The 71238-nt window shown below is 47.4% G+C and overlaps 3 long non-coding RNA genes and 1 other non-coding gene across 5 annotated transcripts in view; 3 read left to right on the top strand and 1 right to left on the bottom strand.

The window, feature by feature from the left end:
• The first annotated feature begins 5252 nt into the window (after nucleotides 1-5252).
• LOC101680350 lies at nucleotides 5253-24537 on the top strand. The gene is made up of 3 exons (XR_200971.3): nucleotides 5253-5854; nucleotides 15125-15296; nucleotides 23460-24537. It is a non-coding gene; the product is annotated as an uncharacterized LOC101680350 (long non-coding RNA).
• On the bottom strand, nucleotides 15592-15695 carry LOC123389090. The gene has a single exon (XR_006603621.1). It is a non-coding gene; the product is annotated as a small nucleolar RNA U13 (small nucleolar RNA).
• Nucleotides 24538-36504: 11967 nt separating the features above from the next.
• LOC101680156 lies at nucleotides 36505-45555 on the top strand. 2 transcript variants are annotated; one of them, XR_200970.2, is made up of 4 exons: nucleotides 36505-37444; nucleotides 38510-38620; nucleotides 43759-43968; nucleotides 44512-45555. It is a non-coding gene; the product is annotated as an uncharacterized LOC101680156 (long non-coding RNA). The 2 variants fall into 2 exon arrangements; XR_001176720.1 differs by lacking the exon at nucleotides 43759-43968.
• Nucleotides 45556-67480: 21925 nt separating this feature from the next.
• The window catches only part of LOC123389040, a 6078-nt gene continuing 2320 nt past the window's right edge, over nucleotides 67481-71238 (top strand). The window contains exons 1-2 of the long non-coding RNA XR_006603574.1: nucleotides 67481-67888; nucleotides 70549-70638. This is a non-coding gene — a long non-coding RNA (uncharacterized LOC123389040). The remainder of the gene's footprint in view (nucleotides 67889-70548; nucleotides 70639-71238) is intronic.

A 71238-nucleotide genomic window follows, 5' to 3' on the forward strand; every position in this document is an offset into this window, starting at 1 on the left:
GCTGTCAGTAAATGTCCCACCCATCACTCAGTGGCTCGGGCCCCAAAAGAACATGCTGTCCCTTCACTCCTCCCTGTCTTCCTCCCCACGGCTGATCCATTACCAAATACCGCCAGCTCTACTCAACTCACAGCCCCATCGCTGTCCGTGTCTGAGCTGACAGGACTCTCCTGGACAGTTTCCATAGCCACCTCCATCGGGGGTTATGTCACAGGCCCTTGCCTGAAACCCACCAGGGCATTTTCATTGCTCTAAGGATAAACCCCAAATGCCTTGATGTGGCTTTCCAGGGCCCATGCAGCTGGTGGCTGTGTTCCTCTTGGCGCTCTCCCCCTCGGCTCACTCAGCTCCAACCCTGCTGGCCTTCCAGCTGCTGGCTCTAATGCAGGGCTCTTGCCCCACGTGCTCTGGGACTCCCTCTTTCCTCGCATTCCAGAGTCTACCAGTGGTCACCTCCTCACAGAGCCCTCCAAGACCAGTACACTGCTTCTACCTAGAAATGCAATCCTTCCTCTGACCCACCCACTGTCTCCTAGCCTTGCTTTACTTTGTCTTCTCCATGACCTGAAATTAGACCTCTTATTTATCCCTCTACTTGCTTACTGTCTGTCTTCTGCATTAGGGCTAGAAGCTTCCAAAGGGCAGGGATTTGGTCTGTGTTTCTCATCATTCTAGCCCTATGGCATAGAACAGCGCTAGGCAGATAGTAAGTGTTCCACACACACACCGAATGAATCAATGGAAGACTAGAATGAGTTGTGTGCGCTTCTGTCTACTGTGTGGGGGGAGGTCGTGGTGGTGTTGGCTCAGGGCCTATGAGCTCCCCCTCAGGGAGCCTCGGGGATGATCTTAAATTTGAGTAAGCAAAACTCCAGCTCTGGAACCCATTAATGCCACCCCCAGAGACCTGATATGGTAGGTTAGGGATGGGGCCTAGAAATTCACATTCTGGTGAAGATTCTCTGGATTTTCCTGATGCAGAAGGTTGAAAACCACTCCTTTAGTAGCCTTTTTATAGCCGCATTACCCAATATGGTGGCTCCCAGACCTTGAAAGGTGGCTACTCTAAATTGAGATGTGCCATAAACGTACAATGCACACCACATTCTGAAGACTGAATACAGAAATCATTAAGTGTCTCATTCATAACATTTTCATCTTGATTACATATTGAAATGATACTGTCATGGATATAGGCATTAAATAAGATCTATTATAGGAATTAATTTCACCTTATTCTTTGTACTTTTCTGGATCTACTAGAAATTTTAGTGACATATATGGCTCACATTATACTTCTATTGATCTAGAAGTTCTGTGGGAGCCAGCAAGCCCTCGCAGACGAAATAAATTCTGGACCTCACCCTGAGCACTTATCTTTAGGTATGATTTCTTGCAGACAACCTTGGAAAAAAATGTGCCGATGAAAGTTACCGTAAAAAGCCTAACTGGTCCTGTCTAAATCTGGAAAGAATTCTTTGACGCTTGTTACCATAGGATCACAAGAGTGTTTCATTAAGTATTTCTGATCACAGATGTGGCACATTATTAAAATATCATTTTTATGGTCACCCTAGAGGCGAGGGTTATCTGAATATGGAGAGAGAAACAGCTTGTGGAGCTGTTGTATAAATGAAATTACTAGAAAGCAGTGCACTCGACTGCATATTGGCCTGGGGGCTTATTCTTATTAAAATGTTTAGATAGCAGTTTCTGTTCATTTTCTGCAGAATTGCTCTCCAAATTAAAAATTTGGCTTGGCACACCAATAGACCAGAGTCCCAGGAGAAGTTTATCCTCCGTTCTTCTTGTTATCCTCTCCTAAGCACTCAGATGTCATGCTGATAGGTAAAGCAGAACGTCTGTATGGAGAATATGCATTAGAATTTCCCGCTGCCCTGCAAACGGGCACATTCCTACTTGCCTAAAAGAAGTCATCACAGGCTTCAAGAATATTAGAAGGTCTATCTATAGGAAAGCAACCCCTCTGTCTCTCTCATAATTTTTAGAAACGATTTTTTAACAGAAACTAGCCTTAACAGTTGAAGACTGTTGCAAAAACGGACTTGCTATTAATAGACTGGAAGCCACTACGTAAACATACTGAAATATAAGCCGTCTCAGAATTCAAACTACTATATAACTGTTCAGCCAGTAAACAAGATGGCGAAAGGCTGAACAAGTGGTGCAGGATGACTTCCTTCCCGTGTACAGGTTTGCGTCCTTGACGTCAGTACTGTGGCAACCAGAAGGAGGTCACAGCGACTATCTGGAAATGTTTGTTCTCATCGGGAGCCCAAGAGCCACGCCCACTGGGGCGCACAGCTTCCCCAGCTCCCCCAATCATATTTAAACTTATCAGCGCATCAGCTGGAACGGAAAGAGTGCTGCTTGATGCGCCTGACACCATGGAGCTGGATAGTGCCTGTAACTTCCCTCAACAAAATGCCTGATGGAGGAGGCGGTTGCTGGGGAAAGTCCGTACACATGCACCTGTGTGTGTCGTTCGTGCCTATTGAGAAGACAAAACCCACAATAACATTTTGTGTTTCAGCTGACAAATCCTTTCTCTCTCTCTTCCAATCACCTGGGTTGATGAGGACCATGGTAAACGTAGCTAATGCCTGAACCTCATCAAATTGTAACCCATTGTTTCAAAGCCCTTCCTCTCTTGAGTTCCTTGTCTTCACTCTTCCCCTGTGGTGAGACAGTTATTGAGGAATTAAATGGGAGAGGCCAGACAGGGAAAGGAAGTGGGTCTCCAGAAAGTCAAGAATTGCCTAGTTACTCTTCTGGAAAGTTCCACATTGCTTTCAGTGAGGGATTCTCAAGTAGCATGTTACCAGGAAACAAGTTAAATAAATTTCTGGCCTTGATAAGATGCTAAAAATTAAATTAAAATGTAACCATTACTTACTACTTTTATTACTTTTTTATTTTGTTGGAAGCATTTTATTTTTTATTGTATTTTATTATTATTTATTTATTTGACAAGCAGAGGGAACAGTCGAAGGAGAGGGAGAAGAAGTTTCCCTGACAAGCAAGGAGCCTGATGCTGGACTCCATCCCGGGACCCTGGGATCATGCCCTGAGCAGCAGGCAGACGCTTAACCATCTGAGCCACCCAGGCACTCCTGTAGGAAGCATTTTAGAGCATAGCACCAGAAGAATCTTCTACCACTAAGAGATATATGCAAAATTCATATGCAAAATTAATATGGCTATAAATATAAAACACAAGACTTGAAAGTAATCTCTCCCACTATGTACTTGAGTCAACCTACTCTGTAATTTAGGGAGACTGGTGAGAAGATTTAAGAAATGTTGGACTACGAACATAGAGATCAATAGGAGATAATGAACAGACCATTTTGAATGGAGTGAAAGATTGCCCAAAAGAAAGGGCCATTGGGTTAGATCATGGACACTTTAGTTGCCAGCCAGCCTACAGGATTTGGATAGTTTCAGTAGAGAGTTGTTGAAAGTGTTTGTTTTTGTTTTTGAGAGAATGATAACTTGTGTGAAGCAAGATTTTAATAGAATAATCTGGCAGCTTTGTTCAAGATAGTTGAAGAAAGGAAATAGCTAGATGGGGGAGGAGGAACCAACTGGAGATAATTGGTAGGTGAAAATTTCAACGGTTTAAATGCAAGATGGAGCCCAGACTAAGATGGCGGAGGAACAGATGGAGAAGAGAGTGGAAGATATAACATCATGAATAAACAACAAAGAGGGAGCATGAGAGGTTGCATGGGAGCAGGGAAAAGGCAAGAAGAATAAAAGAGAACTGGTTTGGAGCCTGGGTGAAAAGAGAGAATCACTGTGTAATTAAATTCCTGGAGTGTCCCATACCATATCCCAGGTCTCGGGCTAGTTTCTGGGCATAGATTGTGACAAAGAGAGAAAAGATTGCTCTTGAGGAACATTTATTCTAATGAGGCAGTAAGCAGTCAGAGGGGTAGAGGAATCACCAGAGCAACATAGATTACAAAAGCGTAAGAGTGGACAGTTTTGACTTATAATTCCGTCTAAATCACCGAGGAAAATGAAAATCAAGGGACATTGAAAAGCCACTTATAATTAGGAGAAATGAGAATCCCTAAACACTTAATAATAACCATGACCATGCTTTTATTACTCTTCCACTGTGCTTTGTAGGGCTTATCTTATTTAATCCTCTAATAACCCCCTGGTGAGGACGTTTGCCCAAGGTCAAAGAGCTAGGAAGGAGCACATTCTGGATCCAAACTTAAGTCTATCTTATTTTAAAGTCGTTGTGAGCTGACTTTATCCAAAAGGTCCAACCACAACTCATGGGTAGTTTGGGGCATTTAAGGTGGGTAAGAATTAGCTATGTCCTCGACCTCACTATCTCTTTATTAAGAAAGTGATTCTCAGACCAAATTTGGCCACAGATACAGATCTTTTATTAAACAAACATTCCTTTAGGAACCAGGCCCAGGACAGTTCATACAACTGTGAACTTGAGGATTCCCCCTCTTGTCTAAAAGCTTCCCTGGAGTCAGAAGCAACAACATTCAATGCCATCCCTATGGACATGGCCTCAGGCCTCCCTGGATCCCTACAGCCCGTTCCATTCACGCAATTACCATTCCCAACAATTACCCAGTCCTCAAAACTTTCATTTTAACATTGAGAGCCTATTTTGGATATTCTCCACTTACACTGGCAAGCCTTAAGCCTCTCACTTCACTGACAGAAACTCACTTCTGATACTCACTATCCTAATTTTCAAAGCCTCAGGTGGCCACTGAGATCGGCAGAGCTGATGTCTTTCTGACGTAATCCCATCTGACCACCCTTGGAGGCTGAATTTCTCTACTGCCCTTGAATTTCTAAGGGCAACTAAAATGCCCCTAGTGTTGAGGCTCCCACTAATACAAACTCATGCTCTCACGCTCAATGTCAAACTATTTTAAAGTAGATAATGAACATTGTAAAGTAAACCCAGCCTTTTAGCAGTTATTGCATAAAACCTGTAATTTGGATTTTTTTGGAAAAATGGTATTGATAAAGTATCAAGTACCTATATTATTCTTTTTAAAAATTTTTTATCTATTTATTTAACAGAGAGATACACAGAGAGAGAAGGAGCACACAAGCAGGGGGAGCGGGAGAGGGAGAAGCAGGCTTCCCGCCGAGCAGGGAGCCCGATGCGGGGCTGGATCCCAGGATCTGGGACCTGAACTGAAGGCAGACGTTTAATGACTGAGCCACCCAGGTGCCCTATAATATTCTTTTTAACCAGAGAATCTTAACCACATGGCCCAAGCATGAAAATGACAGCTAACAATAGCCAGCTGTCATGATGGGAAAGGCACTGTGCCAAGGGGTCCAATATATCTTCCCATTTAACCTTCAGAACAAACCGATGAAGTAGATGTCATTATTACACACCCTTTTTACAAAGGGGGAAAGTGAAACTAAAAGAGAGCAAGTCATTCGACCCAGATCAAACAGCCTGAAGCTAATGGATGTGGCATACAGGTCTGCTCCTTGCCGGCGAGGAAGCTCGAAAACCCCGAAATTATCCTCAGGACTTTGCATGTGGGCATCCTTATCATTCATGTTGTTCCTGGGGCTGGAGGGTGGGGAAGGCCTTGGTAAGATTCCAAGGCTCTTACTGGATTCCCGAAGACTTTCAGCACCGTGATCTAAACCAGCACCATCAGAAGCCAGATGCCTTGCTTGACTGTTGCCTATCATAAGTCATCTACCTAATGGAAGCTCGAAGCAGATGTTTCATTTCCTCTTCCGCAGACAGACATATTGAACTGGGTCTTTTAATCTAAAAACACAGCAACATTATCCTAATTTATGGAAAACATGTCAGGTAAGAAAAATCGCGTTCATAAGAAATCAATTGATCTTATGTATTTATAATTTATTTTTCTGAATTTTCCAATTTAGAACTGGGCTCAAAGAGAACAGGATGGCTCAACTGTGAAAAATAAAAAATATGTTTTTAAAAAAAATTGTTTCTTTGTTAAAAAAAGGAAGGAGAGAGACTTTAAAGAATTTTCCAGATAACGGCTGTATAAGCCTTCCAGACGTTATAGGTAATTTCTAACTCTCTGGTCCTTTGCTACCTGAAAAAAAAATCTACTCCCATATTTATTTGGACCAGAGTAAAATGATCATGTTTCCTTTGGCTTTGGTGGGGTGTTGACAGAACAGATAACTGAAATATCTTACTGCTGCGAAAGCAAACTGACTCAAGAAAGAAGAGGAGAGGAGATAGAGGAAGTAGGTATTTTCTTGAAATAATTTTCCTTCCATCTTCTGAGCTATCTTGAATTGTAATGAAATAGTATTACAGGAATTAGCACAAAAGAGAATATGTGGTTTCTCTGATCCCTTCTCTACTTAACTCATACACATTTAATCTTAAAATTATTTGAAATTTGTACAGAAAATAGGCATATGAATTTTACAGTAACTCGCACTATATTCTACTTACACATGCCCAACAGGCCACTACTTTGCCCAGACCCCACTCCAGCAATTAGACTAAAACAGGGAAATACCCGATTGTCCTTTGAGGCTCATTTGCCCCTTACACAAAGAGTTCCTGTGAGCACTGAAGCTTGGCACAGGATAATATGAGGATTTGGTTGTAGAAATACATGAACTTCCCACTGTCGTGGTTGGGTATGCAAAATTGAGAAGTATTTGGGGTTACCATATCAGACTGAGGGAGAAAATGGTGTGGAAATTGATTTTTCCAAAGCCTCAACATTTCAAATGCAAAAACTCTTTTATCTGGTTACTTCTGGGGAAGTAACAGCTGGAGGCTCATGAAAGGGAAGACACCAAGTTATCTCAGCTCCACATTGGTCCGAATTTCACTTCCACTACCCGTCCTAGGAGATGCTTAAACCTGAGGCTGAGCATCTAGAAGTCTCCTCCGACTGGCGGCGGGTGGCCTGCGTGCTTTAGGGCCATTTTCTCAGAGATTGTCATGGTCGGATGCTGATTTATTCGTATCTTCTTGCCTGATTCCCAATTTCCATGGGACCCCATCCCCCACACATGTGAACTATGGCAAAAGGGAAGCATTTCAGGCTGGAGTTCAGGAAGAGAGCCTTTGAGTATGAATGGCTTCCTCCTTCAAACACCTAGGGCATTCCCACTTCACAATGTAGTGGTACCTTTATTTCTTCTCTAAAAATTTCATTGTGTTTCCCCCAGTCTCTTGACTACTTTGTAAATTCCATGAGACAAAAGCTTTTGTCTTACATTTCTCTTGTATGTGTGTGTATATATGTGTGTGTGTGTGTATATATATGTATGTATATATACACACATATATATTTAATATTTATATTAATATAATTATTATACTATTATATATAATTATATACTATTATATAATAATTAATATAAATAATATAATACAATCATATTAGTTATATATTTATATTTATAATTATATAACTAATATAATTATATTATAGTAATATAAATATGTAAATATTATATATATAGTTAAAGATTTTATTTATTTGTTTGACAGAGAGAGCGCGAGCAGGGGAGCCCGGGGGGCCAGGGAGCTCTATCCTAGAACCCTGGAATCATGACCCGAGCCGAAGACAGACACTTAACAGAGTGAGCCACCCAGGCGCCCAGACATTAAGGTTCAAAGCCAACGGCCAAGAAAGAATTCTTGAGACGTCTTTGGTGCAAGCAGGTGGTTTTATTAAAGCAGGGGGACAGGACTTGTGGGCAGAAAGAGCTGCCTCTCCTCTATATTTTTAACCACAAGAATGCTATGAGTTTAGTAGATACCCAGAGTACCAATGGATTAATTCCTTCTTTGGATGTGAAAGGAGCTTTTGTGGATGTTGTGTTTTCTCTAGTAGATAGAAACCTTCATAAGGACAGAAACTATGTATTAGTCATTTTTGCATCTTATGCAATGTCCAGTTTAAATTATTGATCAGGATACAGGCTCAGTAATTACCCTGGGGTGACTGAACAGATAAGGCAGTGACAGACAGACCAAGTTTTCTGATGGTCTCACCAGAACAATTTATAGTGTTAGAAATGGGGACGGGTGGTATTCGGATTTTCTTCCTTGCATGAGAGCACCTACCTAGCATGGTTTCACCACTCTCTTCTCTTGGAACATTTTCTTCATTTGGCTTCCAACAAGACTCCGCCCACCGGCTGTGTTCCCAGCTCACCCTCTGTTGCCAGCGCCTCCCCAGCCTCCTCATGGGAGAGAGCTTGAGTTTGGTGTGAGGATCTCTTGGGCGTGTTCTTACATTGAAACCGAATCTCTGTGTATTCTTCTTTACCTTTGCCAATTTCTAAAATTTTGTCTCTGAATTTTTTTTTAGCCTCCAGGCTTTTTTAAAAAATAAAATAAAATAAATCTCCAGACTAAAATATCCAGTTTCCCCCATATCTACTTAATATATGCAAACACAACCCCCGATTGCTCCAAACCCCAGATTTTAGTCCCCTCCAGGGGTCTGCAGCTCAGCACTAATTGCTTAGGACAAAGCATTGGGGTCAACTCTGACTCTTCTTTCTGCATATCCAGTTCTGAGCAAACTGTCAGTTATGCCTTCATGAGACATTTTAAAAATCCAGCCCCCCTCACCCTGCCATCTCTCTCCACCCTCTTCTGAACGCCCACCATCATCACAACATGAGCTCTATGAGGGCACAGACCTTGTCTTTTTTTTGTTGTTGTGGTATCTTCAGGTCCCCGTGCATTGTCTGGCACATCGTAGGAGCTTAGTCTGCATTTGATGAGTAAATCTCTTGCCTAGGTTATTGGAGTAATGTCTGAACTCGGGATTTCTCAGCCACAGCGCCAGTGACATTCTGTGCTGAGTAATTCTCTGGTGGCGGCTTTGTGTGCCCTGTAGGAGGGTCAGCAGCTTCACTGGTTTCTACCCACTGGATGCCTCTTGCATCCTCTCCTTCCATCTCAAGTTGTGACCACCCAAAGTGTCTCCAGACATTTTCAGATGTCCACTAGGGGGCAGAACCCCCACCCCAGTTGGTGTTTTGCTTTCTGCTGGTGCCTGCGTGGTCTTTGAATAGCCATGGACTTCCTAAATTTGTTAAGCCAAATCATTGCTTCCATCGACTCAGAGTAAAATCCAAAGGTCTTACAACACCTATAAGGCCTCTCTCCTCCTCTGACCTTGTCCCTCCCCACTGCTCGCTTTGTCTCAGACCCATGTCTTGCTTATCTTCCGGATGCACCAGGCATCTTCCCAAGCCTTATGGCCTCTACGCTTGCTGTCCCCATACCTGGAGTTCTCTGCTTCCTGACCCCTTCGGGAAGCCTATAAAGCAGCATTCTGGCTTTGGTGTTCCATATTCCTTCACCCTGCTTCTGTGCCACTATTATTCCTAACTGCCTTTTGAAGGACGAATGTGTCTAGAAGAGTTCCAGGCAGTGGTGAGGTGTTCAAAACAAGTGCATTGAGTGAATGACAAATGGAGAGGTGGGTGGACACAGAAGAGAGTGGCTTATTGAGGTCTGCACTGGCCTCCTTCCTCTTCTGCTTTTGGCTTTCTCATAATTCTTGCTGAATCATGGTTAAAGTTCTCTTTCCTCCTAACATCTGACCAGAACTCTACAAATGGTATGAAACCAACCTCCATAGACAACAGAAAGCCTCACAGGGACTATCTTCCAGAAACTAGCTTGGACACAGTCCCATTTATGTCCCAGGATTTGGGGGTCCCAGCTTTCTTTGGGGTTCTCTAGGCAACTCCTTAGTCTTAATGTGGTCATGGGCAAATCACTTTTCCCACCTGTGCTCCAGGCCTTTGTCTGTTAAATGGGATAATGTATAATAGAATTTCTAGAGCTATCCTGCAGATTAGGAGAATCAATTACACGGGTGAACTGCTTAGGCATGTGACAAGCCCTGGATAAATATTTGCTAGTACTATTAGTCTCTGTATAGTCTGTCTTCATGAGGATTTCTTCATGATGCTGTCTTGTAAGGATTTGGTGCCTGGTGATGTGACAAAGCTTTGAAAGTTTCTGCAAGACAGATGTATTGATAGCTTACTGTATCCTACATGCTGTGCTGGGTACGGGGGATATGGGTCAAATAGAAAAAATCGGTCTCTGTCTTCTTGGAATTTACATTTTATTTTGAGGATCCAGAGACAATAAGCAGATATATGAAAAGTTATGAGCTAGTGGTAAGTGTGATGGTAAAAATAAAATAGGGTGAGGGACTTGCTATAGGTCTCCTGATCTAGAAAAGCTGCTTTCCAAGGTACTTGTAAGCTGTTCCCTGGATGACAAAAAGCAACAGCCAGCCAAACACCCAGGGAAAGAGTTTTTCAAGCATAGTAACCAGTTCCTGTGGAGCCCTAAGCAGGGCTCAGGGTTGGTGTGTTTGAGGAGCAAAAGGTAGGCCAGTGTTGGTAGAGTGGAGTGAAAGCCATCAGGGAGAGTAGAAGAAAGTGAGGTCACAGGGGTCGAGTCATGTGCATTGTAGATCATATGAAGGGGTTTCGATATACTTTAAAAGGCTGAGAAATCATTGGAAGGTTTAAAATGAAACAATGACATTTTCCAAAGATCCCTCTGACTGCTGCTTGCTTGAGAATGGCTTGCGGAGAGGCAAGCCTTAAAAATAGGGACACCAGGGGGGACAGTGACAAGTAAAACACTTGGCCTATGGGGGTGATGGTGATGGGTGGATTCTGTCACAGTGTGACGCTTCAACACAGCTCTGAATCTCGTTCTAACATGAGGCATCATCACACCAGCCAGGAGTGGGGACCAGATGTCTGACCAGTCCTCCTGACCCAGGATGGTGATTGGTTCACCCCTTCAGCCCTCTTACCTTTTTTCTCTCCCAGGAGGTTTTACTGGTAGACTTGTAATGTGATCAGTGTGTCGGGGGTGGGGGGTGAGGCTAGGTTCCTTAACTTCCAGAACTTTCTTCCATGGCTCCCAGGAATATTAAAATAAGCTAAAATTGTGTGGAATCGAAGAGGGGAGAGTAAGAGTGTCTAAATAAAGACTGAGAATTCTGGGCTGACAATGGACTATTTATTAAATATCAGCTTTTTGACAGCGATAGTAATTACACGCGAATGATGTTTAAGAATCTTGTAAAAAAACACCAAGACTTCTTCTAAAGGTTAAAAACAGAAAGGCCCCTTGTACTTCCATTCCATAATTCTGTTATGAATGAGGCTGTGTGTTCCACATTTAATAAACAGTCAATGTCTTGGAAGGATTTCTTTTCTGGATCTAGTGGATGGAAGGCCAGAGTTATTGTTGATGTTGTTGTTTCTTGCCTGTTCTGATTCACACCTACCATTTTCCATACTTTCTAGAATGCCAGAGAGAGGCCAAATGAAGATGCTCCAGGTCTTTACCTCCTGGTTATTCGGCAAACCACTCTGACAGGAAGGCTAAGTCCCTGAAGCAAAGGTCTTTGACCCCGGGCTTCGTCAGCTGTCTCCTCCATTTGTCCCTTCAAGATCCCTTCTCAGGTTGCCTGCTTTAGGGTTGCCAGATCAAATTACAGGACAGCTAGTTAAATTTGAATTTAAGATTTTAGAAAAATGAGTCATTTTTTAGGATCAGTATATCCCAAGCGTTATATGGACAGGTACTCGTTGTTTATTTGAAATTCAGATTGAATGGGGGCATCCTGTGTTTTTTATTTGCTAAGATGGCAATGCCAGCCCTGATCGGGGATGGGTGTGAAGCTTTCCCCATGGTAGGGGCCACTAACACCACACATCAGCTGCCTCCCTGGGCCTGTCCCTCTCTGGTCACCTGCTTCCCTCAACCCAGCTGGACTGCAAGTAGGTATTGTCGCTGGAGTGAACAGCTCTGTCACTTCACCTACCTTCCTGTGTCTCAGTTAGACTCCATGGCTATATTTAGAACATTCACTCCTTCCCCTATAGTAAGAGCTCTCTAGTAGAAGCTATTTTCCTTCTGTCCATCCATCTATCCATCCATCCATCCATCCATCCATCCAATATGTATTTATAGAACACCTTTTAAGGACTAGAGACCAAGCAGGAAATCCATAATCTCCCTGGGAACATGTCATGTGGACGACTCATGTTCTGTCTTGGAGCCAGCTTCTTGAAAGACCTCCAGAGCATAAGAAGCAGCTGTTACAATGAACAAAACAGCTCTGAGCCCAAGATCTCTGGATTTGTCCAGCTAAGCCTGTGTATCTCGGATGCCACTGGTCACCCTGAAATTAGTCCTGACCTGTGGTATGTGGTACAGGGAAGTTGAAAACCAGATAGGACGGTCTTGTGGTATCCGTTAGGGAAGGCTACTTGTAACAAACAGACCTCCACTTATATAATCACACTAGAAGTCTGGTACTTCTGAGTAGGTGTGAAGACTTGGGGGGCAACCCACTCACTATATTTATTTGAGGACTTGGACCAACAGAGGCTCTGCCATCTTCACCAGGTCACTAGTCACTTCCGAGTTTGCCCGGGGGTCATCAGCAGTTTAGCCAGCCATGAGAGGACCAGAGCCTGGAGACGTGTATGGGAGATTGCCTAGAAGTGGCCCACATCATTTCCTCTCAGATCCCTTGGATAGCCACGTGGTCATTCCTAGTTGCAAGGGAGGCCAGGTAGCGTGTGCCCGGAAAGAAGAAATGAACATGGATTCAGTTAACTTTCTGAGCCTCAGTTCCCTCTTCTGTGAAATATTCCACTGATTGCATTCTAAGACCAACTGGTAAAATCACTGCTGGGACCCACCACTGGCAGGTGGCAACAGTTCTTAGCTCCCCTTTCCCAGCATCAGACTTCTCACCTCCACCGTGGGGAGAAAGGAGACCTGATCCCTTTTCCATTTTCCCCATCTGCCTGCTTCTTGGTTCTTGCCCATTTCACACCAGCTTCCTAGAGCAAAGCCACTTATCTCACAGGTTGTATTCCAAGAGTTCACTTACTGCTGGTCGCTTTGCAATTTTGAGTGCATTTCTCCAAAAATGCAGCTGTACGTGGATCACCGCTGAAACCTGGCCTCCATCTTCTGGCTCAAGGCCACCCTAGGGGGGAGGGGCTGCTGAAGGGAAGCTGTGGCACCTGGACAGCATCTGAGAAGGCTCTGCAGCAGGGAGTGCCGGTGGAGTTCCATGGCCCCAGAGGCTTTGTGAGTGGCTGGTTCCCATGGCAACCAAGGGGCAGCCTCAAAGGCTGCGGGGACTGATGGTTAGAGGCTCACGGTAAGCTTAACGTTTATAAATCTGGACTTGCCTGTGGCTGCAACCTGGAGCAGAGTACCTTTCAAGTCGAGAGACTTCATTACCAGCATGCCCTACGCTGTCCATTTCATTGAAACTAACACTTACTGCTCATCTGCTTGCCAAACCCTGGGGTGGATACTGGAAACCCCGGGAATAAGACACAGTCACTGGCCCTCCTTGCATGCCTGCCTAGAGGGTGAGATGAACACAGATGAACAACAGAAACGGACAGTGACCCGGGAAGGGTGGAGGTAGTCGGGAAGGCTCTGGAAGGAGAGACGATCTGAGCCATGGCCACAGCATGTGCAGGGACGTAGAGTGAAACTAAAATACTTCAACGAGGTCATGTGCAGAGTGAGTGTGTGGATGTGTGGGGGAGGGATGCTATGGCATGGGAGTTGTTGGCAGGAACAAGATCGGGGACACCCAAAGGACCTCGGGTCATGACCTGGAGGCATGTGGACTTGGAAGCCTTCTCAGAGATGAGCATTTGAGGTGGGTGGGTCCACTGGATCCATGACTATTTTCAAAAAATTTTAGCTAGTTCTAGCTTCCTAGAATTCTTATACACAGAAGAAAAACTTGGGGATGTTTCTCCAGTGTTTGGTGTCTCTAACCTACTGACAAGTCCCTCCTCTCCCTCCAGATGATTTTGATTGTGTTCTGGCCTGGAGACTAAAGCTGCAGCCCTCTGAAACGTTGGACACATCACAGTGTCTGCCCTTCAGGGGGTGTCTTTGCATACAGGGAGCGTTCTTTCCCTTGGCTCGGCTCTCCCCAGCATCTACCTTCTACACCTGGGGCCCACCACAAGGTCCAGGTGTCCACAGTCCCTGGATGGCCAGCTGTCCTGGTTTTAGCCCTAAAAAGCCCCTGTCCCATGAAACTTCAGTCCCAGTGTTAGTTTCCAGGACAGAGAGGAAAGTCTGAGCCCAGACCTCGGGTTTACAGGGTATTGACTTGGTAGGGAAGCCACCGAAAGAAGGTTCACTTTGGGGCCAGGCCTGCCCAACTGAAGCTTGTTTGCAACTGTTCCATAGTTCTCTGTGTGATCTTGGAGAAATTCCTTTATCTTTTGGAACACTAGTTTTCTCATCTGTTAATAGTATAAAGAATTCTTAAGGGAATGGAAATATTGTATGTTAAACATGGTCAGGTAGGAAGTGCTCGAGAAATGGTATTTTCTAGAGTGAAGGCATATCAAACAGTCTCCACAGAACGTGAAAAGGTGTAGTGAGCTTTTATTTTGAGGTTGAGGACACAAAGGAAGAGCATGTAACTGCCTCTGGGGGTCAGGGAGGTCCTACAATTACTACAAATTGTTGACAAGACTGGGGATGAGGGCTCTCCTGCCTCTCACACGTCCATGGTGGACTATGATTAAAAATTAGAGAAAATAGAAATGTACTTTAGTGAGAAAACACTGAGAAGCAAAAAAAAATTTTGAGTGGTGAGGTAACAGACATGAAGTACAAGCCATCTCTGAGCTCCAGTTCAGTTCATGGTGGAGGAAGGATCTATAGGTGGGAGATTCTAAAGTCTGCAAGGGCTCTGGAGGAGAAAGCTGGGTAGGCTTAGTCAGAGAGTACAGGCATTCCAGAATTCTCAGGAAGTTCTAGAATATTCTAGTATATTCTGGAATGCACTTCCTGTGGGTGAAGCTGGAGAGCAGGGAGAAGTTCACACGGTCTGTTTGTAAGAGATTGGGTTTGTTGACTTGTCTGCTTGTGGGGTGCCCCAGAGAGGACTACAGCAGCCTTGTAGTCATATCTGGAGAGTTCTGCCCCTTTAAAGAGGCCAGGACTCCAGTTAATGAAGCAAACTTCCTCCAAGAGTATAGTCAGGTCTATATGGTACTGTGGTTTCTTTTCCAGAAAGCCTGAACAATATTAACTGTGGAAAATCGGTACCTTCCTCCACACTTGGATGGCTCCTCTTCAAGGTCGTCTTTTGTGCTGAAGCTGTGGAGAAGGCACTTTTCTATCTTGCTCAGAAATCGCAGCTCCTTGGCACTCAAGAATGTCATCGACAATGACATGAAACAAGGTAAGTGATGTGTAGGTCTCCAGTCTCTCAGGAATGCTCCACCTCTCAGGACCCATGGCTCCAATAATGGTGTTGGGGAAAGAACAGCTGGATCTGGTGCATTGCCTCTTATTCCATCCAAAATGGTGGAAAATTAATTACCAGCCTTATTCTGTCCCCAGAGCTGTGAAGAGGCAGCTTATTATAAGGGCAAGTCTGGATCTGCTGTCCTGTGGGGACCAGAACAAATGTTCTGCCCTGACGTCTCTGTTAAGCCATCTTTCTTTCTTTTTTTTTTTTTTTCCCTCCAAGTTCACGCCTGACGGGTAATGTGCTGAGGTTATAATGAGGTTGGAGGGAGGCACGTGGCACACCATGGCATGAACACCCAATAATCACCCTTACGAACTATAAAAGGATCCGTTAAGCCATCTTTCTCCCTTCACTCTGCCCAGGACTAAACATTACCAGGACCACGTGCACTCCGTTAACTGTTGAGCCTCTACCTGGGGGACCACTAAGAGGTGACAGTGACCCATGGGCATTTAAAGTGTGAGGTCCTGGGGCATCTGGGTTGCTCAGTCGATTAAGCATCTGCCTTCAGCTCTGGTCAGGATCCCCAGGGTCTTGAGATCCAGCCCATCAGACTCTGCTCAGCGGAGAGCCTGCTTCTCCCTCTCCCTTTTTCTACTACTCCTGCTTGTGTTCTCTCTGTCAAATAGATAAAATCTTAATAAGATAAAATAAAATAAAATAAGGTAAAGTAAAATGTAAGCTCCTTTAAGTAGACATGTACTTGACAGTGGCATCTCCCCAGGGCTGTCTCTCACCAAAGTGGCTGTGGCCGCAGGTGGAGAGGCCTTCTGCATGTTTGGCGTTTCTCTAGCATGATTTGGGTTACTAAAAAAATACGGTAAATTCCTAAGCAGGGCCCCCAGAATTCAGTTCCATAACATGTGGGCTTGTGTTATAATGAGGGAGGTGGAATGACTGGGGGGCAGGGAGCGATCACTCCCTGGATATCCATCCGATCTTATGTTAAGGTGAGTGCATCATCATGGGGCTACATTGTGGATCAAATAGAAACATCATTTCCACCAAGTGCAAAGGGAGCAAACTTGACCTGCATTTCCAGATGTAGCTGAGAGATTTGCAGGCAGAGAAGTCATGGTTTGAGCAGGCGAGGAGGTCTGGGAATAACTCAGTCCAGAGGCTCTGACCCCAATACCACAGTCCCTCCTTGTCACTCCAGTAGGGAGTTCAGGGGTGTGATGGGGTTGACTCTGGTGCATACCTGCTGAGCCTCCTGATCTGAGCAGGGAGCCCTTTAGAACAGTGCCTAGGTGGCCCCTCCCCTGAGGACTGGCCAGTGAGCTCAGTAGGTCTTCTGGATCTCATTAGGGCTGCAGCTGTCCCAGCCTGGACACCGTGAGCAGAGCAAAGGCCTGGTTTCCATCACTGGAGTGTTGATTTGGCCTGTAATCATCATCAGAGGACACATTCCAGGCTCGTGGTTTAAGAAAACGGACTTTTGTCTGCCGTCGAGGAGCCATTTAGCCCTGAGCCTTTAATGCCCCTCCTGGCTCCGCACCTCTCTCTCTCCTCTCCAATCTGCCCGTATAGCTTTGATTTCAGAAGCAGCCCAGCACGTTGCTCAGAAAGGCACCCAAGCCCCTTTTCTGGATATTCCTAAGCACTTAAAAGTGCCAGTGTGGCCAGATAAATGTGTGCTGTGTTCCCATGCTGGGGATTCCTCAGGGAGGTGCTGGGCTCTGCATCTTTATTGGAAACACCCCATAAACTGCAGGCCTCAAGCCTCCGTTGTTTTCATGCTGGGATCACATGCTGTCCCCTCCGGGCTGCCAAGATACCTCTGACCAAATTGTTGCTTAAAGTCCCATACCATACGTGGCTCCCTGAAGCCCCAGCCTGCTCCCCGACAGCCAGCTGGTTGGCTCTCACACACAGGCATGAGTTTTCAATGCATTAACTGTGACATCTGGGGCCACTATCATCAGGCACGGGGGATGATGAGTGAGCTCTGCTCAGCCAGGCACCCATTCACCCATGGGAGACTTTTAAGGCAACTGGCTAAAGCTCCGGCTGTATCTTGAGGGCAAAGGGACAGAGTCTGTCTCTGAGGGCAATAAAACTACCTTCAACCCTTCAACATATCTTTTCTTTCTTTTTTCAGGCCCCAGTGTGGGGCCTGATCTCATGACCCCAAGATCAAGAATCAGATGCTCTCCATTGCTTTAAGTCATGACTAGCCCAGGCATAACAGCCAGCAATCTGATTATCAAGGACTGATGGGATTTCTATTGGCCAGATAAGCAGAAAAGTAAGGCTTCTCTTTTAAATAGCTTCATCGAAGAAAAAAAAATACATATTCTAGCCACAGGCAGGTCCTGTTGTTGCAGAGCCTCCAAGGACGTTGGCCTGCTGGCTGTGGGCTTGGACGACTCATGGTGAGAGGGTGGCCTTCAAGGCTGAGCTCAGGGCACACAGCAGATGACACGTGCACAGAAAGCTGGAACTGGCTTAGGGGGCCAAGGACACACAAGTCAGGGCTAGTTCCTGATGCTCAGGCATCTGGGGTCAATCAGGGATCCATGGTGCCAGAGGATTTAAAACAATTGCCACCAGCAGGGCAGGCTCGGGAAGGATCAACAGTGGATGGCAGTAGTTCCAGATACAGTTGTACCATCCCTAAATGAAGTCGACCTCTTCCCCATGGCAAGGTCTTTCTCTCTAAAAGTGGGATCGTCCACAGCTAAATGACCGATGACTTGATGGGTCACCTAGCCTTTGCCGTGAACATCCAATGCACAATCATTGGGGGAGGCATCTGCCAACTTCCGAGGAACAATCGAGGCCAACCTAATCTGATTTCACCCCCACCTTACATTTTTAAGCTGTAGGTTCTCGTGAGTCTTTGACGAGAATATTAGGTCTTTATATATAGTGTCTTTCATTGTTGTGCCTGTCCGACACAAGGTTAAGTTCATGGCAAAGTCCACAGGCATCGTGGACTTCAGAAAACCAAGCGCAGAGGGGAAGTGGGGGGAGAGCCGAGGCTGACTCCAGGAGGCAGAGAGGTAAGTGAGGTCTCTTGCCTGGCAGGAATCAAGGGCACATAATCAGAGGCCAGGCGGGAAGACCTGGGAAGATAACAGAACCTTCCCAGGCCTAGCTTCCAAGCTGCTGTGCCTGGAGTTTGTTCCTGGCTCAGGATGGTTCCTTAGCATTCTTGTAGCCCAAGCCCTTCCTTGATTCCAGCCACATGGATCAAAGGTGTGGTTGTCATCCTTTTCCGTGTCTCTACCTCCCGGGTCTCAGTCCCCTTGAGGAGATGACATTGGAGACAGTCCCTCTCTGAAGTTTATTGGAGCTGCAGCTGGTCAGGGAGAGGTGTTCCTTCCTGGGACGGGGAGAAGAGCCTGGAAGCTGCTGGTGGTCACGCCCCCCACCTCCACTACCTTTTGATGAGAAGGAAGCTAACATGCTGAGAGAGGCATGTGGCAAACGTGGCTGGAAGGTTCTGTCGGAGCTTGAGTCCCTGCTCCAGTAGGTCCCGAGGCTAGGAGGCCGCCGCCGTCATCTGGTGAGATGAATCATTGTGCTCCTCATCTCGCCCAAGTTCACGTTGCGTTCCTTGCTGCACTACGTGCTAACGGTTTCTTAGTGTTCTGCATGTCATGTCGTTACTATTATCTCTGATGCACCATTTCTGGCACGTTTTGGCAGCCAAGCCCCCGCTCCGTTCCACAACGCCCAACATGCGGGGTTGGCGTGGGCAGCATGAGCACACTGTGCTGAAGCTGAGAAGCCGGAAAAGGCTTTGCTTCTTCCCATCGGATTTTGGCACTGAAATCACGCTTTCAGCTTCTGTTTTATAACTGAGTCGATACTCAGTTACACTCAGTTATAAATAGTCGATACTCAGGATATAAAATAGGAGCTAAAGAGTGTCCTTTCAATCTGTACTTGGCGAGACATTTAGTATACACCAGGCAAGGTCAAAGGCAATGAGGAGAGTTCCATCTGGGATGACTTAGGACCTTGTGCGGGTATGAGGGTGTGTGGTCTTTGTGGAGGTTGGCAACATTAGCTTCTGCCTCCAATGAGGCGTGAGCAAGGAGGATTTAGAGCAGAAGCTAGAATTTGCCATTCTTTCCAATCCATCCTGCAAACGTCAATTCAGTTCAACAAAGAACAACAGAACACGCAGCACGTGGGAGTCGTAAAGTTAAGTTCCGGTCTCAGAGACAGACCGAGAGTAGTTCTAAGACACTGAATTCATCCCATGACTCAGAGACCCTTCAGCAGACTCCCCCGATATCCTCAGAATAAAGTGTGGACTGGGGGGCGCCTGGGTGGCTCAGTGGGTTAAGCCTCTGCCTTAGGCTCAGGTCATGATCTCAGGGTCCTGGAATCGAGCCCCGCATCAGGCTTTCTGCTCACCAGGGAGCCTGATTCCCCCTCTCTCTCTCTGCCCTCCTCTCTGCCTACTTGCGATCTCTCAAATAAATAAAATCTTAAAAAAAAAAATAAATGAAGTGTTGGCTGGAACTAGCTCTCCGGCGACTCGCCTGTCATCCTTACCTCCTGGGTTTCTGAGGCTGCTCCCCACTCTCCCAGCGGCCTGCCTCCCCTGCCTCCGCAAGGCCCAGCCTCCACGCTGAGAAGCTTCGTCTTTCTTCACGCCCGCACCAGACGGTCCATATCCTACCCACCCGAAGGGTCCAACTCATGTTTTTCCCCTTTTTAAATCTTCCCAAGTCCAGTTCTTTTAAATCTTTCTGGTGGAATTTCCCCACCATTTATTTTTAAATTCTCTCAAATAGGGACTTCTATGGTGGTTTGAAATCAAGTCCTTATCCTGTATCCAGTTGTCCGTATCCTCCTTGAGGCCTGCCGGCAGCTAGGTCACGTGCGTGCAGGGTATGCCCAGAGCGGCAGACTGGGCGAGGGCCGACGGTCCAGGTTTGAGTCTCGGTTGTGGGATGTTGGGCCGCTGCTCCCTCTGCCTGCACTACACCTCCCCATGTTGGCCTGGTGGTCTCTGCAGCCTGCAGTTCTTAGCTCAAGGCTTCCCTCCTTAGAGGGACCCTCTCCTGCCCAGTTTCCCCTGCTTCCCACATGAGATCCTTCCACTGGACTCCCAATCCAGGGCAGACCCCCTCACTGAGTCTCGTCACCCCGAGCTGGCCTTCCTTGTTGAGACATCTGTCTCCCCGACCCGCCAGGACCCCTGGGCTCATAAAGGCCATTCGATTCGTCACAAGTTCCCAGAGTTGCCGAGGACCTGGTGTCTAACAAGGACTTAACCCAGGCTCATTCAGTGAAGAGGAAGGGGGCCTGCCTACTCCACAGGGTAGGGTCTCCCAAATAAATTACAATAAAATAATTCTGTGATCATGACGACTATCCAAACATTCATGTGCCTGGCTCTGTTCTGGACTATTATCACCTGTCACCTAGCAGCACAGCCCATGAGGTAAGGACTATCACCATCTCCACTGAAAGGATGCGTGTATTCGTTTCCTTATGTGGTGGTAATAAATGACCACAAACCTACAAGTCTGAACTCGAGGTGCCCGCACGGCTGCGTTCCTTCTGGATGTTCTGGGAGAGCGTCCTTTCCTCTTTCAGCTTCTGGAAGCTGCCCACACTCCTCGGCTCCTGGCCACGTGGCTCCAACTGTTTGCTTCCCTTGTCCGGTCTACCACAGACTCTGACCCTCCTCCTTCCCTCTTAGAAGGACCCTGGTGATGACCCTGAGTCCACCCAGAGAAGCAGGATAATCTCTCCATCTCTAGACCCCGCCTTTAATCCCATCTGCAAAGTCCCTCTTACCAGGCGAGGTCACATAGTTGCAGTTGCCAGGGATTAGGGCATGGGGGAGGGGGGTCTTCCACTGCCACTATTCTACCCACCAAGTGAAGACCCCGAAAAACACAGAGGCAATTCTGTGAAATAAGCTGACGGCTGTAAAGCACTTTGTACACACAAGATCATAATAATTTCCCCCCGCAGCATCAAGCACTTGGGAGGTGCTCAGTGAATGCTTCTGAGTTGTTGAAATGATTCTTTTAAAAAATGAAATGTATTGTCCTGATTTCTACTAAGATGCTCGCTTGGAAATTTGAAAATATGGATTTCCAGTGTTGTTTATTGTCATTGTTTAGTTACCGGTTGGTTATTGCTTAGGAGCTCTCCACGAGGCAGTGTAACCTTGTTTACCGTCTGAAGGAACAAGGTCAGACCGACTGGCGATCTCTGAAGGAGAAAGCACTGAACTCAGGTTGACCAGGTAGAGGCTGGTGTCCCAGAATATGGACTGGAGACACAAGGGTTCTATTCTCAGGCCATGATCCATTCTTCCAGTCTGCCAGTTAGCATTTGTCACGTGCCTTCCATGTGCCAAGCCCTAGACAGCGACCCGGGGACCACATCCTCTGTAGACGGGCACAACATCCTCTGCAGAGCTCGCAGTTCGCAGAAGGGAAAGATGTATAAACATACAATTACGATGTGGCACGGAAGGAGTAGGACCCAGGTGAGAAGAAGTAGGCTGTGCCAGGCTTCTGGTGGCATCAAGGGAGCCGGGGTACCCACCTGGGTAAGAAGGAGCTGCTGGATGTCAGTGCAGCTCCCAGGGATCCAGGGAACAAAGGGTGGAAGGGCCCGCTGTGGCTGGTGGAGGCTGAGGTCTGTGTGAGAAGCAGAGGGCAGGTGCAAATGGGCAGGGGTTGAAGGCGAGTGGGGTGGGCTCCCTCTCTCTCAGAATGGGGCTTCCTGGGTTCTGTTCATTGAGGTGGCGCCTTGATCCTGCATCTGTTTTCTTTTGTCTCTGAAGTCTTTCTATTCGCTTGAGTCTTAATATATATTTTGAGGTAAGACAAAACTAATTTACCCAGTGGGCCTCCATGAAAGCCCAGAAAGTGGGTTAATGTCGACCTGGTAGAGAAGCGTGAAGGAATCCCTTGTAAACAGGAGCCTCCTCCCTGGTCTCAGGGACACGCAGTCTCTGAGAACATGTGAGTAGCAAGGCTTCGGGGTTTGGAAGAGCACCACTGGCCCCCTTTCTCCACAATTATAGTTCCCACCCCTGGCTCTGTCCCCCCACTCTGACACCGAGTAGCTGAAGACTCTGAGGAGATAATTTAACCTCGCTGAGCCTCTGTTTCTTGGTGATGGTCCCTTCTCTGGCTGTTGTAAGGATTAGAAGATTCAATATACGTAATGTTCTGAGCCTAGCAGGTAGAGCTTAATGGGCACACAAGAAACGTGCCAAGGGAAGCTTTGCCCAAGGAAAGTTTTCATTACAGTTTCATTTCATTACAGTTGCTTTCTCTTTCTCCCAGTTCAAGAGTTTGTTCCCAAGACAATGCACAGACCCCAGAATTCTGCTACCTCTCGGCCAAGGGTAGCCAGCGGACTCCCCAGAGTGACATCAACACTGTCTTTTAAATCTGGGTCACTGAGGCAGGTGTCTGTGTTTGGCTCCTGGGACATTCAGATCCACAAGAGCTGTACAAGACACGTGCTTAAATATTTACTCTGCTTGGAGCCACCCCAGCATGGCAGGGCTCAGAAGAGAACCCGAGCTCTAGCGTCACCCATCTCTAGCGTGGTGGCACACTGTCTGTCTTGATGGGAGGTCTCATCACCAGACTGGGCAGCCCTATTGTTTTCAAAAACCAACTGTAATTATCTCCGCTCAAACTCAGGAATATCTGGCATAACAGATCCCTTGTCAACCTGGTGCAGTTAGAATGGTTTCCTGGGCTCATTTCTCTGAGTGGCCAGGTCCATGGCTAAGTTCCTGGTGTGGACGCATAGTAAGAATGCTAGAGGTGAAATTGGAAGGGGAGGTGAACCATGAGAGACTATGGACTCTGAAAAGCAATCTGAGGGTTTTGAAGGGGCAGAGGGTGGGAGTTTGGGGGAACCAGGTGGTGGGTATTAGAGAGGGCACGGATTGCATGGAGCATTGGGTGTGGTGCAAAAACAATGAATACTGTTACGCAGAAAATAAATAAATAAATAAATAAGAATGCTAGAGGTGGGCGTGGGGGAGGAGAAGGTCTGGTTAAGCACCGGCTGGGCGCCTGGGGTGAGCTTTCATCTCACTGATGCTGCAGAAACGTTATGACTATCATTTTCTCTATTTTACAGATGAGACCGCCTGTGGCTGAGAGACAGATGGACAGGAATGTGCCCAAGGACACACAGCTATGAAAGGCGCGGCCAGGGTCTGGCTCCTGGCCCCTTGCCTCTAAAGGCATGCCACGGAGGCAAGACTAGCTCAGGGATATGTTTCCCAGCATCTCTGAAAGGCTCCCTGAGGAGGCAGGTCCCAGTGGGAGCCACAGTGACCAGCTCGTCCCAGCTTCATTTGATCATCGGAGGTTGTGAATTCCTTTCACCAAAGGCAGCCGTGATCCCTGTGCCTGTCTGTAAATTTCTTCCATCGAATATGGCTCAGGCAGTGTCTCTCTAGGAATGTGAATAGGATAGGGCCAGACCCACATGCCAAACAGGCAGCCAGGGGGACGAAGGCCATCTCCAGGGTAACTGAAATCCATGCTCTCAAGCGAGAGACTCTAATGCCCTCTTGGATTCTGCCCAGGAACACTGAGGTGAAAACACCGACGCACACAAGAGGGTTTCCGAGTCTGGAAGGCGGGCAGGCCCAGTCTGCTGATCGCTCCATGGGGGACAGCACGCCTTGGGGGTCCCCTGGAGCCTCCAGGCAGTGTCCCCTCCCACTGGAGCCCAGCATTTCCACCCCTGGAGGGAAAGTCTTCTGGGGCCATCATGGGAGACCAGGAAGGCTGTGCGGTTCAGGGACTGAGAGGCAGGGGCGGGAGGCCTTGTCTTCCCTCCATTTCCTGCCCTGCTGGAGACATTCTGAGTGTGTGGGGAGCAATGCTGGTGGCGGGTGGAGGGGAGCATCTGCATTTTTGACAAGTCTTTGCTGGTGATTTTGATGTGGGATATCTGTGGGCCATATTTTGAAAACTGCTGCTTTCCCTGCCAACACAGTTTTCATTGGATTCTCCTCTGGCCAGAGGGACAATTCTTGGAGCCACTGGGGTCTCTAGAAAACAAATCTGTGCTGAAGTCAGTAGGAGTCTTGGGACACCTGGGTGGCTCAGTCAGTTGGGCATCTGCCTTCGGCTCGGTCATGATCTCAGGGTCCTGGGATCGAGCCCCACATTGGGCTCCCTGCTCAGCAGGGAGACCGCTTCTCCCTCTCCCCATGTGCTTGTGCTCTCTCTCTCAAATAAATACAATCTTAAAAAAAAAAAAAAAAAGGCATCTTTACAGGACTCATCATGGAGTTGTGGAGGTGCCCATTAAGGCCTCGGGGACAGGGCTGGGCAGGGAGCAGTGACCTGGGCAGGAAGAGTGTCCCCTCTTGTTCCCCCAGAGTCCAGAGTGAGTGGCCTGGGCTTGCCCAGAGGTGGACAAGCTAGGGCTCAGAGCAGCAGGGGGTACCTGCAGGGTTAAGACCCTGAAAGGGTTAATACTCTCCCAGAAGCCTGGATTTCAAGGGGTAATTTGAGCCCTGAGCCTTTCAGCCTGGACCTCTGGGCGTGTACCAGCCAGCACCTCAGTCCTGGTGCCTACCCCTGGGGCTCGAGATCCTGGGCCTCCCCCTCCCCCCTCCCCACACCCTGGGTGCTCCGCAACAGACACAGTTACCCAACCCCTCAAGCCAAAGAAGCTTTCCTTATAGAAACACAGGCATGAAGAATGGGTCTGTGTCTACACATTTCCCAGTGTTCTGAAAAGGAGAACAAAATAAACACATGTGTGAGGTAGCGATTAAGACATTCAAAATATTTTCCTTTACTGCTGAAGAAATCTGATGGCAGAAAAAAAAGACCCGATTTTGTTGTTTCCCCTCACCCCACACCCCCTTCAATTTTGGCTCCTCTTGCTTTCTGGATCTTTCAGGGTTATAACCGCTATCTCAATGACTAATAGAAAACTCCATTAGGCCCTTTCTTTATGAAGGGAATTAATGACTTCGAAAATTTAGTGCTTTGTAAACATAGAAGGGGAAGCATTTCCCCAGGCTCGTCGATTCCTTGGCAGGGAGGGAAGCTGGTTAGAAAAGTAAATGTTTCCAGCTCGCCGAGGCCCCCTCCCCAAGAACTGTCTGCTGCTTGTAAAGCCTGGCCCCACAACACGGGGGTGTTTCAAAGTCCTAAAGAAGGAGCCAAAGTCAAAGTAAAAGAAATAGGAGCCAGAGAGAATGAGATACATCCGTGGAGCTGAAAAAAATACCAATTGGTGAAATTGTCTAATACAAATGCATTTTTTTTCATAAAAATGTGTGTCCTCAGTAAGCCCAGCTTTTGACCTGAATTAGAGAAATCAGTTGTTTACACAGCCCAAACCCACAGACTAATTACCCTCTTTGTTCTTTTAAACTTTCAGGCCTGGCTAAAGACCCCAAATCCTCAGAAATGAAAAACCTTTTAGAAAAAAAATAAATAAAAATTTAAAAAAATTTTAAAAACCTCTCAGGACAAACATTCAGATGTAAGCTCAGAAAAGAAGGGGCTGTGGGATTAGGGGGCTGCGGTTTCATTGCTGGCATTCATGTGGCAAGTTGCTAATACTTGAGGGGGGGCCAGGTGGTGGGACAGAAGGGAAGGGGCTTGTTTTATTTAAAAAATGACACTCCAGGCATTACCCCAAAGCTTTCCTTGTCTACCAAGTCTTTCTCCTTCAAAGCTGCCTTTTCCAACCTCAACGTGAGACAGGAATCCATCAGAATCCTACAGGAGAACATAGGCAGTAACCTCTTCGATATCAACCATAGCAACTTCTTTCAAGATATGTCTCCAAAGGCAAAGGAAACAAAAGCAAAAATGAACTTTTGGGACTTCAAGATCAAAAGCTTCTGCACAGCAAAGGAAACAGTCAACAAAACAAAGAGACAACCCACAGAATGGGAGAAGATATTTACAAATGACAGTACAGACAAAAGGTTGATATCCAGGATCTATAAAGAACTCCTCAAACTCAACACACACAAAACAATCATATAAAAAATGGGCAGAAGATATGAACAGACACTTCTCCAATGAAGACATACAAATGGCTATCAGACACATGAAAAAATGTTCATCATCACTAGCCATCAGGGAGATTCAAATTAAAACCACATTGAGATACCACCTTACACCAGTTATAATGGCCAAAATTGGCAAGACAGGAAACAGCATGTGTTGGAGAGGATGTGGAGAAAGGGGAACCCTCTTACACTGTTGGTGGGAATGCAAGTTGGTGCAGCCACTTTGGAAAACAGTGTGGAGATTCCTCAAGAAATTAAAAATAGAGCTTCCCTATGACCCTGCAATTGCACTACTGGGTATTTACCCCAAAGATACAGATGTAGTGAAAAGAAGGGCCATCTGTACCGCAATGTTTATAGCAGAAATGGCCACGGTCTCCAAACTGTGGAAAGAACCAAGATGCCCTTCAACGGACGAATGGATAAGGAAGATGTGGTCCATATACACTATGGAGAATTATGCCTCCATCAGAAAGGATGAATACCCAACTTTTGTAGCAACATGGACAGGACTGGAAGAAATTTTGCTGAGTGAAATTAGTCAAGCAGAGAGAGTCAATTATCATATGGTTTCCCTTATTTGTGGAGCATAACAAATAGCATGGAGGACAAGGGGAGATGGAGAGGAGAAGGGAGTTGAGGAAAATTGGAAGGGGAGGTGAACCATGAGAGACTATGGACTCTGAAAAACAACCTGAGGGTTTTGAAGGGGCGGGGGGAGGGAGGTTGGGGGAGCCAGGTGAAGGGTATTATGGAGGGCACATATTGCATGGAGCACTGGGTGTGGTGCATAAACAATGAATTCTGTTAGGCTGAAAAGGAAAAAAAAAAAAAAAAGAGCTGCCTTTTCCAGAGACCAGCATTTTCCAGTCCTGTCCTTTCCTCCTTGAGAAAACCACAGCAACAGCATTTCAGCAAATCCTCACATCTTTGAAAGTCAGTCAGCCCCACGAGAGGACCCGAGTAATGGCACTACTGAGGCCTGGCCGAGAGGATTCATTCATTCTTCCCCGGTGTCTTGGTTGGGTTGTGCTACTCACTTACTCATTTAACAAATGGTGTTGTGCACTTTTGGTGGGGTCAAATTTGTTGTGCACTTTTGGGGTCAAATTTTTGAGATTCTGAAATTGAGTCCCTCAAAAAGTGTATCCCTATTTGTCATAGCAACAGCAGCCAAAAAACACATCGTGTTGGGGATATCTGAGTTTCTGATTCAACCCGCCATGACTTCCTCTCTGTTTCTTTAATTGGTTTCAAAGACATTGGCCAGATGGGTGAAATGATATTGGTGGTTTGTAGTACTGAGGTCTTCTGAGGAAAAAAACATTTAAATTTGTAAACTGATTTAAAACTTAAAGGAAATAAGTCTGTGGCTGATGCAGAAGTTAGAATATACTCTCCAACACCAGAAAATCAGAAAAATAAGACTTTGTTTATTATGTACAAAAGAGAAGAGTCTAGAAGACATGACTTGGAGGTGTCCAAATCAAAGATTAAGCAACATGAAGGGTGATTGGAAGTAGATAGTGCTGGCCAATGTCGCCACTCAGGCAATCTGGCAGAGAACTTAAAAATTCTCCTTGCCCTCATCTGATTAGAGGTATATGATATTCACGAACCCTTTAGCTTAACGCTGTGCCACAGAACGCATGTATCTGATGTCTGTTCTATTTTATTTGCATTTTGTTCTGTTCCACAAACGATTTAGGCAGTTTACAAAGAAAAGACAAAATATAAGCTTAGAATACACTAGAAATCAGAGCAAGAAAAAAAAGCAAAGACAAGAGTGAAGACATAACACAGAGCCAGGAGTGGGGTGAGGAAAAATGCAAAGTTTATAGTGCAGGTTGGTACACCTCCTTTCAAATGGCCACAAGCTGGGACCAGGAGTAAATCAAAAAAGGGAAACAGATGAGTGTTGAAAGAAAAGCAAGATCAACTGTTTGGGAAGATCAACTGCTTAGGAAATCACGATTTCCGGAACCAAAAAAAGATGGGCATTTGTCCTGAGGGCCTTTCCAAGGTAGCCTCTGTGTAATGTACTAAGCCACAACCTTGATAGCGCTGCGGGTCTTACCATCCCCTCCAACAGCTCAGAATTCAGAACTGTGGATTTTTTTTTTTTCTGAAAGATTTTATTTATATATTTGACAGAGAGTGAGAGAGAGAGAGAGAGTGAGAGAGAACGAGATCAGGAACACAAACAAGGGGAGTGAGAGAGGGAAAGCAGGCTTCCCCCCCTAGCGGGAGCCCAATATGAAACTCAATCCCAGGAACCTGAGCTAAAGGCAGACACTTAACCACTGGGCCACCCAATAGCCCCACAAGTGTGGATCTTGGCATAAGATTTCAGTTCACTTTTTCTTGGTGTGTTGCCTGCTCCTGAAAACTGCACCCTAGGGGACAGCCTTATTCAACATGGACCTACTTTGGTCCAGACAATGGTACCTTCCAGAATCTGCCCTATGCATTAAGTAGACAGTATAGAAAATGCCACCAGTGGCCCTGTTTTTCAACTCTCATGTTATAACCAACACCCATCCAAATAAGAGGGTCCATGTGGGCTAATAAAAATTTGTATGAAGCCAGATTACCTGCCACGGAATCTGGACATCGTACCTATGCAAAACCCAACCCTCGTCCTGCCTGGGGAGGGGACAGCACTCCGAGGCATACAGGTCAACTTGAGACTTGTCCCAGGACCAACTGACACAGGACGGAGACAGGAATGGGTGGTTTGTCGTTAAATGGTAACAACTCTACATTCTATCCTTCAGATGTCTTTCCACTCTGGTCACATTAAACGTGTTTAAGTGATGCTGCGTGGAAGCTTCTTTACGATACAGGATAAAGAAGCTGTTCCCCTTAGCAGAAGCCTGGAGCTTGCCCAGGAAGGAGGGCACTTCGGGAGCAGCCTGCTCATTCAAGGGCAATGAAAAGACAGGTTTCATCACCCGCGCCCTCGCTGGCTTGGGGAGTAGGGCAGGGAGGACGCGCCCTCTAGTGGCTGCTGTCAGAACGTCCCCCACGGGCGCGCTCTGCCGCTGTGGGCGCTTCGGGATGAGACGCCTGGCATTAGCGGTTAACCAGAGCTTGCGGGAGGTCGCCTTCACTCCCTCCAGCCTGGCTGAGCCTTTCCCTGAGGGTGATCACAGAGGGGCCTGGGCTGATGACAGGCAGGAAAACCGGTTAGTAAAGGGACGGCAATATCTCCTTGTACAGGGCAGGGTCCCTTTGACGCAGGGTCCCCCTGCCACAGACCCCTGGGGTCCCGCATCCCTGTGGGCAATGTTTCTGTATAGCTAAGTCTCTCTCCTTTCGCTGCGGAAGTCCTGGGTCGCCCTTGCCAGCCTGGATTCCCTCCGACTGCTTCTGCCCGCTGATGGTGACAGATTTTCCTTGTCCTCCACTGCTGCAGTGTTCCCGCACTACCTAGAGGAGCGCAGAATGGGGGTCTTCAGGCCTCCGACCTCAGGATGACCCCTCAACATTGCTGTGAATTTGATAGGTGTTTGCAAACAAGCCCTGGAACCATTTCTAGTATGATTTCCGTGAGAAAATGGATTCCAGTTTTTAAACAACCATCGTGTATACAATCCATTCATAAGATAAAGGCTTCCCTTGGCTACGTCTTGCTACTCCTGCCCAGCATCCCGCTAGCTCTCTTTCTCAGGTCAAGTTCAGGGCCCAGGTCTCTGAGAGTCCTATGTACAGGTCAAGGGTAGGGGCCCCTGGCCCGGTTTAGGCTGGGCCACTTGTAGGATTTAGATCTGCCTGGGCAGGTCTGATGGACTGTGTGCCAGCCAGGGGCTGTGTGTAGTGGCTCCCCAGGGCACCCAGCAGGCACAGAGATGCACCAACCGTCCAGAAAGCAGGGTCCCTGACATTTGGGGGATCGTAGACCTCTTTTGAGAACCTGACAATAACTGTGGGAGTCTTCCCAGGAAATGCCTGTTGGTATACATCTCAGCTTCAGACGGCAGACCTCCCAGGCATCCCAGGGGCCTTTTAAATCGGGTTGAGAACCCCTGACTTGAGGGAGGTGGGGAGGGTACGGGGGCTGGCGGGCTGGGAGAGAAGGCAGAGGGAGGGGATGATGACAGAGCTTCAAGCATTGGAAGAGGACTTAATTCTAATTTCTGCCTTAGCTCTGACCCTCAGCTCAGCCTCCCATGAGCTCATGGATTCTGTGAGCAAAAAATCGGAAGCCAATTCCCTTAAGTGCTCAGCAAGGCCCTGAAGGCAGGCTGCCCGGCTTGGCCCCATATGGCTCTGGCACAATGGGGGCTCAGAGTGCCGGGGCCCAGTTGCCCATCTGGCAGGGGTGGGGGAGGGCCCCACATTATCTTGGGACACCACGGTGCCCACCGGCCCTGAGGGGGAGGATCTTCAGTCACCTTGGAAGGAGTTGGCTTGGAAATTGGGTATCACCAAACAGTGTCTGGCTAGAGAGAGAGTGAAGGCAGTGAGGAAGTGGGTCTTCCAGGACCTCCTCCAGGAAGTCCCCCGTCCCAAAATAATTCACTTGGGTTTGTAGGGGATTAGATGTCTGCCATTAACAGGCGGAGCAAGGAGCCAGGAACACAAGATTGTGCGGGTATCGGAAGTGGCATCGTGGGACTTACAACAGACACACAGCACAGGTTTACCACGAACCGTGAAGCGCTCTCACGTAGCAACGTAGTAATGGATTGAAGGTACACACAATCCTGCGTGATAGGTCCTATCATTATTTTCAACTTAAACTTAAAGCCACTGACACACAGAGAAGTTGAGCAATCTGCTAAAATCACACAGCCAAAAAGCGCAGAAGTGGGATTCAAGCCCCTGTAGTGTGGACCTGTGTTTTTTTGTTTTTGTTTTTGTTTGTTTTTAATGCCGATCTGTGCTGGCTCTAGGATTACTAGTGGTCAAGAACTTAAACGGTTGTATCAAATGGCTTTGAGTACATTCCCAGCTCCTCCTCTGAGCAGTGGTGTGAGCTCAGTAGTTTTCCTACCTCTTTGTGACTCAGTTTCCTCAACAGAGTAGACAATGACATCAGTCCTACCTCCTGGGGATGCATGAGGGTTAAGTGAGCCCATCCTGGACAGGGTTTGTACTGACCTACAGAAAAGTGCTCCAGGTGAGATGACATTTATAGGAACTCTTCAGACTCACACCATCCACAGACCTCAAAGCGGATTCTTTACAGTAATTTGCGCCCAGACTCCTCCAGCAGCCCAGCCCCGCCCAGCCCAACCCCATTACGCCTTGAGGTAGGAGGCCTGAGTCCAGCCATAGAGTTATGGAAACCAGGCGTGGTGTCTTTCCCATGGATTCCATGCTGGGCACAGAGCCTTTCAGCTCTCCCAGTTGCCTGGATGCTCTGTCTTCAAAGAGCTCCGGGGCTAGATGCCTGCCCCAGCCCCTGCACGTTCCTCCCAGCGCCTGAATTAATAATGCTGTTGTTCTCCTCAGAGACCAGGCGGTGGGGGAGAAGGCTGGGGGCATGCTGTACGTCCGCCAGGCTGTCTGGCAAGCTGCAGAGAACCCAAGGAGAAAGGAAAGGCCGGCGGTTGTGTAGGTACGGCCCACCCGCCTGCCAGCAGCCTGGTGCGTGCACTCGTCACCCAACAGTTACGGGGTGTGTTGTTTGCTTTGTCAAAGGATTCCCTTCCCCTGGGTTTGGAAGCATTGCATTCATACCAATTCCGTCCATAGGAAACTCTTCTCTTACGGTTTTTATGTAAAGCCATTTGCACTCACAATCGGGGACACTGACTACCAGTTCCGCAAAAATGTTCCTACAGGCGGATGAAAGCGAGAGTCTGGGTTCTGAAGCCAGCTGTGAAGGCAGGTTAGATGAAAGGTAGCGGCCCAGGGTAGGAGCTGTGTAGACAGCTCTGTGTGGTGGATGCAGGACTGTGGAGAAAGGAGATTTTTTGGATTGGGTTTTCACCGATTGAAAAACGTTATGTTTTTAAATTACGTTTTAGGTATTTGTTTTAAAACTTCCTGTGGAATATGGAGAAGCGCAATGTGATTTCCCTTCAGAAACTGAGTTCCTCAGACAGGACCCCAAATACTCGGAGGCCCGCAATGGAGGCTTTTTCTAAATGAGCTAAAAGTCTATCTTTTCCTTTTCATTTCAGAATTCATTAATCTCGCCTCCTTAGAGGCTTCCACACCTCCCCGGCATGTCATGGCATTAAGAGCAGGAGAATCCGGGCTTCTCATCTCAATGAACCCCCCAACCCCCTCTCAGCCATGCTCATGTTAGCTGGGGCAGGAGCTACTTCTAAGAACCAAAAATAGTCGTTTCATCCCAGGCTTTTCTTTCTCTGTTTGTAGAATCAGAACTCAGCTCACTTACGCTCTTTTGCGGATGCCAGCAACTTTGCACTGTGAGAGGTTTTGTCCCCCGACCCCTGCAAATACACTTGTATGCAACTATTTTTCCTGACAAATGAGGTTTTGTTAAACAAGTTAATTTATTTAATGATAAGTGCACCAGGAAAGTTTATTTTCAAAAACTGTCCTGAAGTTAATACTTTTCATCTTGCTCTTTTTTCTCTCTCTCTCTCTCTTTCATTCATTCATTCATTCATTCATTCATTCATTCTTTTTTGTTTGCTCTTAAAAATCCACACATAGTGCTTATTATAGGCCAAGCAGTGGATGGGGAAATAGCACTAAACAAAACAGACGAGATTTCTGCTTTCCTAAAGTTTTGATTTTAGGATAATCATGTTTTTGACACGAGTGGCCTGATCGTAGTGTGTTTTGGTGAAGAGCGTCTGGTTAGAGGTGGGGGTGGGGAGTGGGGGCTACCAGGAGTGGGCCCACTGGGCAGGACTTCTGTTGAGTCCAGAGACTAGAAGGGCCACGGACGCTGGAGCAGAGTGAGGTGAAGCCACCAGAGCGGCTAGCACTCTGGGTGCCTTGGTGAGTGCAAGCTGTCCCTGTGGAGACTTTGGGAAGCTATCAGAAGTCTTGAAACTAGGAAGAGACTTGATCTGATTTGTTTTGAAAGACCTTCTGTTGTCAAGGGTTTGCTGCAAAATAGTGTAGGGAGAGGGCAGCAGTGGGTTGGAGTGTAGTTGCCACAAGACTGGCCAGGTGATGGCTGGGGCCCGGGGATATTATGGGCCCTTTTGTTTTGTGTGTGCTTGAAAATGGCTATTAAAAAATTTATGAAAGAACTCTTTAAACAGCAAAAGAAACAAAATGGAAAAAAGAACACTTGAAACTGCAAACAGATGCAACAAAACAATAGCAAAATGCCCTCGGTAGCTGTCCTGTGGAAGACATTACACAGAGGGGCTGACTGGAGAAGGACACCCAGTGAGCGGACAGTTGCAATAGTAGTTCAGGGAAGGTGCAGCAGGGCCTGGCTCCAGAGGAGGGCGGGACTGTTTTGGAGCTGGGGCCAGTGGGACTGGTTGGAGGAAGGGTTGTGGGAAAGAAGGAGAGGACAGGGGTCCAGGCAAAGTCACTACCTTCAAACGCACCTTTGCCACTAAGCAGGACTGTCATCCCCTGAACTGCATCAACTAACATATGAGTTGGAGAAAGTGTATTAATCATGACTTTTAGCTTCTGATGCTTTGGTCCTCCAGGCCTGGCTGGCCCTGGAGGATGAGCCAGTTCCTAGAAACAGTCAACAGCTTGCCCATGAGCCTGCTTTTCAAACCCAAGCAAACCCAATCCGGAGCCCACACCCCAACCACCTCCCTGATCTGTCAGGCTCTCACACCCTGGACCACTGCTCCCCGATCCTAATCCATCACCCCAGGGCCAGTACCGGACAATTTGGGACAGACTGTGCTCCAGAGCCCACCGAAGCGATTCAAAAGAACCAGTGCTAAGCCTACTTACACTGTGTTGCTCATACCTCCCTGTTTAAAACCCACAGTTTCCCCGGGAGGCCCTCCTCTTGGAAACAAAGAGGTACAGATCATCTTTCCAATGCGGGGTCTCCTGTTCTGCTGGCCGGGATGGTGATATCCCAGAATAGTAAGGCAACTTCCGTTTTTAAACAGAGGACCACTTCCTGTTGCTGTTGGAGGGACCTGGACGTTAGGATCTTTCCGAATAAGAAGGCTAGGATAGGCTAGGATACTGAGTGAGGGAGACCGGGTGGCACTGGGGCACTGTCACCTGCCAGGGCCTTACAGAGAAGGGCCCGGAAGAGTGAAGCAGAGGACAGGGAAAACAGAAGGAATCTGAAATGTCCTCCTGGTGCTCGTCAATAGGGCCACAACTTTTGCAGCTCTGTGGGAAGTCCCCTGGAGTTCGTCATGAACTTGGTTCTTCCAAGAGGGTGTGAGAGGGGGGTGATGTGAAGGCATGGGGGGCTATTCTTTCCTACGGCCCGTGGCCTACTGCTATGGCAGGGACCCTCATGTTCCCCTTGTAAGAGCTGTTGTCAGGAGAAGCTGCCCATTAAGGGTCCCATCTCCTGTCCACCATGCTGGACCCCGTGTCACTGTGGGGCTGTGTGACTGTCCGGTGGTTGACTGGGTATAAGCCCTGTGTGTCTCTGCTGACCAAGGGGGGTGTTCTGGTGTCTCTCCTGCTCTCCTGCCCAACCAAGTGTTGAAGACGAAGTGTCACACAGCAGAAGGATGAGGACGGTTCAATCCAGAACATTCAGATCAATTCAAGCTTCTGACGTTCGGGGTTGTTCATACGGCAGTTAGCCTATTCCGACCCATGCAAATGCCTGCTCTGAGTGGACAAATGTCTCATGGGTAATCAAAATAATAAATAATCCCCAAATGATAGTTTAGTCCATAATTAGAACTCTGGTCTGACCAAGTCTTGAGTGGGATCAGTTAAAAAAAAAGCAAACGACTCCTTGTTGGTTCCTAACCTGCTTGGTGGGGGTGGGGAGGCTTCCCAGGTGAAATCGGAAACTGGCTTCTGAGCACAGGGGCAGGGAGAGACTGGCTGCGGGTCAGTAAGGACAGTTTTAGTAAAGCAAAGGGAATGAACATTCGAGGCTTGTCTTGGACAGCAAGGTAAACAGATCCCTGTGGCTGCAAACCTTCAAAGTTTATCAAGAGGGTTCGCTGGGTCCAGACACCTGTCCTGTGCAGGGACGCTCATCACCACACCACTGTCTCAAGGCTGTGTCCCTGGGGCGGCCTCTGAGAGCAGGGAAGGCGGGTAGGGCCTATATTCCAAGGATGAGGCATGGGGTGAGGAACTCCCGAGCACCCAGGCCCAGCTCACAGGTCAACTGACAGTTTTGAGAACCTTCCCCACCACTCCTTCTGCCCACTCCCTACATGTTGTTCACCAGCATCAGAATGACCCAAAGACCAAGCACAAGAAGGAGGGGGAGGAGAAATGAAAGGGCTTGGAAAACATACTTCAGTTGTTCCCTGAGAACTTCCCTTGGCCAATCCACAGAGGGAACTGAGCACAAGAAGGAAAACTGAATGCAGTGACCACCAAATCTGTCATCCATGTAGTCAGTAAACATTTCGTGAGCACCTATTCTGTCCAGACACTGTACTGGGTTTGGGCCTGTGGAAAATAAGTTAGACATGGTACTCGTCCTGAAGGGAGTTAGTCTAGTTGTGACAGGCAGAAACAAAAATGAGTAAGTAAAACAATAAGTGAGACAACTGCTAAGTTGTATCGGAGGTTCTGATGGAGCAAAAAAAGAAAAACAACAACAATAACAACAACAACAACAACAACTGAGGGAGAGTATAAAGAGCAGGCAAGAGTGCTATCTCCTAGGGTCTAATGGAAGAGAAGGTGTGGGCTACACCCAGAGGCAGGATGGATGTCAGGACTGGGAGATAGCATAGCATGCAGCAGGAGACCATGAAGCACTCCAAACAGAGGGGGCAGCATGTGCAAAGGTCCTGAGGTCGTAAGGCTGTATATGCTTGAGGCTTGAACCACTGAACAAGTGAGTCTGGGACAAAAATGAGGGAAAGTGGCATGACGTGAGGTAGGAGCAAACAGGTTGGATGAAGCAGGGCCCGGGCCATGGTGAGAACTTTGCCTTTTATTTTCATTTCAGTCTCTCACTGCTTCCCGACCTGTTTGTGTGAAAGGGCCCGCCTCCCTCTTCATCTAGATATTACGAATGTGTTCTAGATAGCCTCCTTTCAGTTTTGCCCTGCATGGGTGTTGGTCTGCTCAAGGCTGAGCAAAGCCCCGCTGGACTTTGTTTTCTGCCCCTCCTCTGCTTCCCAGGGTGAGAAGCCGGCAGCAGACACAGACGATGGCTTCCGGCCACACCACGGGCAGGAGCCAGGCTTGTCAGCTAACTGGACCTGGTCGTGGCTGCTGGAGCTTTCCATTCTCATTCCCCAAGGAGCCAAGGCTGCCAGGAACCTTCACACCCCTTGCTTCTGGGCTCAGAGGAGGCACCGGCGCACACTAGCGCACCCTCTCAGAGTGCAGGCATGAAGCCAGCATCCATGGGGAGGAACCTACTGGGGAAAACACCCCAGCGGTTCCCTGTGTGCACTGCAAAGAGGACATGGAACCTCCCGCCTCGGGCTGGCCGCCAGGGGAGCAGGCCCTGCCAGGGGGTGACAGAGGCCATGCCAGGACACCACCCAAGCCTGCTCTGGCATTCCCTGTGATACCAGCTGGCAGCGGCCAGCCTTTGCCCTTAGGAGCACTCACACGGCGGTCCAAACCATTAGCTGCCACGAGAGCCGCATCGCTAGTGACAGGCGACCACAGCAGGGCAAGAAGTGCCAGCCACCAGGCAGGTGTGGAGGACTCCATCCTGTGGCTCTTCTCCGAAGACACAGCATTTTTCTTCCCCTCCCAATTAACCTCCCAGGGACACATCCTGAAGGACTGGATCTGTCACGAGAAGTGACAAGACGGGATCTGTGGAGCCGGCCGCCGGAATCCGAGGCGGTGTTTCCTGGCAGGTCATTTGCATGGTTTGCCTGACTTCAGCAGAAATGCACGGCAGATAACCCAGAGCCGCGCGGGCACCTGCAATTGAAGAATTCAGAATCACAAGTAATGGGTCTAAATTGGCAGGCTTTCATGAGACTCCCACCAATCTTCAAGCATACAGCTGCCATGGGTCACGTAAAATGTACGTAGCTTTAATATACAGTTTCATTTGCTCGAGTATCAGCCTGGGTGCAGATCGTCAAAGAATGGCTCGGGGTAGAGAATTTAATATGAGAATCCAGCCGGGGCTGCCAAGCCATATATGTGCTAATGTTGCAATTTTGACACCGTACTTAAGGTCAAGATTAATTCAGTGAAAAATATTATTTCACGATGTAATAGACACCTTCTGAGCTGCAGAGCAGGAGGCTTCCAGGAGGAGAGATGAGGCATGGGGTGTGTTTTGCCAAATGGCCAAAGTGGGGAATTCTTTGAGAAGGGATTCGAAGGACAGCAATATTTTCCTTTGTCTCTACAACTCAATGGTGCGGCCATCATGCACCCATTTTCTTTTCTTTTTCTTTTTCTTTTTTTTTTAACTTTTAAAAAAGACCTTATTTATTTATTTGAGGGAGAGTGAGGGAGAGTATGAGAGGGAAGAAGATCAGAGGGAGAAGCAGACTCCCCTTGGAGCTGGGAGCCCGATGAGGGACTCCATCCCGGGACTCTGGTATCATGACCTGAGCTGAAGGGAGTGGCTTAACCAACTGAACCACCCAGGCGCCCAACCCACCCATTTTCAGCAGAAACCAGATGCCTGATGGGCGGTCCTGTTTTATCTATCCTCCTATCCCCTTTTCTTCCCTGCTGCTGTCTTAGAAGGGAACCTGTACTCAACAAATTAATTCTATCCATATCCATACTTTAGTATTTATCTCTAAAAGAGGACTCTGATTTGAAACATAAACTCACAATGTCATTATCATCTGAAAATATAGCATTGTCATCTGAAAATACAACAATAACTCCTTAATATCACAAAATATCCAGTTAGTATTCAGTTTTTCCAGGTGTCTCATAATGTGTTTGATTACAGGGTTTGTGTTTTCTTCCCTACAGCTTGTTTGTTGGGCTGGGATCTTGATGACATCTTTAAGCAGCAACTGCTTGATCGGTCCCCTAAGCCTCTTCAGCTACGAGTTCCTTTCTATCTGTCTTGTTTTTCTTTACACGCGATTTGTTGAAGAAATGGTGCTTTGTTCTACAGGGTTTCCTGGAGTCTATTTCTGAGGGCACCCCTGTGTCGTTGTTGGCCATATTTCTTTGTTCTCCAAATTTCCTACGATACAGTAATGTTTCCTGCTTTTGGAAGTTAGAGGTAAGAGCTTGATGAGATTCAAGTTTTCTTGTGTTTTGGGGTCTTTTGTTTGGTTGTTTTTGCTAAGGTTATTCTGTGGGTGGTCTTATGTTCTTCTATCAGGGGGTACATAACATGTGGATGTTTCTCATTTTGTGTGTTAGCAGCTATTGACGATTATTGCCTAGATCAATTCTTACTTTTTTAAAAAAGATTGTTTTTTTTTAAAAAGTTTTACATTTACAGAATAATCGAGCAATTATTACAGAGTTCCTATATGCCCCCTAATTGCCCCCTACCTCCAGTTTCCCTGTTACTACCATCTTGCTTTAGTTACTATTGATGAACTAATACTGATACATTTTTATTTTGTCCACAATTCTCGCATTAAGAGTCACTCTTTATTTTGTACCATTCTATAATTCTGACAAATGGTATAATGACATGAACGCACCATAAGAAGATCATGCAGAACAGTTTCACTGCCTTAAAAATTCTCTGTGCTCTACCTGTCTGTCTACCCGTGTACCTCAAAACCCCTGGCAACCACTGATCTTTTTATTGTCTCGCTAGTTTGCCCTTTTCCAGAAGGTTACCTTGTTGCAATCATGCAGCCTGTAGTCTTTTCAGATTGGTTTCTTTCACTTAGCAGTGAAATGTGTTTTTTGTTTTTTTTTTTTTCCACGTCTCTCTGCGGTTTGATAGCTCATTCTTTTTATGGCTGCATAATATTCTGTCGTTCGGATGTACCACAGTTTGTTTACCCATTCAACTACTAAAGGTTCCAGTTGAGGGCAATTGTGAGTGAAGTTGCTATCAATATTTGTGTGCAGGTTTTTGTGTGGACGTTACGTTTTCAGCTCTCTTGGGCAAATACCAAGGAGCACGATGGCTGAAACATGTGGTAAAAATACGCTTAACTTTTAAGAAACTGCCAAGCTGTCTTCCCAAGTGGCCATCCCATTTTTGCATTTTCACCAGCAATGAATGAGAGTGCCTGATGTCCCATATGCTGGCTAGCTTTTGATCTTGTCAGTTGTTTAGATTTGGGTCATTCTAATAGATGCGGAGTGAAATCTCACGGTTGTTCCAGTTTCTGATTCTCTAATGAGATCATAAGAGCATCTTTTCATAGCCTTGTTTGACATCCCTGTCTCTTCTTTGGTTAGGAGTCTGTTCAGATCTTTTGCCCATTTTTAAAGCACGTCGTTTGTTTTCTTATTGTTGAGTTTTAAGAGTTCTTTATGTGTTTTAGATACGAGTACTTTATCAGATACATATTTTGCAAATATTTCTTCCCAGTTTATGGCTTATGTTTTCATTCCCTTAACAATGTCTTTCTTGCAGAGCAGAAGTTTTTAATTTAATAAAGGTCTGCTTATTGACTTTTCCGCCATGGATCATGCTTTCAGTGTTGTATCTAAAAGCTCATCATCAAGCCCAAGGTTATTTAGATTTTCTCCTTTGTTGTCTTCAAGGGGTTTTATAATTCCTCATTTTACACTTGGGCTTACAATGCATTTTGAGCTCATTTCTATGACAGGTGTAAGTTCTGGGCTCATTCTTTTGCATATGGATGTCCAGTTGTTTTTCAGTATAATTTGTGGAAAAGACTCCTTTCTTCACTGGCTTGTTTTTGCTCCTTTGTCAAAGATCCACTAACGGTGTCTATGTGGGTCTATTTCTGGACACTGTATTCTGTTTCATCGATCTGTTTGTCTGTTTTCTCACCAGTACCACGCCATCTTGATTACTGTGGCTTTATAGTAGCTCTTGAAACCAGGGTACATCAGTCCTCCCACTTTGCTCTTCTACAGAACTCTGTCAGCTCTTCTGGGCCTTCCACCTTTCCACACAAACTTTAGCATCAGTTTTTCGATATCCACAAAATGACTTGCTGAAATTTTGATTGGGACCACATTGAATCTATAGATCAGGCTGGAAAGAATTGACTTAATAGTATTGATTTTTCTCACCTGTGGACATAAACTATCTCTCGATTATTTAGATTTTCTTTGATTTCTTTCATCAGAGTTTTGTAGCTTTCGTCATATGGTTCCTGTGCATATTATGTGAGATTTGTTCCTATCACATTTTCTTGGTGCTAACACAGATGGTGTCGTGTGTTTATTTCAAATTCCAATTGTTCATTCATCCATTCTTTCTTTCTTTCTTTTTTTAGGAGTTGGAGATTGGTGGTATTCTGTCATTCTCCATTTGTTAGCTGACACATTTATATATAAAAACATTCCTCTTGTTGACCCTTTTGTTATTCAGGGATATGGGTCATTTACAAAAGAAAAGATAAATGCTTAATTCTTTCACTTGATTTACTAAATTTTTCTAAAGTTTTGGATTGGTTCCCTAACACCTCTAATATTAACCAATGAGTTTTTCTTTAATCACTATTAAGAAAAAAACATCTTATGTATTTCAGTCTGTTACATTTAGTATCCTTGTTGGTGCTCAAATTGTTTCCTTCTCGGGGTGAAGGGGAGAGCTTTTCAACAGACAATCTGACGTGATACCTTGGTCTTTGATAGTTTCTCTATTTTCTTATGTGACAAGATGCTCCTCGCATATCTCATATCTGTCCTTCCTCTGACATATTACCTGGGTTCCTTTGACTAGGAGGCAGTGTTTAGAAGCTACCAAGATATGTGTTCCTGCCTTTTTTCAGTGGTCAGAGCCAGGAATTACACATTTTATTTTTTTAAGATAAAATGTATCATGAGTTTATACTGATACACTCAATTTAGAACTATGAGTTTTTTGCTTAATCCCACTGGGTTTGTAGATGTCTTTCCTTTCTTCCATGCTGAAATTGACTTATATACACACTTGATCTCAGAACAACAGTGTTTATTGAATACAAGTTTTTTTTTTCTTTTCCAGTCCTTGTGCTTAGGGTATATCCCATCAGAGATCTACAAGAAAATAATGGTGGTATAAAGTTTGCTGGTATAGCTTCTGTTTGCATGGTTATGGAGTTAAGTTTGTTTCAATGTGGTTTTGTTTTTTTAAAAATTCAGGTATTTAAAAAGTAGTTATGTGTATTTGCCTTTTCATATTTTTTAAAATATTTTGCCAGCTTATCTTTGGAATGAATTCCTAGAAGTGAGACTGTGCCTTCAAAGGGCAAATGCGTACATAATTTCACTCGATATTGCCGAACTCCCCTCTGAAGGGGCTGTACCATTTTACATTTTACTGGCAAAAAGAACTGGATTTCCCACCTTCAAGTTTCATCCTTTACATTTGGAAAGTGTGTTAGAGCAGGTTATGTGTTTCCTTATAACATAGTTTCTTTTATCCTGGCCATAGACCTTGGAGTTAGGTATTATTCTCACACTGACTTTATATATGGAGAAACTGAGGCTCAAGAGAGTTGAAGTGTTCTGCAAACCCCAAGGAATGGGCTGATGGTAGCCTTGATCATGTGCGTAGCCACAACAGACCCTTGGGCAAGACACAGGGTCCTGCCTCTAGTGCCCGAGTGGCTGGCTGCTTGCTTGCCTCCTGGAAGCCGTGGGAAGTTGCCAAGTATGTCCAGCACAGTTTAGTGGGGCGGGAGAGTTAACATGTCCTGCGGTGTGCCTCCGCCAATGTGGACAAGAGCCCCGCCTCCTTCAGAAGTACCACTGGGATACCCACCCATTATTCCTCGGGGGCCTCCTGTAGGATTGAGACGGCCGTCACAGTGGGAACCTGCTTAGTGGCTTTGCTTCCCTCCTGTCTCCCTCCCTCCTTCCTGGGACCACCTTCCAAATCAGCGAACTGGATCCAAGTCTCTGATGTAGGCTTTGTTTCTTACCAACAGTAAGGGCATCTGTCCAGCTCTGAGCCGTGCTGAGCTGTACTCCTGGCACCCAGAGTTCTTGGCATGTTGACTGTAGCTTCGGCTTCCCTGGGATGCAGCCCACCAGTCCTATGGGGCCACCCCATAGCCAATCCATGGTCTTCTCCCCAGTAACTATGGGCATGCTATGCTCCTGGAACAGAGTTGCCAGGAAGCACAGCTCTATTAAGGCTCACCTTGCAATGTCTGCTCCAGTCCTACGCCACCCCAACTGCCCCAAAACCATTGCTTTGTATGAGTTAAAAAGCTTTGCCTGGAACTGGACCATAGGCTCTTCATCACTGGTGTGGAGAGGGCAGGGATGGGCTGTGGCTCTGGGCTGGCCTCAGTACTCCTCGGTTAAGAAGGCGTTTGCTCATAGTGCTATGGTCCTTGGTGTCTGGAAGGGAGCATTTGGACACAGGGTGCTCTAGGTACACAGTCTGGGAGAAGAGAAGGAGACCCCACTATCTCCTGGCAATGCCAATACAGTTGGGTGGCCTTCATTGTCTCGATGCCCTCCACAAAGGCTGCGTGACCCGTGATGTCTGCATTTGAAATCATCCAGCTTAAGGGAAGTTGTTGCTTAATTCAGGGAGGGGCCATTCTCAGAGGTATAGTCACAGTCTCATCTTAGATGGCCTGGCCTGCTTGACACCCTATGGGGCCATCTACCCACGGCCCTTCATACAGGTAGGATGGGTTTTGGAGATTTAATTTGTTCGTTCATGTATTTCCCAAATGGCACTATGTGAGAGGCATGTAAGAGTGACAACAAGGGTCACGTGGACCTGTGGGGGTTTGACCCAGACCTTTTGGTGTGGAGGGGATAGACCGAAGGGAGAACACATTCGCAGGGCGGTGTAAGTTAGGGTGAGGGGAGTGGAGGGTACCATGGAAACAGTGTGGGAAGAGCTTTAGAGAAAGAGGGTTCCCAAGAAAGTTTCCAGGAAGTGACGGCTAAGCTGAGGCTGAAGGAGGAACGAGTTCCAGCAAGGGGAAGGACAAGAGAAAAGAGGATAGTGGACAGAAGCAGGTAACACATCTGTAGGTAAGAGAGGAACCACAGGGCATTGAGGAAATCAAAAAAGGATTTCCTAAGGATGGGTCAATTGCAGTCTGTGTAAATACAGTTATCGGGATTGCAGATGGTTTCCCTGCAAGTCCGGCAGCAGCTTCTGGACTACCAGGTTTTGGAAATTCAAATCCACGACGTGATTGTAAATATCTTATGTTCTGCCACTTTCCACGTGGTGTTACCCACTGGGATGCTCTGATTTAAGGAGAAGTATCTGTCTCTTCACGTCTTTTCCTCTCCCAGCCTGGTGCGAGCCCCTACGGACCAAAATTTGGTAGTGACTGGTGCCTTGGGAAATTCGGACTGTTGGCCTGCCAGTTAAAGACATGCAGATTTCACAGTGGTTGGATTGTAGAAAATTCTGTCTGGGAAGAGAGAGGAAGGAAGAAATGCTTTTCAAGAGTGTTCAACAACCTGAATTTGCATTTGTTTGCTAGAACAAAAAGTTGGCTGGTGAGTTAATAGACTGATAATTATACTGTACCTCGATCAACATGTTCTCAGGCGGCTGATAAATAAAAATAAAGATCTTTGCCCCAAGATCATACGTATCCTGGACCTGCTTGATAGAGGTTAATAAAATTAGTGAGCAAGATAAATGAGCAGGGAGACTGGTGCACGCTTCTTTGATTTTGTCTAAGAGAGCCATGAAAATAAAACTCTGGGGCCCATTCCATCTTAATCACGGCAGACACTGAGCGGGCCTCCCACTTCGCTGCGTCAGCCTGATCGCTCGGAATGGACCGGGGCACAAGTAAGCATATTTGACGAAAACTTTGTGATAAATGACTTTCAAAAAATTGGAGTCCTGTGTGATTGGTGGTCTGCCATAACTAAGCCTTTTTCCAAAGGTTTCTCCAATGAAGAAATAGCAATGACCCTTAAATTTAGCTGTTAAAATCATAGATGGATTGCATAGAACAACGAATTGGGTGAGTATTAACTTTAGGAAGGTTGATTTGAAGTTCCATGACTCATATCATTTCTACATTACAGAATCATTTTTCCAGAAAGCCAAGGTTCCTTCTATTGTCTCTCTTGGCTGACTCGCTGGTGCCTGTGACGTCAACGACCAGCTCCATAATGAATTCCAAGTGTCCTCTGGTCCGCATCTCTCATCGGCGTGTCTCCAAACGGCTGCCCAACATCGCCCTCAGATGCCTCACTGCCACTGCATCCTGCAAGTCTGGTCCACTTCTAGCGAGGACACCCTGTCCATCACATCACGCAAGTCAAAACTGTAGAAGTTCTTACTGACCCCTCCCCCCCCTCCCTCCCAGACATCTGCTTATTCCCAATGCCTGTTCTACTTCCTGTGTAACTCTCTCATCGCTCCCCTTATTTCCAGCTGCCCTTCACCCACTTTCCTGGTTGGATACCAACCGCTCACAGCTAAGCTGCCTCCCTAACTAGTCCCCCTGTCTTCCTCTGCTCTTGTACTTCTTCAGCATATACCCCACGTGGCCACCTAAACCTTTTTCCTGATCTCTCTGATCGTGTCACCCCTTCTTAAAACCTCCGATAGGTTCCAGCTACGTTTTGGATAAAGCTGGGGTTCTTGAAGGGCGGCTTCCAAGACTCCATTCCGTCAGGTACCCCCTGCCCCTGTCCTGGCAGCCCCCGCCCAGATGACACCTGTCTTCTTTGCACATCACATCAGAGGGCTGTGTCCCTGCCCCACCTGCTCTTTGCCCTGCTCTTTGCTCATCGCTTTCTGGATGCTGCCCATCCCCTGTGTCTGAGCTCAGGCACAGACCTGTCTTATTCACACCTTCCCGGACCCTCAAGCTAGGCCAGGTGTCTTGTCACCTGTCTCAGAGAACTGCTCATTTGCGCTAACACTCAGAATAGCTTCTGGTCAGACGTCTATCTGGCATTACTGGATTTGTCTCTCTTGCTAGCCTGGGCCTTCTTGGGACTAGGAACCATGTCTATTTTTAACCAGTGTACCCTCAGACCCTTGCAAGGTGCCCCACACATTGCACCTGCTCAGTATGTGTTCAATGAGTGAATAAAGCCACCAAGGCACCTCCAAAAAGGGCCTCTGATGTCTGCACCAACTCATTGGAATAATCTAACATAGGCAGCTCTGGAAAGAAGTATGTATTTGATGCCGCAAAAAGGAATTCTAACAGAAAAGAATGCTCGGAACCTTCTAAGGCCCATATATGAGAGAGATGAAGTCTAGCTTGTCAGTTTCATGATGAGTTTGATGTTTCTTCTCCTGGAGGATTGTGACTAATGTAACATGACCGCAGATATAATTAGACCTGGTGTTTGCGCCTTTCCTTTTGCACTTAATCAGTTTTGAGGGAAGTAAATCTTGAATCCTAATCTATCATCAGGGTAGATGCTACAATTGTGATGACATCATAGCAAGAACGACATAGAATATTTACAGGTGAGCTTTCCGGTGGACGCGCATGCAACATCTCCTCTGTTCCGCGTTACTCTAACTCCGTGATAATTATCAGGCTGGTTATTTGTTAAAACAAGGTAGAGACATATTCCAGGCAAGAACTGGGTGCCGTCGCATGATAAGCTGCTCTAAGCAGAAAATAATGAATACACTGAGATTTGCTCCCAGCGATTCAGAACTAATCCTGAACGAATAATAAACTAGGTCATACAGTTAGGCCTACAGAGAATAAGTACATCCTCTGAGCCATTAAGACCTCTGAAACCAGTACTGCTTCAGAATGGGAGGAACTAGTTAATTTCCACGTGCGGGGATGACCTCGGGAAACCTCAGTCAGATTTCAGAAATGTCACAAGTAAATTGAACGCCGGGGTCTTGGATTAAGCAAGGGTCAAGAACACAGTGGGAAGAGGAGGATCGTGTGTGTGCGCGCATGCGTGTGTGTGCTGGCCAAGAGAAAATTTGCAGGTAGATTTTAGGCCTTCAATCTGAGCACATAACTCCTGTTGAGAGCAATAGGAATTGAACACCCAGACAGAGAGAGAAAAATGCCAACCAATCCCCAGTGCAGGGTGTCAATTAGCTACATAAAAGAAAATAGAAAATAGAACCAGGGATTGGTTAGGTGATCCAAGAGAAGGAACGCATCTCGAAACATTCACAAGCATCCCCCATTAAAAAATGGGGAGACGGAGACATGGAAGAGGGCAGATGAGGCCGGAAATCATCCTCTCAACCCTCTCAACGCCGACGATGTGACACCATTCTCCACGCGCGGTGCGTGACCGAAGAGATCTGCTGCTCCTGATTTGTATGCTTGGAACATTTTTCTGGAATTGGAGACACACCAATGGACACACCAATGGACATTTTTCTAGAATTGGAGATGCAGACTGACAGAGCTAAATAAAGAAAGTTAGTACATGAATCTAGTTTTGCTCCAATTTGCTCACAGCTTCATCTTCCTAATATTTTAAATGAGAAGAAAATCTCTCATTTTCATTCATCAGGCTGTGCCGGTGCCATTACAAGCAAAACGTAATTCATTTTAGCCAAATTTTGACCATCTTGACTCCTTTAGGAGGTCAAGGAGGTAGAACATGTTGGATTAAGTTCTTTCCCCTGTGACTTCTCCAGACAGCCTATTGCAAGGATTCACAGATGTAAGTCGTATCTCTTTCCTGGGTTATTAGACGCCTTCCCTTTCATCTTGAAAGGGAATGTCTTTGAACTAAATCTAAGAGAGTAGTTCCTAAACCAAGGTGTGAATAGAATCACCTGGGGAACTTTAAAAACATACCTGGATCCCAGCCCAGAGTTACTGAAGCAGGGACCATGGGGAGGGGTAAGGGGGGGGCAGTCAGGCAAGAGGGTCCCTAGGTGGTTCTGGTGTAGTCAGTCTGGGCCAGCAATTGGAGGAGGCCCCTAGCTTCTCCCCCAGCAGAGTGGCCAGAAGGAAGTAAACATAAGGTCACGTTCTGGCCTGAAGGAAGGAGAGGAAGGAAAATTAGCCTCAGTGGCAGCAACTGACTGTTATCTCCAGATCCCCTTTGAACTCTACTAAACCCTTAGGGCATGTTCTAGCTCTTTAACTGGGAGCGATTCAGGTCCGGCTCAGGTCCCTCGGATAACCAGATGTTCAAGGCTTCAGTTTCCTTGGGTGGCTCCCAGGTGGCTAGCTAGCTCCTGATAAGAACATTCCACCCATTCCACTCCAGCCGCTCTGCTCCGCTTCCCAAATCCAGAGTGTTCTTCGAGGCCCAGCCAAAGACCCACCTCTTCCATGAAAACAGCAATGACTGCATTAGCGTCTTCTCCCTCTGAGAATACCCTGGGCTAGTCAGAGGCATATAATTTAACACTTAATTGTTTTCTAATTGCTTCTGATCTGTTCTGTTCCCTCACCCTATTATAAGCAGCTCAAGGGTGGAGCCCATGGTTCTCAGTGACTTTAACAAGGCTGGCTGCCTGTCTGGCTCACCACTGTGGCCCCAGAGTCCCAGATCGGCAGGAAGCTGATTCTCCATGAATATTTGTTGAATTAATGGATTTGGTGATGGCATGATTACTGGAACATTTAGTAAGAAAACCAAGACCTATAAGCAAATTACCCCATAACATGCTCTGTTCTGTTTCATTAAATCAACTTTTAATAGATATGTACCAAATGCATCTGGGTGTGCCCCGCACTGTCCTAGGTACTGCTGGGGATACAGGAACGAACATCCTTTATCATGCCATATGTGCTACCTGTTAAAAGAGGGCAAATTAAAAGCTTTTGAAAATGGAGTTGTCCATCCAGGTCCTGGAAGCTATGAGAGACAGGGCTGAAATCAGTTCAATAATAATCATAACTCAGAGGAACCTGACCATCCAGTGCCTGTAATTGGATTTTGCAATATGATAGCCCAAAGTACTGGACAGAGCCGTGGTGAAGACTAGTTCCTTCCCTTCCAGGACCTTTCTCACTACATTTTCAGAGTGACAGAGACCTCTACAAGCCAGCTTTGTTACTCACTTTAAATCTGACGTCTTTTACGTTAGCTCTGTGGCAGCCTGAGCTGGACATGGCCAAGTCTTGCCTGTTGGCCATTGGCATCCCCTGACATCTTCTTCTCCTGTGACAAAATTCTAGAGACCAGATGTCAAGACCTCACTCGGGGCAAGTTGATCTAAACCCATCAAAGACTAGGTGATTTGGTCTTAACAAACACCGGTATTAGTTTTGCAGAAATGGATTCTCTTTTACTAGAAGTTGGCCTTGGTTTTCAAACTGTGTGGAGCCTGTGGGTCCTTCCTGCTCCACATTTCACCTCTCTGTTATCTTTTTGCACACACGTGAAGTCAGCAGTAGGCATCTCAGCCTGATCGGATGCCACATTCTTCCCAGCACATGGCTTTAGCTGCTCTGGCTTGTAATTACGGGCCGAACTGATTGCAGGAGAAGCAGCCCACAGAGATTTCTACTGCCAAGTAATTAGGGCCAGAGAAGTTCCACGGACCATTAGTGTCACTTTGGGGAACAGGATCTTACAAACCTTGTGGCAGGCACTTGATCCAAAGTCCCATGACTTCTCAAGGAGGAATGAATACCAAAGAAAGAGAAAAGGAAGGTGAGACATGAATGAGACAACAAAGGTAGAGAAATTAGTCTGAGCATGATGGGGAAGAGGGGTGGAGAGGAGCAGAGAAACCTTTGCATCTGGGCAGTTTTCCATTTACCAAAGAAGACAAACCAATGCAAACATTCATTTAAAGAATTGCCTCATTGTTTTGACCTTGAGGCTGTCCTTGAATAAAGCAGTGACAGTCACACAGGAAGGCACGGTTTGCTAGGTGAATTGCTATCCAAATGACAGCGCTTTGTTTCACATTGGCTTTTCTTATATCGGGAGCCGTTCTTTTTAACGCTGTCCCCGGAGTCCTGGGCACAGGATGTCATAGGACAGAGCCCCTGGTGTTGCATCTGAGTCCCCTTCTTTAGGAGCCCAATTCATTCTTCCCAGCAAAAGGTGTCTTGGCGAAGTCTGGGTAGTTATTTTGAGGCATTGGTAAAATGAATTAGTTTCAACAAGTGGTCTATCCTCTCACCCCCGCCCCCCACGGGAGACAGGGCTGGGAGAGGCAGGGAAATGACCTGTTCTCCACTCTCATACTCACAGTATCTTCAGATATATCGACTTTGTGATTTCCTTTAAACTGAGATGCCAGTGCATCCTGCCAAGGTAAAAGTCAGAGCTGTCCCCAGGTGGAGTGCAGCTTGGATTTCTGGCTGCTTCTACACCTGAGATTTCCTGATTTGATGGCACAAAATATTTTCAGTAAAAGTAATTATTATATGACAAAATGTAAAAAACTTCATTTTATTTATTTATTTTTAAAGATTTTATTTATTAATGTGACAAAGAGAGAGCACAAGTAGGCAGAGGCAGACAGAGAGGGAGAAGCAGGCTCCCCGCTGAGCAGAGAACCCAATGCGGGGCTCGATCCTAGAACCCTGAGATCATGACCCAACCTAAAGGCAGATGCTTAACTGACTGAGCCACCCAGGTGCCCCCAAAAGACTTCATTTTAATACTCTTGTAAAACAAATTGGGAAAAAAAATGATGGTAATCTGTGCTGAGACTTTTGTTTTAGAAACTGGGTCACTCCAAGAGACCCCACAAATCTTGGGCTATGTACCCTCATCTTGGCTGGATATCTATCCTTTCATCTATTTATCTCTCTATCTATCTGTCATCATCTATCTGTGTCTAATCTATCAGGAATCTACCTGTCAATCGTCTTTGATCTACCTATCTTTTTATCTATCAATCTAATCTATCTACCTATCAACTATTAATCTATCAATCACCTATTTATCTTGTCTCGCTTGTCTGGCTTATCTATTCCATCTATCTTCGAGGCACTGTTTCTTCACTGCAAGCTCTCCTGCAGGTTCTGGGAGATTCTGCCTACTGTACTCATCTCACACCTTAGAGTACAGCGGTGATCTGAGACGCTTACGTTATTCCTGCAGACTGTGGACTGGTTCCTCCGTGTTCAGGCCTCCTGAGAACACTGAAAGCTGAGGCTCAGCCAATCAGCACCTCTGCGGGGGTTGTGCTAAGATTGACTCTGTTTGATTTGGTCAATGAAGCTTGTCTGGGGCATAACCTGTTAGTGGCCCAGCTTGAAAACAATTCTACTTGTGATGTTCCCGGGGACAGACTGGTTTGAGCACAGCTACCAGTGGCCAGCCAATGACCTCCAAGGGCCAGAGGCCTGCTCTGTGAGATGAGGCCTAGCCCTGAGCTCACGAGAAGTCATAGACCAGACCCTGTGGATGCGAGAGGATTCCTACTCTGTATTCACCTGGAGAACGCCCAACTGTCTGCAGAGCCCAGGGTGCCCTCAGCCTTCTCCACACAGCCCTGTCCAGAGCCCGAGGCAGAAGGCCATTCTTCCCTTGTGTTCTCATTGATGTTTTGTCTTTGGGTCTCCAACTGTACTTGTGTGGTGATGACTTGTCTTCATGCTTGTCACCCCCGCCACATACACACACGCACGCACACACACACACACACACATACACACATGCCCTGGACTTCCCCAGGAAAGAAGCCGTGTTGGTTCATGCTTGTTTTTTAAAGGCTAGAACAACCCTCAGGTCTGGATTGAATAGCTTTTATTTCAGGTTTTTGCACAGACAAATGCAGCATAATGAGAGGACGTGGGTGCTGGTGGCATGGGACAGTTGTCACATCTGATTTTCAATCTCCCTGTCTTTGACCAGTTGCCACCAAGCACATACAGAGCCTGCCCCCAACTTTTGTATCTTTCCCATGGCTCCTTAGTCCAGGGAAAATGTGACAGGGGTGGGCAAGAGGACAAGCACCACACCCCACATTGTGGAGCAGAGACTAGAGGACACTGTGATAACAGGTAGCTCCCCTAACGCTGTGTTTAAAAGAAAAAAGCGTTTGTCTTTAAAAAAAAAAAAAAAAATTCTTCCTTCTAAATGTTTATCACGGATGATCTCCTGGGCCTCCCTCTGAGACCCTCGTGATGAAGAAGCTTCCATCTGATCAATGAGACAGAGGTGAAAATACCCCAGGGTATCTCTTGTTGGCTCTTGAAAATTTCTCTCGGAATTTTAATAAATGCCCCCTGGCGAGTCTGTGGTCGTCAAAGTTTACAGAGACACTGATAGAAAGCCAAGTGAATTGGAGCCTGGAAGGGTGGACATTCTGGGTTTGAGGAACTTGGGAGAATTGGATTTGTTCTGACCACAGGAAACAAGCAAAACCAAACCAAACCAAAACAAAACAAAAACCCAGCCAAGTAGCATGAATATGGTCAATCTTTGATTATCCATTTGGAGGATTTAGGGTTCCTTTAACTTCTATAGGTTCCTGTTGAACCTCAATTATGATATCACAAGCTCCTGACGGCTTTCTGGCTGGACATTGGCACCTCTCTCGCAACATTTCCCTTAGTTCTTTCTGAGAGCTCTCAGGGCTTCCTTGGTGGCCTTGACAAGAGGTCTCAGGGCCCCTGCCCCATTTCCTCATCTGGCCACAGGCCTGCCACCTGCTGCTGAGGCCCCCTGTGGGATCGCTCTTCCATGGCCCAGCTGTTATCTTACTCTGACCACAGAGTGGGGGAGGGGACATTGTTCTCCTGGATGTGGATAAGGTCCTTCCTTTAATACCTCATTGTAGAGCAGAGACTAGGCTGAAGTTATAAATAGGGCTCTACTGAAGGTTCTGGGACAAATGAAAGGGAAGCACAACACAGAAAATGTCACCTTGTCTTATGAACCCAGACCTACCCCAGCATATCTTACTGGGCAGGCTTCCTGCCTTCTTCCAGACTTGCCTCCAAGGGGCCACCATCAGTGGCCCCCAGATCTCTGTGCCTTAGAATGAGGGCCAATGTGGACCTCTGGCTTGGAAGTGAGACATTTCCTTACTTTTCCAGGGCTGCATTTAGGTTTTCTGAGAAGCTGATATGAGGACAGGATGAGATGTGCAAGAGAGGTTTGGGGGGAAATGTGTGTGAAGCACAAGGGAGAAGGAATGAAAGTGGGCAGACCCGCAGACAGAGACGCAGGTCTGATACCCGTGGAGGGACAGGGAAGGAAGATTGGCTGGCAGGTCTCCAGCTGCTGTGCAGCTTTGAGAGGGTCTTTCCAGGCTTCTGGGGAGACCTCAGGCAAAGGATGCCTGTTGGAAGGATCCCACGATGAGCAGCCGTGGACCGGCCCAAGTATATGGTATGTTTAGTCATTGGCTAAAAGCATCCAGAGGAAGTGAAGGCCCTGGAGGAGTCAAAGGTTCAGCCACTGCAGGTCATCAGTCTGCCACGCTCCCTGTGGCAGGCTCTCTCCAAGCTGGAGCAGAACAGCACAGTACACGGCTGCTACAGTCCACCCCTTGTGCCTGGCTGAATTCCTTCTCCAAGCAGATGTGGGGAATTACGGTTTTGGTGGGCATTTCTTCCCAAGGAGAAACTTAGGAGAAGGAGCTTAGTGGGAAGAACTTCGTCTGCTATCATTGCAGTGGGTCTTGGAACACTACACTGTCAATGTCTTCTTTCTTTGCTCTCTTTTTTAGGTTCCCCTCTTCCTAAGCTATCACCCCAACAGGGTGTGGAGAGGTCCATACCCTCATTCCTGAGATTCTGAGGCCCTGATGATCATATCCTCGTCAGGCCAGGATGGATGCTGCCTGTGTTCCCTCATCTTTGTGTTGGGCAAGGGAGTACCAACAGACACCCCAGGGGTTCATCTGAGTTCCCTACATAATCCAGCCCACCCCTGCTGAATGAAAACAGTTTCATCTCCTCCTGCTGATCCTGGTTAATTACCCCTGCCAAGATGGCGATTCTTCTTCTTGCCTATTGGCCAGTAGTTGCAGGGGTCCAATGTGCCTTGGCTGCAGCCATATCTTGGATTTCAAGAGCACTCTTGTGGAGTCCCCTGGCAAGAGTGCATTCCCTGTGGGGTCCAGGATCTCTAACCCCACAGACCCCAGAGTTGTAAGGACAGGAAGCACAAAGTCCCTTCTATGGGTTGAATGTGCCCCCTCCCTTGAATTTGTGGCCTGAAATCTGCTAGGGAGAAACACTCCCATGCCTCCTCTACTCTCAGTTCTTAATAGTGCTACTTTACCTCTGACACCAGGGAGTTACCACATATTCAGCAATTCTGCAACACCAGCTGGGTGTCCTACATTTAACTTGATTCTGAGACCGCCCCCTGGAGCTAGCATCCAATCCCTCAGGTTGTGGGCATAGTCCCAAAAAACTACCCCCTCCTCAGATGCCTGTGCCCATCACAAGTCCTGTGCTTCTGACCAATGAGCTGGAAGTCAGAGGTTTTCACAACTTCCTCCTTGAGTTTGATCAATTTGAGTCACTCATTGATCAATTTGATCAATAGATCAATTTGATCAATAGAGTCACTCACAGAACTCAGAAAAAAGTTTATTTCGTAGATTTGCAGTCTATTACAAAGGTTATTAAGGAATACAGATGCATCATGTAGCGACCAAGGGCAGGCTGCCCCAAATATGACCCCCTTTGGCATATCAACTATTTAATTTTTTTAAAAGATTTTATTTATTTATTGAGAGAAAGGATGGGGCATGGGGAAGGGCAGAAGGGTAGGGAGAGAGAGAATCTTAAGCAGGCTCCACACTTGGAGCCCAACATGGGAGCTCAATTCCAAGGCCCTGAAATCACAACCTGAGCCAAAACCAAGAGTCAGACACAACTGACTGAGCCATTCAGGTGCCCCAACATTCTGACTGTCTTAAATAAAAGTTACTTAAGGGCACCTGGATGGCTCAGTAGGTTAAGCCGCTGCCTTTGGCTCAGGTCATGATCTCAGGGTCCTGGGATCGAGTCCCACATCGGGCTCTCTGCCCCCTGCAGGAGAGCCTGGGAGCCTGCTTCCTCCTCTCTCTCTCTCTGCCTGCCTCTCTGCCTGCTTGTGATCTCTCTCTGTCAAATAAATAAATAAAATCTTTAAAAAAAAAAAAAAAAAGAACCTACAAAAAAATAAAAATAAAAAATAAAAGTTACTTAAGAAATAGCCTATGCAAAAAGGACATTCACCCTCCTCAGTCCCCCTGAAAGCAGGAAATAAATCTCCCACGTGAAAGCTACCTTCTAGTTATCCTCACCAGAGGTGAGGAATTTAGACAGAGGAAGCTCTACAAACAAACCTTGTTATTCTTATTAATTTACAACCCCAGCCCAAACTTTGTCTGACATTTCTTACTAATTGAAGCTCCCAAAGTTTTCTTTATCCTGTCAATTCCTCACAGAGTTATTGTCTCATTGTCTAAAAGGTATAAAAACTACCTGCCTTGGTCATTTATCTGGGTTTCCATTTCATTATTGGACTTTCCTTGTGCACATAAGAAAACCTCAGTTTCTTCTTTCAGTTACTGTGTCCTGTGTCAATTTAATTCTTAGTCCCGCTGGAAGACCTTGAGCGCAGAGGAAGAATTTTTCCTTCCCTTCAACACCCAGGTGAAGAGATGTACAGGGTAAGAGCCAGAAAGATCCAAAGCCCAGGAGCTTCTGAGTTTGGGGTGTACCAGCCACCTACCATGCAGATCCATTCTTCCTGCTCACCAGCCCAGAAGATTTCTGAGCCCCATTTATATGCTTGTTTTAAAGATTATTTATTTAGGGGCGCCTGGGTGGCTCAGTGGGTTAAGCCGCTGCCTTCGGCTCAGGTCATGATCTCAGGGTCCTGGGATCGAGTCCCGCATTGGGCTCTCTGCTCAGCAGGGAGCCTGCTTCTCTCTCTCTCTCTCTCTCTCTCTCTCTCTGCCTGCCTCTCCATCTACTTGTGATTTCTCTCTGTCAAATAAATAAATAAAATCTTTAAAAAAAAAAAAAAAAAGATTATTTATTTATTTATTTGACAGAGAAAGATCACAAGTAGGCAGAGAGGCAGGTAAAGAGAAATGGAGAAGCAGGTTCCCTGCGGAGCAGAGAGCCTGATGCGGGGCTCAATCCCAGGACTGAGATCATGACCTGAGCCAAAGGCAGAGGCTTTAACCCACTGAGCCACCCAGGTGCCCCTTGTTTGGGTTTTTAATGAACGTGATGGATTAAACCATTGTCCATTGGTGATTGAACTCAAGTGTTAACCTTCAAATCTCTTAGCGCAAACCTCTTCCTTAGGGGCTTTCCGAAAGTCACATCATTCACACAAGCTCAGGTGCCCAGGAAGGGGCTTGTTACGAATAGCAAAGACACGCATTTGAACTTTATCTCTTTGGAGCTATTTTGGGAGCTGGGAATAAAGACACCCTTATTGCTCTTATTACTCAGGAAATTACAAAGGTGTCAGGAACTGTGGAAGAAGACCACATGTATATTTCTTATAATAAATTACAATATCATAAACTCTTAATGCCCAGGCTAGGTGTTGGGAGGTGAAGTCTTTGGGAGATGGAGGGTCATGAGGCTGAAGCCTTATGTATGAGATTAATGCCCGAATAAAAGAGGCTCCAGAGAAATCCTTACCCCTTCTGCCATCAGGACACAAGAAAAAGGGGCGCCTGGGTGGCTCAGTTGGTTAAGTGTTTGCCTTCGGCTCAGGTCATGATCCTGGAGTCCAAGATCAAGCCCTGCATTGGGGTCTCTGCTCAGCAGGGAGACTGCTTCTCCCTCTGACACTTCTCCCTCTCGTGTTCTCTCTCTCTCTCACTCTCTGTCAATAAATAAATAAAATCTAAAAAAAAAAAAAAAGAAAAGAAAAGAACACAACAAAAAGCCTATGACCCAGAAGAGGGCCCTCACCTGACCATCCTGGACCCTGGACCTCCAGCCTCCAGAACTCTGAGAGAGAAATTCCTGTGGCTTATAAGCTGCCCAGTTTCTGGTATTTTGGTCCAGACCCTGAAAGGACTGAGTCAGTCCCCATGTGGATTGTTGGGAATAATGGTAAGTGTGTTTTCTATTTGCCAGAACTAATTACCACACACTTAGTGGCCAAGAGCAACACGAATTTATTATCTTACGGTTTTGTCAATTAGAAGCTCAATACAGGTCTCACTGGGCTAATACCAAGATGCTCGCAGGGCCGCACATCTTTTTGGAGGTTCTAGGGGAGAATCTCTTTTCTTAACTTTTTTATTGTCTAGAGGCCACTCGCATCCCTTGGCTCGTGGCCCCTTCCTCTATCTCTAAAGGAAGTGACATGAATCTCTCAGACAATTCTTTCACAGTCTCGTCTCCCTCGGACTGTAGGTGGGAACAACCATTCAGCAGGAAGGACCCAGGAGACCATGTGATTAGCAGATAACCCAGGAAAATCTCTCCATCTCAAGGCCCTCAACTGAATCCCATCTGCAAAGTCTCTTTTGCTATTTGAGATAACCCTAGTCACAGGTCCTGGAAATTGGGCCAGGGACATCTTTGGGGGACCCTTTCTGTGCCTCCTGCAGTGGGCTGGGTATGAGGCCTGAACAGCATCCTGCCCAGTTGGGGGAGTGCCAATTCTCACTACAGAGGTGTGGAACCATGCCTATAAGCATATGGGGTCTTCAGGGGGTCTGAAGAGCTGAAATCCTAGAGGACATCCCAAGTTTCAAGAACCCAGATTTTTCCAAGCATGGCTGACCAATTAGCATAACAAACCCACTTTGGCTAAGCAGGCTGACCTTACTGTCTGTCCTCTGACCTGCCGGGGCTCCCACTGACCACCCCCAACCAAAGACCAGAGGGTGAGGGAGCCTATCCTGCGGTCAGAGAGGTAAGCTTCCCGGGACAGGGATTGTGGTGCTGAGCAGCCTGGGGGTGAGGACAGCAGCTGGCATGTCCCCAAATTGTAAAAGTCAGGTGCAGCCCAAGGTCACACATACAGCTGAATAAAGGAGAAAAATAACAATTCATCTTTCATTGGTCGACTCAGCATTTTTTTTTTTTTTTTTTTTTTTTTTTTTGGTGTCAGCATCAATCTTTCTAGGTGCTGGAGATACAAAGATGAGCAAGTAGTAACTTTGTTCCTTGTTAGGCATTCTGAGGAGTTAAACCCATGGGATGGAGTAAGGTTTGGGCACTGCTGCAGTGTTTTCTTGGCTCTAGATAAAGGTACAGGACCCCTGGGTGGCTCAGATGTTAGGTGTCTGCCTTCAGCTCAGGTCGTGATCCTAGAGTCCTGGGGTCAAGCCCAGCGTCAGGCTTCCTGCTCAGCAGAAAGCTGGCTTCTCCTTCTTTCACTCCTCCTGCTTGTGCTCCCTCTCTCGCTGTGTCTCTCTCTGTCAAATAAATAAATAAAATCTTAAAAAAAAAAAAAAAAAGAGAGAGATACAGGTGCTATTTTGAGTAAGAACCTGCCTATGTGTAATGACTGAGAGATGCTGGGGAGGATCTACTGACCCACTGGAGACTGGCTCCCATAATCTGATTTGGGAAATGGGTTTTCAAGGATTTTTTGCGTTTAAGGATCCAGTATGAAAATGCAAATCCAGGGACGCCTGGGTGGCTCAGTTGGTTAAGCAGCTGCCTTCGGCTCCGGTCATGATCCCAGCGTCCTGGGATCGAGTCCCACATCGGGCTCCTTGCTCCGTGGGGAGCCTGCTTCTCCCTCTGACTCTCCCTGCCACTCTGCCTGTGCTCACTCTTGCTCTCTCTCTCTCTCTCTGACAAATAAATAAATAAAATCTTTAAAAAAAAAAAAGAAAAGAAAATGCAAATCCAGCCCCAGGAATAAGTAACTCCTTTAATCCTTGGCTCTTAACCATGGGTGTACTTGACAATCACCATGAGAGCCTTGAAAAACACAGATACCTGGAGTGGGGGGGGGCGTGCATGGGAGGCTTAGTCAGTGGAGCATCTGACTATCTATTTTGGCTCAAGTCGTGGTCTTGGGGTTGTGGGAATCAAGCCCCATGTTGGGCTCTGCACTCAGTGGGGAGTCTGCTTGAGATTCTCTCTCTCCCTCTGCCCCTCTGCTGGCTCGAACTCCCTCTCTTTCAAAGTAAAAATAAAAACAAAACCAGAGATACCTGGGCCATGCCTGGAGCTCCTGTTCAATTGGCCAGCAGGGTCCAGACTGTGGCATGTTTACTGTCTCAGGTGCCACTGGGGCTGAGAAGCCATGAGCGCCACTGCCTGAAATCCTCATAGGTTTCTTGGGTTTGTTTTTTTTTTTTTTTTTAAGATTTTTATTTGTTTATTTGACAGAGAGAGAGAGGGAGAGCACAATCAGGGGGAACAGCAGACACAGGGAGAAGTTGGCTCCCCACAGAGCAAGGAGCCTGATATGGGGCTTGATCCCAAGACTCCAGGATCATGATCCAAGCTAAAGGCAGGCACTTGACCAACTGAGCCACCCAGGTGCCCTTGAAACCTTCATAGGTTGAATGTATTCACTGAGAGCCAGCTATGTGCAAGACTGGTGCCAGGAGGTAGAGGAGGACATTAGAATTGAGAGGGGACACTAAAATGCCAAAGAATTTCCGGTTTTGTCCCATGCTGGCCACACCCGAGTGGAGGAGGCTGGAGAACTTGCAACAGGTCTTGTGATCACAGGGGCGTTCGAGGTGGGGTGAAGGGATCCCTGTCTGTTGGAATGAAGATGTTTTGGAGTATGTGTACCTGACGGTTCACATCATACCCCCAGGGAGAGAGCCAGCTTTTGGGGCAGGGCCAGTAGGGGGGATGTGAGGGGAGGAGTCACCCTCAGGCCACACACATGGAGGCTGGATCCTGTCTTTCATCACAGTTTTCGTATTTTGTGCAACATAGATATTTCACCTTAATTTTGATTTTTTTTTTTTGAAAAACATATTGCATTAAAGGGGAGCCTAGGTGGCTTAGTTGGTTAAGCGTCTGCCTTCAGCTCAGGTCATGATCTTGGGGTCATGGGCGCTACTACTGCTCAGCAGAGAGTTTGCTTCTCTCTCTCTCTGTGCCTTTCCCCCCTCCCTGGTCATGCATGCACGCTCTCTCACAAATAAAAAAAAATTAAAATAAATAAAATACTGCATTAAAATATTGTTTATCCCAATTACTAGGTTTTTTGGTGTTCTTTTCAATTTCTCCCCAGATGCCAGTGAGACTCACTTGTTTTCTCACCTGGCCCTGCTCTGGGGAAGGGAAGTGACATTCCTTAAGGCATTAGTGGGTGTGGCTTGCGGCGGCCGTGAGACAGGCTTTCCTGTGGGGAAGACTTGGATCTGAATCTCAGCCGCAGCTGTGTGACCTCAGACAGGTCATTAACCTCTCTGAACCTCAGTTTCATTCTCTGTAACCTGGGGCCAATAAATTCCTGTTGGTAGGGTTTGCTGTGAGGGCGAAATTAACCAATGTGATGTCATCACAAAGGGTAACTCAGGGCCTCATGTGGGGCCAGTGGCCAATAGAGGGCCACTGTTTCCTGACTGGGGGGCTGTGCCAGCCATGTCTGGTCACACACCAGGCTCAAAGGGCAGACAGACACGGCTATCACGCCACGGTCCTTGCCCTGGATCTTTAGTTTCCTGTGGCTCCTGCTCTCCTTCTCTTCTTTTCAGGTGTGAATGAACCCTGGCAGCCCAAGGAATGGGTGACAGAGGGTGAGGGTGAGGGCGACCGTTCTGCCTCTCCTGCTGCCCACCCCCACCCCTGCCACCTCCCCCAAGCTCCTGCACACCATTGTCTGGCTCCTCAGGCATCCTTGTCCCTGCAGCACACAGAAGGCCCCTTTGTCTGGGCCGCACCTGACTGCAGAGGCGGAGGTGGGGACGGCGCTCCTGGCATGCAGCCAGGGCACTTTCAGCAATAACAACATTAGTCATGCCTCTTCCAGAAACTGCCTCATAAACCGTTTCTGGGTCTGGGTGGCCCTGGGCAAGTGTTTTTCATTTCCTTTCTATGTTGATTTTTAAATGCAGGCTGCTCTTTGGTGCCAGAGACTCTCTGGGTCAGTCTGGTCCACCCAACGATGCTCTGGCCCCTTGGGAGGGTCACCACGTTGGCCCCGGGCAGAAGCGAACCTGAGCTGCCACAACCACCCTGGGGAACTGAAGGCTCTAAACATGAATGCAAATCTCCAGGGTCCCCCTCTAGGTTCTTTGGCGAATCGCCTTGGAGCGAGCTCCTTTGCCCCAGGAGCATGGTGCCGCTCCGTGGGTAGGCACTGGGCTCTTCCTAGCTGCAAGGGGGCTCAGTGTTACCCGGTTTCCTGGTCATCTCCAGGCTACCATCAGGAGGGAGAGGATGGGCACACCAGGAGTAAAGCTACTTGCTCATCATGTCAGAATGGGATAGCCCGAGGGTGCCTGGGTGGCTCAGTGGGTTAAAGCTTCTGCCTTTGGCTCCGGTCATGATCCCCATGTCCTGGGATCCAGCCCCACATCGGGCTTTCTGCTCAGCAGGGAACCTACTTCCCCCCACCCCCTGCCTGCCTCTCTGCATACTTGTGATCTCTGTCTGTCAAATAAATAAATAAAATCTTAAAAAAAAAAAAAAAAGAATGAGACAGCCAGGAACTAGATGGGGTGTGGGGGAGTGCTCCTGGCATTAGGGGTGGGGGCATGGGGAGCTGGCAGGTTGAAGCCAGGTTGTCAGCATGCTGACTGAGGGGGTCTTTAGGGTGGTTCCTAGACATCTGTGTTTTCCTCTTCTCCCAGGCATGTGGTGGGGTGGTGTTTTCTTATCTTGAGGAGCTTGGGCATTTGCATGGAAGTGAGTGTGTCACTTCTGAGTGTAAGTTTTTAAAAGCCCATGCTTTGCTTTACACCATTCTTTTCTTTTGCCATGGCAACTGGCAGTGTCCTAGATAGGGCCTCCCCCTCCTGCTACCCCCCCTCCATCAGTCTGGGTCCTGGAGTGAGGACATGAGAGGCTGACGCTGGGGGTTGTTTGCTACCCTCAGCAAGACCCAGCCCTTCTGGACTGCTGCACTGACCCGCCCCTCCCGGCAACTTAGGGCCGTGGTGACAGGCAGCAGAAATAAAATTTCCTGTCCTCTTATAAACCCGCAGCGTTTCCCTTTTCAAGGGTGTTGAAGGAAGTCTCTGCCGTGGGTCAGAAGGCATCCTGGATGTGTGGCAGGCTTGGCTTGCCACATGTCCCCATCTTGGCCATGTTTGAAAACTTAGATGAAATATTATTTACACCATGAAGCCTTCCATAAATAGGGGAGACAGGTTTAGCACATAAAACCCCAAGACGCACAGTTAAATTTGATTTTCAGATAAACAATGCTGAACAACGCATATTTTTCAGCTTAAGTATGTCCTAAGCAATATTATGCTTAAAAAAACCACATTATTTATATGAAATGCAAATTTAACTGGGCATCTTGATTTTTATATGGGAATCCTATCTATAAAACTTTCTTTCGTCTAAACTTCATACCATTTTATCTATTTATCACTTTCTATCTGTGATAATCACAGCCCCATTTTATGTGTCCCATTGGACTTTGGGCTTTTTGAGGGCACACCCATGTCCGCGGCCCCACTGTTTCTTCCATGGCACCAAACCCCAAGACCCTCACAAAGCACAGGGATGAACTCAATGAAAAAGTTGGCTTTGAAGTGGCAAAAAGCTCTTAGAAGAACTGAAAGGAAAAAAAAAAATCAAAAGTACAAAGTATTAGACATTTGTGTCCCTTTCCATTTTCTTGCTTCCTTTCAAATGTTAGCAGAATCTAGCATTTAACATCTTGCTGTGACCGTGGTTCGAGCATCTGGTATGAAAAGGCTCACATTTTTTGAGGTGGTGTTCATCATTTCCAAGCAGACCTGTTGCAGGAAACAGAGTCCTTCCCTCCGGGGTCCCTATACTGTTCTGGGAAAGTGCCCTGCCCCCAGGGGCATGGGGGCTGGGGGAGGGGTGGGAGGTACCCATTGAAAGTGGGAGGTTTTCCTGAGTTTCCAGCCCCTAGATTGACTCCCAAGGCACCTCTGCAGACGCAAGTCCTCCTAGACAACCTTGCGAATGAAGCCATGGACAACCAGAGCAGGCAGACTCCGCCCAAGGGCCAGAACCCTCGGTGGGGTGCACGACTCCCCTTTCAACCTTGCAAACCCATGTGGGCATCACTGAGGTTCTGCAGGTTGGACATTCACCAGTATCTGCCTTTTAGCCCTTAAGGAAGTGTCAGCATCCTGAGGGCAGATGTTTCTTGCTTCTCACTGCCAAGACACGGCTTCATGTTTATCTCACTTTTCCTTCTTGGTTTGGGCTCACGGTGAGGAAGTACATGACTCTTCTGAGCTGTAGCTCTTCATCCCCCTGTCACAGAAGCCTAATGGGCCAGAGATTCTCTCCCCACCCCTTCCCTTGCTAGCCCCGTTCTCCCACAGTTCCTGGGACAGTGTAGGGAAGGATAAAACTGACCCACCTTGCAGAATCGCCTGCAATCTGTGTAACTAGAGCAGCTAGTAGTAGCCAGTACAATACCTCCAACCCAAGGGAGAAGAGTCAACTTTCGTAAAAGTGTGGACAGCCAATGCATGTCTCTACATTGTGATATCTTCCCCAGATTCATTGCAGTTTAGTTCTCTCCCATCTCCATAACAACCTGTATCCCAGAATAAGCAGAGAGAGCCATAATCAACAGAACTGGAGTGGGGGATGCTCTTGGTATTTCTGTACAGGGGTGTCTCATCTTCTTCTTGTAGGTCCTTGAGGTTTGACCCTTGCGTGCAGTCCCTCAAATGGTCCCAGGTGGATGTAGGGGCTCCCAACATGCTTGGCACTTGGGTCCCTGTGACAACATCCCAACAGCTAGGTTCCAACAGCCAAGATGCATGCGGCATGCATGTATCACACATGCACAGGGCAAACAGCAGGCTACACAGCCCCTACAAAGAGAGCACGGGAAGTTGAGATTAGGATGTGAGCGTGGAGAAGAACACCAAGGATGGCCATGCCTCGTGTCAGGGCTCTGGATCTCCCCCAGTTCCAGCTCCCAGTTTCTTCTGAATTTTCCTTTTCCTTCCTGCATTGTGCAGATGGTCCTGGACCTCTGACCCAGAACAGCTCAAGCATGGGACAGACCCATCCCCTTGGATTTCTCGGTAGAGAACCAGATACACAAAAAATTCTCCTGAAATGAGGCCAAAAATGCCTACATGGCAATAACACACATCAGATTATGGAAACACAAATAAGCTTTCTGTGCTTAAGAGTTCTCTCGGCCATTTTCACCACTGGCCTCTGGCCTTCCGCGTGACGTCTGCCTGCTCGAGGGTCCTCCCCTCTCATTTCATCCTGCCCCAGACTCCTGCTCCTGGGATGCTGTGACCAGGAGGGGCCCCCGAGGGGAGGGCTTTTGACATTCTGCTCATGTTCTGTCTTGACTTGGGTGATGGTTACATGGGGAATTGCTTTTTAATCATTTTTTAAACTGAACATATATGACTTGGCCACTCTTCTAGATGTACAATACATCTTACATACACACACACAAAAAAAAGAAAGGAAAAATGCCTGTTCATTTTGCATGTAGTGTGGTCTGGCTATCTCTTGTTTACTTCCTTTTAACGACGTCTTAGAGCCTAATCTACTATTCCAAAGTAGTTTATCTACTTATTTTGCTAAGTGTAGGCAGTTCTTCCCTGAAGGGGAATGTCTTAACGTAAGATAAGAAAAAACTTCTTAGCAGGATGGGCTCCACCCGGTTTTGACAATCGCCAGGGTCCGGCACGGTCGGAATGTGGGGCGTGGGGGGCAAAAGGCAAGAGACAGAGATGAAGAGGTCAGCTGGGCTCAGACTGAAGGACCCTGCAGACCGGGCTGTGCCGCATGCATCTTATCTTAGGGATGGAGGAGGCGCAGATCTCAGCGGACCTATACCCAGATGGACCAGATCCAAGGCTAAGATGGGAGGCCCGTTAGGAGGGGATGTGATGAGTTCAGGTGGGAGAGTAGTCATACGCTGGCAGAATGGGGTGTGGAAGGGGATGGACAGGATCTGTGCTTCGGGGATAGAGTGTGCAGGACTGGGTGACCCATTCGGTGTGGTGTGGAGGGGAGAGGCAGGAGCCTGGGATACTGTCAAGTTTCCAGCTGGTGTCACTCTCCGGAGGGAGACGGGCGGGGGCCGGGGGCGGGGGCGGTGGCCGCCCGGTGGGCATGCACATGCAGAATGCAGAGGAAATGGGGATTGGAGACTCTCCTTCAGACCCCCAAGGCAAACAGAACAGACTTCTAACTCTTTCTTTTCACTCATCTTGAGATCAAAATCTGCCATCTGGTTAGCGAAGATGACAAGGCAATCCTGCCCTCTGGTCTCTATCACCATTCTAGGCAGCTACGGAAGTGGAGAAAAGGCAAGAAAGGGAAGAAGGAGAAAAGAAAGGAGCCTGAGGCGGTACAGGCAGAGGAAGGGGCAGGAGTAGCAGGGGAGGCGGAAGAGGAAGAGGGGGCGGGGACGTGGGTTCAGTGGAAGAGGGGGTGGGTACCAGCTGCGGTGCCTGCCATAAGCTGCAGTTCTTTCCGCGGAAGTTTCTCTCGCTCATTCGTTAATTCATTACGTCATCCACTCATTCAGGAACTGTTGCTTGAGTGCCTACTACGTGCAGGCTCTGTGCATAGGCCCCGTGGAAGTTCCCTGATAATCAAATCATATGAGGCTCCAACTCAGGTGGAGTTTAGAACGTGGTAAGCAAGGCAAATAAGGAGCAGCTAAATACAAATTAAATAATTTTGGTAAGGGCCATCTATAAAGGAAGAGTAAAGAAGGCTATGGGAGAACAACAGGGGGTACTGAATTGAGGGGTGTGTGTGTGTGTGTGTGTGTGTTTGTGTGTGTGTGTGTGTGATTCTTTAAGGCAGAGTCAGGGAAGTCTTCCTAATGAGAGGATGAAAATTTCCCAGCCAGGCTGTGATAGTCAAAATAGGTAATAACGACCCAACCCCAGATCTCTGTGGCTTAACATTCACTTGGCTGAGGGTCTCCGTAACTCTTTGGGGCAGCTGCCCTCCACATGTGGCTCAGTGGGTCTAGGAGGCTTTGATCTTAGAGCCCCCCCCCCCCCCCCCGCCATGTTAACTTGTCTTCCAAGGGCACTGGGGCTGGAAACAGAGCAGGCAGAAAGGCTCTCCAGTTCTGAATGCTTCAGAAGTCCCGTGTGTCACTGGTATTTCACTGCCAAGGCAAATCTCATGGCCGTGCCTGATTTCAAAGAGACATGAGCCTGGAAAGAGAGAGAACCAGAGATCTTGGTGAGGGCCAGTAACATCTACCACCTAGATCAGGAATGGGGAGCAGGGCTTTCCAGGTGGGAAAGGAAAGATAGAGTGGATGGAGCGTTGTGAGCAAAGGTAAAGCAGAGAGAATTGATTGGAAGTACGGTCAGCCTCAGATCTTATACAGGAAGGATTATGTGTTCTATCCTAAGTACACATGAATGCTTTAAAGGAAGGAATTCTGGGTGTATGATCCATTGGTTAAAAAAGTGTTTGGGGCTATTATATGGAGAAATAGAAGTAGAGATTATTGGAATTGTCCAGGCTAGAAATGATAGTGGCTCAGAGTAGGGTGGTAGAGAGCAAGAAAGCCGATACGATGGGGAGATATCTTGGTGGTAGAATTGGTGACATTGGGGGTTAGATTGGAATGGAAGAAGAAGAAGGGTCAAGGATGACAACACATTTTCTGGCTTAAGCGACTTCATGAATGGAGATGCCACATATGAAGACAGGAATAGACTGTAAGCGCGCGCGTGTATGTGTGTGTGCGCGTGCGTGCGTGCGCATATTTCCAGGGAGCCTTAGGGCTCTGTTTGGTACAGTGCGGGGAGAGCTACCTCTGGAACACCCAGGAGCTGCCAGGTGGATAGCTGCATATAACATCTGGATCTCTGTGGTATCTAAATGCAAGGTGAGCAAAGCTCTCTGTTGCACCTGTAGAGAAGCAGGAGACTTGAACACAACACTGGATTCTCTCCTCTCACTCAGAGGCCAAGTGCAAATGTTACTGCCTGTCTTGAACATAGCGTCTTCACAGGAAACTTGGGGCACAGTAAGGCCAATGGAGATGACTACCCTTGAAAGAAAATTGATTAGACCCAGTTTTTAGGAAGAGAGGGCGTGCCATACCAAGCAGGGCCACACAGGGAAGCACCAGGGTTGATCAGGAGACAGAGGGAGGAGGGGAGAGAACTGGAGGGCAAGGGTCTTCATGGTAGTTTCCATTGGAAGGAACAGGTAAGGCACAGGAAGCAGGTTTAGGATTGGTTAGTTTGAGTAATTTCGACAAGCTTGGGGGCATACAGCTGTCCCTAGTTGTCTGATACTTGGCTCTGGGGTGATTGGTATAGGTGGATTGTGGCCCAGAGTGTAGGGCCCCAATAACAGAAGATGAGAAGGTGTGGGTTCTCATTAGCTGGTTTGCACTTGAGATGCATGTTCCTGGGCTGGTTCCCTAGCTCTAGGACTTGATTAGCCCTGGGAGTGGTGATCAGTCTCTCTAGGGCCAGAAAGGCCCCACATGTCAAAGCATCAAAATGCAGAAAAATAAAAGACACGTTAATGAACTGCCCACTTGAGTAACAGAATCCCACAGTGCACCCCTAAAGTTCAACCATGCTTAGAGGAAAAATGTCTAATGACATTTGAAAAGTATTTGTGAGCTGTGTTGTTAATAGATATCCTAACATACCTACCACCCAACACTTTCCTTAGTCATCTGCTCCGAGAGCTACATGTAAAGACAGGGAATACACAGCTCCCCCCTCCATCCCCAGCCCACCCCCCTCCCAGTGCCATAAAACAAGAACCTATTTTGGCCTCAGTGACTCTGTAAATGAAGTCAGCACAGGCCACGCTTATGAATAGAAGGCAAAAGCCTCGGTTTTATATTTAATTTTAATGTGCTCTTCTGAGAAGTGTTATATTCCTGAGGGAGAGAGAGAGAGATGGGTTGCCTGGGAGACACGGTTCTCAGGCCAGAATCTCTGTTGTCTACGAAGTAGCGTGGACATTACAGAAAGTTACCATACGATGGAATGATTGGAGAAGAGATCGCTTGACTAGAAGAAGGCGTTGGGAGGCAGATGCATGGGCGGGAACACGCCTGCGCGTTCTCGCCGTGCGCGCCAGATGGCGGGGCTACCCCTCTCCTGACGCCCAGCGGCTCCTGAGCCGGTCACACACACTAAGCAGGCCAAGGTGTGTTCCTGCCGGACAATGGTGCAACTGTTCACTCTCCAGGAGCAGGGGGCGTGGCTTGTCATCGGCTTGCTACAAGGGTTTCTGCTCGGTCAGGAAGTGCTGGCCCTTGGCCCTGCCCTGGGTTGCTCTGCCGCTGTTCCCCCCACCCTCCAAGGGGTACTCATCACCTATCCAGGCGCATCACGTTGCTCTGCAGACTCGGGGCGGGGAACTGGTGTAGAGACGCTGACGCACTGTGAGGTGAGGCTGCTGTGAATAACACTCTCTCATCTCTGATCCAGAGACCCATGTCTTCTGTCACATTCCCGAAACGTCTGTGCTCGCGGAAGGAGGTAAAGTCGCAGCCGCTTGGTGGGTCTTGACATGAGAACGCAGCTATTGTTCTGAAGTGTAACTAGTGTGTGTTACAAAGCAGTCATCGGGCCCCTAACAAGGGAACTTGTGCTTTGGGAGAAGGACACCTGGTAATGAACACTAATGGCTCCTTTAACAAAGGACACCAGCTTCTACTTAATTTGGATCTTAGGCTGTTGGGTGTAAGATGACATGAATCTGAAAGAAAGAATCAAAACGCGGTCAGAACGCTCTTTTCTTTTTTAAGCGTTTCTTGTGATTACAATGTTCTTGGCAGAATAATGATGCTTTGTTTTAAAAATGAAAACTCCTATGGCAAGGAGTCTCACTGGAAAGGCAGAATGTAAGCTTAGGAACCTTCCATGGCGCAATTTTGCTGAAATGCAAGTAGGCTTTTGGACAGGTAGCTGTCTTTGGGGTGAATTCCAGTTGAAGCCAGGAGGCACGGCGTCCCTCAGTCATCGTCCCACCCAGGTGCACCCGCCCCCACATCTGGGCAGTTTCTTGGAGAGGGTGTTGGCCCTGGCTGGACGGTGGGCTAGCCCAGGGCCGACCTGCACCCTTCCCAGCTGCAGCGGCTGTCAGTTAACAGTGACGCAGTCTCTCTCTCTCAGGCGGAGTGTGCACGACGCCTGCTAAGTACAGTGAGCAGAACACACACAACCCCTCATTTCCCTGCGTCTCTTTCAAGCGCTTCTCCCTTGCACCTGTGTTCAATTTTAGCCTCAGCGGTGTGTCCTTAGACACAAGCATCTCACAATGCTCCTCGTGTGGGCATTTGATGATTGTGATGGTGCTCACACCCTTTCCCTTGACAGTCTCAGTCTCTGACCTGCTAGTATAAGGGAGTCTTCATCCCGTAGTCTTCCCCAAGTTCAGAGGGAGGGCAGCCGGGTCGGTGTCTGGGTCCTGTTTGGGCTGTGATAGAGTCCCACAGCCTGGGTGACTTAGGAAGAGCAATGGAAGTCCAAGATCAGGGTGCAGCATGGTTGGTGGGAGCCCTCTTCCAGATGCCAGGCTTCTGGCTGTATCCTTGCAGGCTCACAATGGCTATGGGGGTGGGAGCTCTCCGGGGCCTCTGGTATGAGGGCACCCATGCCCCTTCCGGAGGACTCTACCTTCGTGACTTGGGCACCTCCCAAAGGTCTCACCTTTAAATACCATCCCTTTTGGAGGGTTAGGATTTCAACATATGAATTTGGAGGGACACAAACATTCCAGCCGCAGCAGTAGGAGACTGGATGTTTGTTGGACTTCTGCATATCTTTGCCGGGGAACACACAGACAACCGGAAGCATGCAGATCCCTGTGAGCCTGCCCTGTGGCCCTTGACTGCTGGGGAGAGCAGAGCTGCAGAAGCAAAAGAGGACAGGTGTGGCCGCTCCAGGGGGACTCCCGAGACTGGATAACCTTGGCACAACAGGAAGTGCCCTGTGTGGGCCAGGAATGCAAAGTGCGCTCGGTGTCTGCACCAGCACGGTCTGTCTCTGTCAGCTTTGTCAGGCTTCTCCTTTCCTCCCGAGGGTATGCGTCCCCATCCTGGGACCCCCGCCTGCCGTCTTGCTCAGGACCTCCTGCTCCGCTTCCTTCTTAGTCACATCTCCCATTTCTGAGACTCTGTTTCTGTCCTTTTGTTCTTTTTATTTCTTTTTATGGTCTGGTTTGAGTTCTTTGTGCACCCATATATATGTGTGAATCATAAATTAAAAAAAAGATTTTTTTTTAATTTAATGCAATGGGCAAAAAGCCCCAGAGTAGCTTAGAAACACACAAGCGTACTTGGCCCATTGCCCACTCGGTGTCTTACCCAGTCCTGCGACAATCCTAGGCAGAACTAGCAGACTCATTTTACAGGTAAGAAACTGAGGCTCACAGAGGTGAAGGAAGTGGCCCAGGGTCACACGGGGGTGTGCATGGAGCTAGCTCCCACGCTCACACTCCTCATCCCCCAAGAGTGGCAGGAGGGACGTGGGCACCGAGTAGTAGGAACAGCATGGACTTCGGAGCCACACACTCACGAGTGTGTCTTGACACCTTCACGTACCGGCCCTGTAACTTGGTCTCCCTGGGGTTAACAACAGCAGATCTCAGGGGGTCACTGCAAGGTCCTGGAATGGGACAGCCAATGCCCACACAATGTACACCCCACCCCCCCCATCTCCTCTGTTCTCCCCTTGCTAAGCCCACCCACTTTCATCACCTCCTTGTGCCTCAACACACCAAGTGGGCTCTACCTGAGGGCCTTTGCTTGTCCTGTTTCTCTGTCTGGGGCTGCGTCTCCCCAGATGCACAAATGGTTTCCTCCCCACTTCCTCTAGGTCTGTAATCAAGCATCAGCCTCTTGGCAAAGGGTTCCCTGACCTCTGTTCTTAAAATCTCAACTTTTTCCCAGCCATTCACAGTCTTCATCCTTTATTTGCTCGATAGGACATGCAACTCTCCAATATCATACATACCACACTAATTCTTTTTGTCAGTTTTTCCCGGTTAGGAAGCAAATTCCACGAGATCACACAATTTTGCGTTTTTGCTCACTGCCGTACCCTCGGCTCCTTGAACACCGCAGACAATAAATATTTGTCAAGGAAATCAGTATTATTATTATTCTCCCTTTCTTTTTGCATGGTCCTGGATCAAGACCCCGCAAAACAACAGAAAGAAAACCAAAGAACCTCTTCTGTGCCTGGGCAGTCCTCAGCCACCTCACGAGGGGCTCAGGGATTTCTCTGTGAGTAGAATTTCTGCAGTTTCATTCTTTTCCCTTCTTCTCTTTGACATATTTCAGTGGTGCATGCTGGGTCAGTTGTTCTGAGTCCTAGAACTGTTCTGGAGCAGAATGGAAATTTGGAGCGCAGACTGCGGACAGGAATACACATCACAGGGCACCGTGGGATTGCCTGGCTGGGCCACCTCAGTCTTGGCGCTGAACGTGTCTGCCTATTGTCTCTGGTTTCACTCCTTCCTTGGGTCCACTCTCTAGATCCAGCTGAGTTCCTGATTGTGTAGCCTGGCTGCTCATGAGAAAGCTTAAATCCACCTGGTTTCTCCAGATCCTGAGTCTGGACCAGAATGTTCTCAGGACAGCTCTGGCCCCGTGAGAGACAACATTCTCCCCACATAACAATATCCCCCCAATGAATGTCTTTCTGAGATTCTCATATCCTTTTTATGGTAACCTTTGATTTCAAGCATGTCTAACTGCCTATTCTAAATATTTCTAATCACTAATGTGGCTTCCCTGCTGCCAGTCAGATTATCTTCATTCGTGAATTTTGATCTGGTGAATCAGCTTTCTTTCTTTGCTTTTTTTTTTTAAAGATTTTATTTT

The sequence above is a fragment of the Mustela putorius genome, unplaced genomic scaffold (assembly GCF_011764305.1).
Source record: "Mustela putorius furo isolate JIRA1106 unplaced genomic scaffold, ASM1176430v1.1 tig00003942_pilon_pilon_pilon, whole genome shotgun sequence".
In the NCBI taxonomy this organism is placed as follows: Eukaryota; Metazoa; Chordata; class Mammalia; order Carnivora; family Mustelidae; genus Mustela; species Mustela putorius.